Consider the following 72089-nt stretch of genomic DNA (forward strand, 5'->3'; position numbering starts at 1 on the left):
TTCTTTCCAAGAAAGAAAGCTCCACCGTAAGTACTTTTCTGGTCGTCAACATCTCCAGCCCAATCAACATCTGTATATGGACATAAAGTAAAGTTATCATCCTTAGGGTACCACAAACCATATTTTGATGTACCTTGCAAGTATCTAAAAATCTTTTTCACCGCACTCTTATGATTTTCTCTAGGATCACTCTGAAATCTTGAAACAATACAAACATCATTCATTATGTCAAGCACAGTCTGAGTCAAATAAAGCAAACCTCCAATCATAGATTTGTATCTTGTAGGATTTATCAGTGCACAAACATCTTTTCTTGTCAATTTCTCACTTGTAACCATGGGAGTACTTACCGGTTTAGAATCTCACATACCAAATTTCTTCAACAATTCCTTAGCATACTTAGTTTGACAGATCAAAATACCTTTGTTAGTTTGAATAATTTGCAAACCTAGGAAAAAATTCATTTCCCCAATCATAGTCATTTCAAATTCTTTTTCCATATTCTTAAAAAATTCTATGCATAACTTATCTTCACCTCCAAAAATAATGTCAACAACAAATACTTCAATAATCAATATATCATCATCAACGATCTTATAATATAAATTATTGTCAGTATTACCCTTCGTAAAACCAAGCTTCAAAATATATTTATCCAACCTTGCATACTAAGCTCTAGGTGCTTGTTTCAATCCATATAAAGCTTTCCTTAACCTGCAAACCATGTTTGTATCATCTGATAGTAAAAAACCATCAGATTGCTTAATATAAACTTTCTTATCAAGATCCTCATTCAAACATGCACATTTAACATCCATCTAATAAACCTTGTAGTTTTTATAAGCAGCATAGGCAAGAAATAATCTTATAGCGTCAATCCTAGCTACAGGTGCAAAAGTCTCTCCATAATCAATTCTTTCCTTTTGAGAATATCTTGTACAAACCAATTTAGCCTTATTTCTTATAACTTGACCATCCTCATTCAATTTATTCCTAAAAACCCATTTAGTTCCAATAACATTCTTATTTTTAGACCAGGGAACCAAAATCCATGTGTTATTTTTCTCAATCTGATCTAATTTTTCTTCCATAGCTTTCAACCAATATTCATCTTTACATGTTTCAATTACTGATACCGGTTCAACTTGTGAAATTAAACATACCTCATTAGTTGTCAGTCTTATTTTTGTCATTACTGCATTGTTCTTATACCCAATTATCTGATCTTCTGAATGATTCAATCTCACATACCTAGGAGTCCTTTGACTCTCTATTCCTCTTCCCTGTTCTTCAGTTACTGTAGAATTTTCTGATACTGCTGGAGTAACTGGTTCAACACTTTGTTCCGATAAAGGTGCTACCAGTTCAGATATAATCATTTTCACTATTGGTTCCTTCTCATAAACTTTGATTTGACCTCTATTCAGGTCATCTACTTTGACATTAGCACTCTCCACAATTCTCTACAATCTCTTGTTATAACATCTATATGCCTTGCTTTCATTAGAATAACCAGTAAATATGCCTTCATCACATCTAGGATCAAATTTGCCAATGATATCATCTCTCCTGATATAACATTTACTACCAAATATTCTGAAATACTTAACTGTAGGTGTATTGTCAAACCATAATTCATAAGGTGTCTTACCAGTTTCTCCTTTGATATGTACTCTATTGAATGTATAAACGGTTGTGTTCACTGCTTCTCTCCAGTAGATATGAGGTAGACTAGCTTCCATCATCATTGTTCTAGTAGCATCCAAGATAGTTATGTTCTTCATTTCCACAACTCCATTCTGTTGAGGAGTCCAGGAAGCAAAAAATTGTCTTCTTATGCCATGCTTCTCACAAAAGTTATTAAGCTCACTAGATGTGAATTCTCCACCATGATCTAACCTCAAACATTTAATCTTCAATCATGTCTCAGTTTCCACTTTAGCTTTAAAGATTTTAAACTTTTCAAATGCTTCAGATTTTTCCTTTAGAAAAGTAACCCACATCATTTTAGAATAATCATCAATGATTAGCATGAAATATTTATCACCTTGAAAACTTTTAACTCTAGCAAGGCCACACAAATCAGTATGAATAAGATCAAGAACATCATTAGATTTATCTTGTATACTCCTAAAAGAGGTTCTGACATATTTACCCATTTGACATTCTTTACATACCGGATTATAGGGCTTCATAATCTTAGGTATATCTCTAACTGCCTTAGTTGAACTGATCTTCACAATGTAATCAAAATTCACATAACACAATCTTTTATGCCATAGTCAACTCTCATCAATCTGTGTAATCAAACATGTCTTCTCACCGGAGTTCAAATGAAATATATTACCTTTTGTCTGTGTACAGGTTGCAATCTCCAAGCCAGATATGTTAATGATTTTGCATTTTCCATCCTTGAACTGTAATTGAAATCCTTTATCCACCAATTGTCCTACAGTCAAAAGATTATGCTTTAAACCTTCAACATAATAAATATTGTCAATATTGTTCTTACCATCCAATGATATAGTTCATTTTCCTTTGATCATACATGCTTTGTCATCTCCAAATCTAATCAGGCCGCCATCAAATTCTTGCAAAGATAGAAACTTCCCTTTATCTCCAGTCATATGATGTGAACAACCACTGTCAATTATCCATTCAACCTTGTCTTCAATTTTAGCAACGAGTGCCTTCTCTTCGGGTGCATTCTCTTCTAGTGTCGGAACATCTTCCTTGATAGCCAGGAACACCCATTCCTTCCCATTGTCAAAACCACTAGCAAAGTCTTCTGTCGATTCATCATCAGAATCAGTAATGCGTTCCTCATCCGCTATGTAGCATGATTTGTCTCTGTTTTTCCTGTACTTATACTTGTTCTAATATCCAGGGTTAGGCTTAAAAGATCTTCTAACTCTTTCTTCAAATCTTGAATTCCTTTCAGGACATATAGATGCAAAATGACCAATCTTATTACATGCAAAACATTTAAAAGGTGTTTTTCTTTCATACTTACTTCCTACCGGTCCTTTAGGTACTCTTCTAGCAAATAGTGCTTCGAGTTGCTCATACTCATCATCTTCTCTCTTCATATCTTTCAATTCTTTTGCATACAAATTTTTCCAATCTTGCTTACCAGTTGCAAATGTAGATGCATGAAAAGCAAATTCAGTCTTCACAGCTCCAGAGGGTCCAAATTCTTCAAGCTCAAAAGCAGAGAGTTTCCCAACCAAGGTAGCTCTGTTGACAGATGTATTAGCCATTGTTCTCAACTCATTAATAGCAGTAGCCTTCATTTTGTAAGCCGGTGGTAGGGCTCTCAGAACTTTAGAAACAATTTCATCTTCGCTCAGAGTTCCACCACAACATTGAATTCCCATAACAATCTCATTTACCCTTTCCATGAATACAGTAATCCTTTCATCTTCTTCCATCTTCAAATTTTCATATCTCACCCAGTAACCATCAAGTTTAACAATATTCACTGTAGGGTCACCTTCATTAAAAGTCTCCAACTTGTCCCATATAGCATTTCCAGATGATTTGTCAGTTAATCCCATTATTTGTTGATCAAAAAGTGCACACAAGAGGGCTTCTCTTGCTCTACAATCATTCTCAAGCTCCTTATCCAAGTTTGTCGGAGGAGGATTGTTAGATGGCGGATTATAAAGTGCGACACCATTATGTGTGATCTCCCAAATCTCCTTACCAAGACATCTCAGATGATTCTCCATCTAAATCTTCCATACTGTGTAATTTGTTCCATCAAGCCTAGGAATATCTCTCTGAAAGATAGCTCCAAATGAATTGGATGAACTTGAATTATTAGATGTCATAGGATCTTCCTCAAGTGGTTAAGCTTTCTACAAAGAAGACCAAAGCTCTGATACTAATTTTTAGACAGTTCAAATAACCAGAAGACAACTAAAAGGGGGGTTGAATTAATTGTCAGAAATTACCGGAACCATTAGCAATTAAAACATTAATACCAGAACTTAAAACATCAATACCGGAATAGCAGTTAAACCAATTGAGCATAAACAATAATCATATAATAAATACCATCCACATGACACCAAGATTTATACGTGGAAAACTCGGTAAAGGGAAAAACCACGGTAGGAAGCCTACCCACAGTCAAATAATACTTCTGTAGTAAATATGTGAATTACAATTGAGGGGCCTGCACTTCCAGGGAGGCCAACAACCTAGAGCACACTGCTCATCACAAAAAGAGCCTCACTGACTACATAGAAATCCACACTACAATCCGAAGAAGTGTTGAACTGCAAAAGATAGCATCTCCTATGCCTGAGTACAATTTCGGTTAAACTCAATACCGGAGAACTAAATCCTCTTACATAAACCCAATTCAATCTCCAGTGATCGACCAGATCCTCTGCCTGAATGATGTTACATTATTCGCACATTACATCTCTTTCCCATAATCATGATTATATCTCTATCATATCCATATTATCTACAATGAGATCTTACATCTATATATACAAACCCTCGACCATAAACAATCAGATTAGCCACCAAATAATAAACCAATTACATAATTACAAAACATGTCAGCCTTAGACCAAACAAATAATATCCAACACATAAGACATCCCGAAAACACATCAAGAGGTCCAATCCACACGTTACGTTAAAATCGGTCCATAACCTAGATCAACTAGGACCCAGTATAGGTCACACGCTACAACAATGATCTCCATCCACCAAGTCTCGAACAAGATCACCATCAGCATTTTTAAACTCTACCAAAAGTTGCACCAACACCACTTATGCAATTCATCAAAGATCTTCATCAAAATCTCTGTCGATGAAACCCTCGTTGGAACCAGAAGCCAAACTTCTAAGCAAACAAGATAGCATCTGATCACCAGACCAAAACCAACTTACTAAATATGAACATGAGTATAATGAATAAACCAATTCCATAACCAAACTATACTGGAGTCTATCAGATCATGCCGAATCCAAACCAACCAGAAACCACTCATCCTACCGGGAACAAAAGGGTGTCGGTAAAGCATCCAAACAACTAGTGTTGACATCAATGACAAAACATCAATGCAACACATAATCAATTCCACCAAATGGCTAACAACATGTAACCGGTTAACTACCAGATGTTCTTTGATGATTATAAGATGATAACCAGATGGTCGCCAGAAGTTCTAAGGCAATAATATGATCTGTTTATGTAATCTTGCTATGTTTTTTGGTTGCTTTTGTTGTGTTGCTCTTGCTGCATAAGTCGGTCAACTCTCTTTTGAGGGTTTCACTGGTTATGGTTGCATCAAATGGTATCAAAGCTGGTTATGAACTGGCTGATGGAAGAGTTGTTTGCGAACCTTGAGGAATTCCTTTGGGTGCACATATCGTCAATTGGAGGCAAGTTGCGTGTGTGTTCAATAGATCATCGAGGAGAGGCAATTGAAACTATTAGTCAGATCGCCAAGTTGAGGTAGTTCACCGGAGTGGAAGAGGAGATGTCGCCTAGAAGGATAAACCCTCAAAGGGTAGAGCAGATGATGGAGGGCTTCAAGAATGAAGTGAGGAACGAAATCAGGAACGCTTTGGCTGGTTTGTGAGGGAACCTTGAATCTGAGGATGAGTATGAAGAAGTCGGTGAAGAGCTTGAAGAAGCTGAAGGACCAAAAGATGAAAGAGAGGAAAGATTCCTGAGAGCAGTGGCGCATGCGAGTAACGCTCATAAAGTTGAAGTTTCCAACTTTTCTGGAACACTGAACCCGAACGATCTGATCGACTGGATCGAAGAGTTGGAGGATTACTTCGAGTTTGAGGATGTCAAGGACCCACAGAGAGTCTGGTTGGCACATACTAAGTTGAAAGGGCATGTTGCCTTGTGGTGGAAAGAATTGTAGAAAGACAGAGTGGAGAATGGTGTATTGAAGATAACCCGATGGAGACAGATGGTTGCAAGATTCAAGGCCAAGTTCATATCGAGAGACTATGAGTTGGAATTGTTTAAGAAGTTGCAGAACCTGAAACAAAGAAACATGTATGTGAAAGGATATACTGAGGAATTCTACAAGGTGATGATTAGATCTAAACATAGAGAGATGGACATAGAAAAGGTGGCGAGGTACATAAATGGACTTGCATTTAACATTCAGGATGAGATGAGTATGTTGAGAGTTTCCACAGTTGAAGAAGCTTATCAGTATGCTTTGAAGGCTGAGGAGAAGGTGAGAAGAAGACAACCAAATAACCCTAGAGGGAAGGAGAAATTCAAGGGGCAGATGAGTACAAAGAAGCAGAATGTTGAGGATGAAACAAAACCTAAGTGGAGTAAAGAACCAAAACCAAAAACACAGAGGAAAGGCAATAGCAATACTGGTAGAGAATTCCCCAGTAAATGTTTCAAGTGTGGAGAAACCAGACATAGATTTTATGAATGTAAGCAGGGAATGGCAAAAAGTTGTGTGGCAAATGAGGAACTAGAAGGTGAAGGTACCGGATCTGACTATGCACCGGAGCAAGGAGAATCTCTTATGTTCAGAAGAAAGGATACTAGACCTACTCAAAGGAAGAGTCTTTTCTAGACTGTATGTAAATCAGGTGGTAAGTGTTGCAAGGTTATTGTGGATAGTGGGAGTACTGACAATTTGGTATCTAAGGAGATGGTTATGAAGCTTGGATTGAAGAGGCTTGAGCATCCTTGTCCGTATGAGGTAAGTTGGTTACATTATGATCAAAAGATAGAAGTAAAGGAGCAGCGTTTGGTGAATTTTAATATTGGGCCTTTCAGGGATGAGGTTTTGTGTGATGTTGTATCTATGAGTGTTTGTCATGTCTTCTTGGGAAGACCTTGGCAATTTGATAGAGGAGCTATTTATGACTGTAGAAGAAACCTAATCACTATTGAGAAAGATGGGCATAAGTTCACATTGACCTCTTTGAAGGAGAAAGAAAATGCGGTGAAGAATCTGAACCTTGGGAGAAGTTGCAGTACTGAAAAGCCAATTGCAGAGGTTATACCAGAAGGTTTGCAGAAAGATCTGATAAAGCCAGTTGCTGAGGTTATACCAGAAAGTGACTTGAGTTTGCAGAAAGATCTGATAGAAATGGTTGCAGAGGTTATACCGGAGGGTGACTTGAGTTTGCAAAAAGATCTGATAGAACCGGTTGCAGAGGTTATACTGGAGGGTGACATGAGTTTGCAGAAGGACCTAACAGATAAACCAGATGGACAGATGGAACTGGATGACAAAAAGCTTATGGAGACAAACCAAATAAAGTCTTGTGGCAGAAGCAAATTAGAGTTGCAGAAGAAGGAAGGCAATAAACGAAGACAATGTGCAGATCTGAAGCAAAGGAAGATAAACAAAGAGAGTCATGGATTAGAGAAGCCGGTTGAGAGTCTGGAGGAGCTAAAGAAGAGGTTGGCAGATAAGGAGGATGCTTGGATCAGAAATGAGCATGGTTTTTTTATCCCAAATCCTTTTAGATGTTCATGAGTTGCCTCTCATGGAACATCTTCTTTCTACCTGGGGTGTCTGATGTAGGAGCATCCCCGGTCGATGAGCAATCTTGCATCAACCAAACATATTTCCTTCAGTTTTGTTCTTGTTTAGTTCATTGTGCAGTTTTCTGTGTTCTTACTGATAGTTGCTTGTTTTTCGTGGTAGATCTTATTTTCGGTTTCCAGGTTGGTTTGTGTGTTTAATTTCATATTTTCAGTTCATTTGGGTTCTTTTTCGATTAGTCATCGCTTCCGACTAACTATTCCTAGGTTCCGGGACAGTTCTTGTGCTTATCGGTTGGTTTTCCTTCATTATCAGAGCGATTCTTGGCATGTGGATTTGGGATCTCGTCCGGTATTCTTCGGTGTTTGGTTGACCTTCCTGCTAAACCACAACACCTCTTGGTTATTATTTTCCAAAAAGATTTCTTTAATTCTTAGGACCGACCTAATTACACGTTTCATTTTCCTACATTGGTAAATGTAATCTTATGAGGCCGACCCAGATATGTTTTGATGGATATAAATATGATATTATGTAATCATTTGTAAGGGCAGAGAAAGTAGAATTGAGAACAAGGATTTAGATTTGCATTTAGTGGTCCGATTGATTCTAAGAATCCTGGTTGGATTGTATTTGGCTTGAAGCCTGCATGTAACCGGTTGACTACCAAATGTTCTTTGATGATTATAAGGTGATAACCGGATGGTCATTGGAAGTTCTAAGGCAATAATATGATCTGTTTATGTAATAACCGATTGACTACCGGATGTTCTTTGATGATTATAAGGTGATAACCGAATGGTCGCTAGAAGTTCTAAGGCAATAATATGATCTGTTTATGTAATCTTGCTATGTTTTCTGGTTGTTTTCGTTGTGTTACTCTTGCTGCATAAGTTGGTCAATTCTCTTTTGAAGGTTTCACCAGTTATGGCTGCATCAATGTATCATTGGGCTTTAAGGGTTGAGGTTAAAGGTTTGGGATCATTTCAATATTTTAAAATGTTTTGAGATTTTTAAGGGTTTTTTGGAGTTAGATATTTTGGTTTAGTGTTTAGAGGTTTGGGGTTGTGAATTTGGGTAATAAATAGCACTTTTTATGGGATGGAGTTTTAAGGGCTTACATTTTGTGCTTGACAATTGATGTTTTAGGAGTTTAGAATCTAAGGGCATCATTGCTTGTAATTTTTTGTGTTTTTACATTGGGAAATTATGGTTGGGTTTATAATTTTGGTGTAGCTTTCAAGTGTTTGATGGGGATATTATGGGTTTCCAAATCAAGTTTGAGATTTGAGGTTTACATTTCAAATGATTTGGGGTTTGAGGGTTGGTAGCCTTATAGAGTTTTAGAGATTTTGGGGTTTTAAGGTTGAAGGTTTTGAGGGTTTCATGATTTAAAAAAATTTGAGTTTGTTACTAGGGATTTTAATAGTATACAAGAAGATGATTGTGAGATTTTTAGATACGTTGGGATATAAGGTTTAGATTTTATGGTTTTAATGGGGTGCGGATTCTTATTGGGTTCTTTAGATTTATGTTGGGGTATGAGTTTTGCATTAGATGGTTTTAAGGGGTTGTAATCTTTACTTGTTTTATTAGGTTTTTAAGAGACATTGGTTTGTAAGGGATTTTAATAGTCGAGATATTTTTGAGTTTGAAGAGTTCGGAATCTTTTGAGGTTTTAAAATTTGGGATTTTTTGAGGTTTTAAAATTTGGGATGATTTAAGGCTTTTCAAAGTTAGGCTCTTTTATGACTTTAAGGATCCTTTTCAAGATTCTGGTAATTTTGTAGATTTTGATTTTAAGGTTGAAAGTTATTGAGTTTAAAATTATCAGATTTACACAATCCATAATAATATCTATAGTTGCTTCTAGATTTGATTGTGTGACTTTTTTGCATCAATGTTTCGGATCACACTCTGTGATCCATCATCAAGATCAATGAAGAGAAGGTAAATTGTTGACTAAGACAAGCTCGAAGGTGAATTTGAAAGATTGGGTAGAGAGAAAGACCCAAGCACATACACAATTCACAAAAATATCTATAGCTGCTTCTAGATTTGATTGTGTGACTTTTTTGCATCAATGTTTCGGATCACACTCTGTGATCCATCATCAAGATATGAAGAGAAGGTAAATTGTTGACTAAGACAAGCTCAAAGGTGAATTTGAAAGATTGGGTAGAGAGAAAGACCCAAGCACATAAAACAAGTAGGAAAAATAAAAAATGGCTAGGTTTTCAAGACCACTAAAAAGTAAAATAAAAGACAAATTAATACACCAAATTACAAAGCAAATAACCAAAGAAGAATCACAAGATTTACTCCCTCTCCCGCCCGTTCAAGCTCGAACGTTGCTTCTACATTGCTTGAGTCTAAGTTGTCGTTCCTTCTGTAGGCACACCCTTTGTACTAGGTGGACATGATCCTCTTCCCCCTCACGTGGTTGTCGATGGAAGGTTGGATCAAACAACCCAAAACCCCCAAAAGTAAAATAGAAGACAAATTAATACGCCAAATACAAAGCAAATATCAAAACAAGAATCACAAGATTTACTCCCCCTCCCGCCCGTTCAAGCTCAGACGTTGCTTCTACATTGCAAGTCTCATCCACTGTTCCTTTTGTAAGCACGCCACCCTCTATACTAGGTGGATCGGGTCCTCTTCCCCCTCGCATGGGTGTCGATGGTGCTTCTGCCTCGGTTGTGGATGGGTTATTTTATATATGTATAAAACAAGGAGATAATTATAAGAAGTAGATCTAGAGCAACAAGAATGAACAAAACAATTGAGATGACTAAAGAAAATGGAGACAAATAAACAAAATATAAAGCAACTAAATAATGTGTAAAAATAAAACAAAACAATGGTAATAATGCAGCATAAATAAATAATAATAGGCACAATTAAAATATTAAATAAGAAAACAACAAAAAAGATAAAAAATAATAAAAGCCTAAAATCTAAGATTTTGCATGTAAGTTTGGTATTTGGTGTTTGGATTGGGAGTCTTGGGAGGTGTTAGAAGGATCTAGGATTTTGATTGTAAGTTTGGTGTTTGATGTTTGGATTTAGATTCTTCAAATTAGAGGGATCTAGGGCCTTCAAGCCATTATTAAAATTGGTTAGGTTTTACATATTTTAGATATTTGTAACTTTAATGACTAAAAAGGAATCCTAACAATTTAGGAATAATCTTCTTTAAAACTTTTTGTTTATTTTGGAACCTACTTCTTCCCAAATAAAAATAAATAAAAAAATGAAATTTCAAATGCTAAGCAATCACTATTAGATCAAATCCTAACTGAATAGACTAATTAGAGAACTTTGACTACAACGAAACCTACTACTTATCCTAACCAGAGCAACGCACTGTTCCATTTAGCTTTCAGGAGACTAAACAGGATCCGTTATTGGGTTTGGAACGCTGTGATAAACTAAATGCATATAAATTAATCACACCCAGAAAGCCTCTAAATACAGCGATTTTGTTAAGTTATTTTCCCGAGATGCATACATGCAAATAGAGGGCAAGTCGCAAGTCACTAACACATCTAAATAGAAAAGAACCAAGCATACGGTTCTAAATCCTGAAGCATCCTGAGGATTTTTGTAACCAAGAGGACAAAGGACCAAGTTTTACACCTAAAGGGTTTCATCCTCAAGCACCACCGAGCAGCTGCTTAATAAGCCCGACTCCCAGTGTTCCCCAATCATGGAAAATTAGTCAACAGATGGTGGCATTAACTACCCACTAATTCCCTCAATCAGAGTTAGCTAAATGAATAATAACTCTCTTGATTATAGGGATTAAATTGTCACCCCAGCAACCCAGCAACCCCCTTCACTAACTGAAGACACATTTTCTTATTCCACTGACAGACTCAAGCAACTTAATCCAATTGAAAGGCACAAAGAACTATAGTTATCCTAGACAATGCTTCCTATATCTAGTTTTGTGCTTTTGCTGATAGGAGATACGCTTAGAAGCTTTGGTGGAAGAGTTATTAGCAAGAAGAGAAAAAGGTCGTTTTGGAGGCAGAAGATGGAGACTTTCCCTTGTGCACATTCCTTTTCTCTATAGTGGTCGGTGAGAGAGATTAAGACCTCTATCACTAATGCAAAGGCTGAAGCAAAAGTGGGGAAAATCTACAGCAAAAATGTTGATTCTGGAACTGGGAGAGGAGGTTCAAGAAGAGATGAAGCTTATTCATGATGGCACTGATTTGTCAATTCAACAATTATTGACCAAGCCTTCCAAAGTTATTCAAATGGGTAAAACTTAGTTTTATCCTTGTGGATCTTATAGTGATTTTGGATAGGGGTCCCTGGTCTTGAGATAATCCCCTGCCTTTTACGAAGCCTCAAGACTCAATCCACAAGAAGGTATTCATATGGGACAGATTGCCAAATCTGCCTCTACATTATAAGAAATAGGTATTTAAATGCTAAAGTTATTTCCCCGAAAACCCTCAAATAATGCACTCATATCCTGCTGGAAATTTGGAAGCAACCTCTAGATAATAAGTAGGTATTTAAATGCTAGATTTATTTTGGTGTGGGACATTTGTCTAATATATGCTCTAAATAAAACCAAAAACAAAAGCTGGCAAGATGACTTGGTGGAGGAAGGCTCAACTAATGCACGCATATCCTGCTTGAAATTTGGAAGCAACCGCTAGATAATAAGTAGGTATTTAAACGTTAGGTTTATTTTCGTGTGGGACCTTTGTCTAATAAATGCTCTAAATATATGGACTTGGTGGAGGAAGGCTTTTTGAATTCTACTCCTATTACACTCTATTACGGGCTGTATCTACCAACTGTTTTTTAAGGATATAAAAGCTTTAATTATGCACCATCTGAAATAAATGTTCATATTAGGTACGAATGATCCATAATTGTGTAGACTACAAGAAAGAATCCAATAGTTAAGAAAACAACCCCTCCAGTAATAGATGGACATTATGATAATAAAGATCATTTTAATCCAAATGAACCTGGGAAAGTTTATTGCTGTCTACTTAATTACACCCTACCTTCATCAAAATAAAGAAAAATAAAAAGTACATCTTGATATTGTGTTACATCCTTATGAGAAACCAAACTTATACACCATACATTTAACAAAATTCCTTCCAGAAATGGTGAGAGTATTTGGGTCAATGTGCACTAAAAAAAGACTTCTGAAATCATATACAAAACTAATAACACCAGATAGCAAATCTTCAAATGATTGAACTCCCTTTCAAACTTAAAAGACATCCCCATCTTGGAAAATGAGCTGATAAACATTCATTCCCCTCAGCCATAAGAAGGAGCAATTTGGCCTCCAAAAACAAAAAAATCGTTTTATTTTCCCTACATTTTTAAGAACTTTATGCCTACAATTCGTTCAAGGTTTGTAAACATTTTTTTAAGGCAACTTAAAAGTAACTATGGTGATTACTCACATATACTCCACCATTTTTCATCTAAAGTACTTTTGGTTCTAGATTGCTGCCATTCTTGATACATTTAAGAGGGATTAATTTTTGCAAATCCATCAGTGCTACTTATTACAAGAACCATGATTTAAGGTTCCGTATAGACTCAAAACCAGAGAGTTTAAAATAATGCATCTTGTTCAACTAATTAAGAGATTAGGTACTATCATATGGCAATGGAAATATCGCTGAGTAATTTCTGGATTTGACTAAGTGTATTTTTTATATCATGAACCACATTCAATCTTCACTGTCCAAAAATATCGTACTTGAGGGATGGCCTATTATTTGTAACATCTGATCCCATATATCTTTGGCATAGAAAAGTTACAGGCAGTTCAGTAAAACAATCAACATTTTTAATTGCCCTATATCAAATCAATGATAAATGTAACATATCATATCAGATAAAGAGAGAATGTGATCCACATAGAAGCAACTAAGATATATGAACACTAAAAAACAATAAAAGTCAGCAAACACCTTTGCCAATGAATTTAAGATTCTTAGGATAATACATCAAAATTGTATGATGAAGAAGAAATCCCAGCCGACCATACATCAAAAGTGTTGAGAAGAACTCCCAATTTGCTAGGGCAATTGTTATGAATACTTAAGATTGTTTTGAGAACTGAAACACTAATCCAATTTGGATGACAAAATTTTCTTCTCAGTAATGCAATTAAAACCATAGAGAAGATAACTTAAAATATAGAGATTAAAGTGACCCTACTTGCAATATAGAAAATTTAAATGATCACTTCCCTCTTGACTCTGCATTTAGTATATAATGTAAAGTGTATTTTTTAATAGAGTGCATATGGGATATATAGATATTAAAATGACCCTACCCTTATTATTTTCAAACTTTACAATATAGAAATTTAAATGATCACTTCCCTCTTGACTCTGCATCTAATATATAATGTAAAGTGACATTTTTTAATAGAGTGCATATGAGATATCCATGTGAGATCCTACCAAAACAGCCATCAAAATCTCATTCACCTTGGAAGCCACGGTTAGTAAAACCTTTTGCCTGAGACATTTAATACATGACCATTTGCTTCTTAATTGATTCATACTCTAATGACCTGCTAAACCTACTGCAACAACCATCAGCATTTTTTAATAGACTGCATATGAGATATCCATGCGAGATCCTACCAGCACAAGCCATCAAAATCTCATTCACCTTGGAAGCCATGGTTAGTAAATGACCTTTTGCCTGAAACATTTAATACATGACCATTTGCTTCTTAATTCATTAATATTCTAATGGCCTGCTTAACCTACTGCAACAACTACCAGCATTTTTTAATAGAGTGCATATGAGATATCCATGTGAGATCCTACCAGCACAAGCCAGCACAAGCCATCAAAATCTCATTCACCTTGGAAGCCATGGTTAGTAAATGACCTTTTGCCTGAGACATTTAATAAATGACCATTTGCTTCTTAATTCATTAATACTCTAATGACCTGCTTAACCTACTGCAACAACTACCAGCATTTTTTAATCGAGTGCATATGAGATATCCATGTGAGATCCTACTAGCACAGCCATTAAAATCTCATTCACCTTGGAAGCCACGGTTAGTAAATGACCTTTTGCCTGAAACATTTAATACATGACCATTTTCTTCTTAATTCATTCATACTCTAATGACCTGCTAAACCTACTGCAACAACTACCAGCATTATTGGATCTAAAGAAGTACCAATACTGCACGAAGGATTTCACCAATACTCTAATGACCTGCTTAACCTACTGCAACAACTACCAGCATTTTTTAATCGAGTGCATATGAGATATCCATGTGAGATCCTACTAGCACAGCCATCAAAATCTCATTCACCTTGGAAGCCACGGTTAGTAAATGACCTTTTGCCTGAAACATTTAATACATGACCATTTTCTTCTTAATTCATTCATACTCTAATGACCTGCTAAACCTACTGCAACAACTACCAGCATTATTGGATCTAAAGAAGTACCAATACTGCACGAAGGATTTCACCAATTGACAACTGCCATAAATTGAAATTAAAATTCTTTACCAAAATATAATCCAGGAAAGAACAGAAAAATGAAAACAAATAAGCCACAAAATCTCATTCATCTTGGAAGCCACGGTTAGTAAATGACATTTTGCCTGAAACATTTAATACATGACCATTTTCTTCTTAATTCATTCATACTCTAATGACCTGCTAAACCTACTGCAACAACTACTAGCATTATTGGATCTAAAGAAGTACCAATACTGCAGAAGGATTTCACCAATTGACAACTACCATAAATTGAAATTAAAATTCTTTACCAAAATATAATCCAGGAAAGAACAGAAAAATGAAAACAAATAAGCCACAGATAATGTACTAAATGAAAGTTACTCAATATTTTTGGCATGCATCCCAACACCCTGCAACTTGCGAATTGCATGCAGTAAAGTCATGTTGTCCCGACACCATCCTCAACCTCAAACAAAATACAGTTTACAAACAAAACACATAATACAAACATAAAATCCAGATTATGATAATACAAAACACAGAACACAAGAAGTAACAGAAAACAAGAAAATGCATGGCCATGCCAAAGAAAACAAAAACAAAAAACTGAAAATCGATCAGAAAAGAAGAACAAAAAAAAAGACAAATGAAAACGATAAAAAGTTGCCTATATATATTAATGAAATCAATGGCACTTTGGATTTTCAACAAACCATCTTGAAGCTAAGCCTGTTCAAGTTTGGCGAAGTGACAAGTAACAAGAAAACTTTACTTTCTTACCTCACTGATTAGACTTGACTTCAGCCATGTCTTGTGACTCTGGTATATACTGTTTATTGCATTTCATTTCTAGTTGTATCTTCCACATATTTTAAGGATATAAAACTGAATTATGCACCATGTGAAAAAAAAATGTTCATATCTAAGCAGGACTGATTCAAAATTAGACGGCCTAACCAACTACCAGATCATTTTTATCTAACTGTAACTGGGAAAATTCAATGTTGTTTACTCAATTATATCCTATCTTTATCAAATAAAGAAAAATAGAATGTACATCTTCATATTCTGTTACAACCAATTAGGAAAAGCCAAACTATACACCAAACATTCTAAAAAAAATTCCTTAAAAAGGGGGATATAATAAGAACAATACACCAAACATTCTAACAAAATTTCTTTCAAAAGGGGGATAACAAAATTTCTTTAAAAAGGGGGATAATAAGAACTATACACCAAGCATTGTAACAGATTTAATTGCATTGTAACAGATTTAATTGTCTTTGCCCATATTCATTTGCAATCTTGAAAGATTTAAAATCAGAGGGCTTCATCATCTCTAAACATCTGTTACTGCAAACTTAGCCTTGGGCAATGTTAAATATCCCTATGGCATGAATGCAGGTTATGTAACGTAGTGAGTGTTGGAAGTACTTTGTGATGTTTATCAAAGGCAATGACTTTTCTATCATAGTAGAAAACTGTCCTTTCAGTCTTGGTCACCCATTTATGGCCTGTAATTATCCTAATGCACCATTTATCTATTCCTCCTTGTAGGTGTCTTATATACTATCATACTGTCCGTTAACAATTTAGTGACCCCTTGACATCACATGTCATTCTACCAATATCAGATCTCATGAGGTCCACGTCTTATGACCTTTTCATGCTTAAACATCTCTTAGAATTCCATCATATTTGAAACAATAACCTTCATATTGAACCACTGTCACACTGCCTTTTGATGGTCATATCTTTGTGATGACAATAATTTTTAGTCTTCTGTTTACTGTCATGAATCTCTTCCAGACCTTATACCCTGTGGATTGTCACACGCTACTTATTTCAGTGTCATGTCTGTCACCTGCACCTACAGTAAGGAGCTTGATGCATTTCATACACTTGGAAAATGGTAACACTAATTATGCATGTGCTATCATGACTGTCCTCATGTTATGGACAGGGTGTTCTTGTGACCATCTACTAACAAACATGCATAAACCTTTGTACTTGTGTCTAAAACAAATAGTTCTTGTGCCTCCATTATAAGTGACTGAATCAAGGGTAAAAAAGAAATCCTTCACATCTACTTGTTGCATTTATATACTCTGCCTTTGCAAAATGATGCTTATAAACACTTGACAGGCCCTATGGTCTTTCCTCTGCTCAATATCCTTTACCATTGAAACCCTTCCTTCCCATAACCCATTTTGACCAGCATTGTCAAATCATTCTTTAGTGTCATGGACTTAAAGGATTCTTTTATTTTCAATGTTATGACACCTTAGAGTGATGGTTAACACACGACCATTTATGAATAGTTGTTACACTCCATATTCCTCACAATACACAGGTTTCTTCCTTCAAGATTTTATCAAACAAATATCCACAAGTATCTCCACGTGTACATGATATCAAACAAAGATGCATGGTATTATACATGTATCCTGAGAGTTTCGTTGCATACCTGTCACAATCTGGAGACAAAATCTAGGGCCTGCTATGTGTGGATGAAGTAAATAAGCGCCATGAAAAACTGCAATCCCCATTCATCACGCCATACTTCTCTCCTTGAATATGCAATGAGTCATGAACCTCCTACAATCCTCTGAAGATTCCTTTAATGCCAACATGACCTCTCATGCTACGTGAGTAGAGTTACCTCAAACTTTGAAAGGAAGATTAAATTTAGACCTTCTCTCACTTTGGCGTTGGAAATTGACAAAATTAAAGTTTATTTTACTCCCCTTTTCCAATTTTCATGCCTAAGACTCCTAAAAGACTTGGTGCTTTTGTAAATCATGACTCTTGACTAACCATGCCTTAAAATGAAATTTGGAAGCAACCGCTAGATTATAAGAAGTAGGTATTTAAATGCTAGAGCTATTTTTGGTGTGGGACATCTGTCTAATATATGCTCTAAAACAAAAAGAAAAGCTGGCAAGGTGACTTACTAGATGACTGCTACTCCTCAAAATTAGAAAGGAGAAGGCTGTTTGAATTCTACTCCTATCGTGTTCTATTTCTGGCTGTAACTTCCAACAGGTTTTTAAGGATACTCATATAGAGCTTTAAATAGGCACCATCTAAAATAAATGTTCATATCTAGGCAAGAATGATCGAAAATTAGATTTAATCAAATTAGTAAATTGGCTAATTTTATTAATATTACAAAAAAGAATCCAATAGTTATTAAGAAAATAGCCCTTCCAGTAAAAGATGGACATTATGAACTGCTAAATGATCCTTGGCCCAACACTGTCCCTAGCCATCTTCAAGAGAATGAAAATCATTTTAATCCAACTGTACCAGGGAAAGTTCATTGATGTCTACTTAAATAAATCCCAACTTTTATCAAATAATGAAAAACAGAAAGTGCATCTTGATATCGTATTACACCCATTGGGAGAAGCCAATCTATCCAACAAACATTCTAACAAAATTTCTTCCAAAAAGGAGTAGAGTACTTGTGAAAAATGTGAACTGAAAAAAAAATACTTTTGGAGTCGTATACAAAACGCTAGATAGCAAATATACGAATGACTTGATCTTCCTTTCAAACTTAAAAGATCATTTTAATCCTACTGTACCTGGGAAATTTCATTGATATCTACTTAAATTAAATCCTAACCTTATGAAATAATGAAAAAACAGAAATTACATCTTGATATTGTGTTACACCCATTGGGAGAAAACAAACTATACACACCAAACATTCTAACAAAATCTCTTCCAAAATAACATTAGATAGAAAATCTTCTAATGATTTAAACTTCCTTTTAAACTTAAAAGACATCCCCCTCAGCCATAAGAAGGGACAATTTGACCCCTTCCAATTAAAAATCCTTCTTTTAAACAATAGATCAATTTACATCTTACATTCTTAAAATCTCTTCAAACTTCACCCTCCATTTACATTAACATTTCTTAGCACTTTCAATGAGGACCCAAAATTACTTATGCAATATGCTAACATATGCTGGACACCATTGTGTATTTAGACCTAGATTAAATTTTTCTCCACTGTATCTATACTCTGCAATTTTAGAATAATACAATCAACTTCTAATATCAATCCCTTCAAACATTGTATAAGGGAAAAGTGAAAACAATAGAATATCTATTTTACCTATATTTTTTATAACTTTATGCAACATCTAAAATCCATTCAAGTTTTGTAAACATTTTCTAAGGCTTGAAAGCATTGTACAATATACTATGGTGATTACTCACATATGCTCCTCCATTTTTCACCTAAAGTGCATTTGGTGCCATTCTTAAGGTTTAGATATAAAACATATGATATTTTTTACAAACACAATATTAGAAATAAGATTGTACTAGTAGGGCTGACTTCTTATTCATAACACCTTTAGATTAAGTTTTATAGACTTCTTTCCAAATTCGAAGCATTGAAATGCTCAACATAATTAATGCATCTTCTTAATAGCAAATATAATATATAATGTCATATAATAAGGATTTTGATAAATTTAAGAGTGATTAAATTCTGCAATTCCATCAGTGCTACTTTTTACGAGAACTATGATTTAAGGACTCGAAAGAGTTTAAACTTGTGCATCTTGTTTAGCTAATTAAAAGATTAGAGACTTCTGGCTTCTTATTTATAACACCTTTAGATTAAGTTTTATAGACTTCTTTCCAAATTATAAGCATTGAAATGCTCAACATAATTAATGCATCTACTTAATAGCAAATATAATATATAATTTCATATAATAAGGATTTTGATAAATTTAAGAGTGATTAAATTCTGCGATTCCATCAGTGCTACTTTTTACAAGAACTATGATTTAAGGACTCGAAAGAGTTTAAACTTGTGCATCTTGTTTAACTAATTAAAAGATTAGAGACTATCACATGGCAATGGAAAATATCATACTTAAGGGATGGCTATTATTTGTAACATTTGATCCCATATATCTTTAATATAGAATAACTTACAGGCAGTGGATCTTGAGCAAAGATGGATTTCCTTGAAACATCAACATTTTTAATGCACCTACTCAATAGCGAATGCAATATATCATATCGGATAATGAAAGAACGTGATCTACATAGAGGCAACTAATTCATGCAATCCCATTAGTACTGTTTACTGTATAAGAAATATGAACACTAAAAACAAAAGAAGTCAGCACACACACCCTTTGCAATGAACATACAAGGTATAAATTCTTAGGATAATACATCAAAATTGTTTGATAAAGAAGAATTCGCAGCCGACCATATGTGGTATTATACATCAAATTTGTTCAGAAGAACTCCAAATTTGCTAGGGGGAATGCTATGAATACGTAAAGATTGTTGTGTAAGTGATTCGAAACTGAAAAACTCATCCAATTTGGATGATAAAGTTTGCTTCTCAGTTATGCAATTAAAACCATAGAAAGATAACCGATCCTCTACTTCTTACTTCTACACTTCAAAATATAAAGATTAAAATGACCTGCCCTTGTTATTTTCAAACTTTACAATTTAGAAATTTAAATGATCATTTGCCTCTTGACTCTGCATTTTAGTATATAAAGTAAAGTGCCCGTTTTCAAGAGAGTGCACATGGTATTTCTATGTGAGATCCTACCAACACAGCAATCAAAATCTCATACACCTTGGAAGCCATAGTTAGTAAATGATCTTTTTCCTAAAACATTTAATACATGACCATTTGCTTCTTAATCCGTTTATATTATAATGATCATTTGCTTCCTAATCCATTTAGATTATAATGGCCTGCTAAACCTACTGCAACAACTACCGGCATTATTGGATATAAAAAAGTACCAATGCCGCACTAAGGATTTCACCAATTGACAATTGCCATAAAAATATCAATTCAGCTAGAAATTACCTTAATCAAAATAATTGCTATAAATAATATCAATTCAGATTGAAATTAAAATTTCTTTACCAAAATGTAATTCAGGAAAGAATAGACAAATGAAAATAAATACGCCACGGAATAATGTACTAAATGAAAATTACTCAATATCAAATAAAGTAGAACCTTTACCAACAATATAGCAGATGCAGCATAAAAGCAGGTAAAAATGACGACATTTGAAAGAGCAGAGGAATGAAAAGCCTCGTACCTGGAAAAGGTCACACAGTATTCCTGGCAAAATAGCTCTGGTCGGATTCTTGGCATTCGTCAAGTCATGTTACCCTACCCCTGCTCCTCAACCTAAAACAAAATACAGTTTACAAATAAAACACATAATACAAACATAAAATCCATACAAAACACAGAACACAAGAAGTCACAGAAAACAAGAAAATGCATGGCCATGCCAAAGAAAATAAAAATAAAAAAGAGAAAACTGAAAATTAGAGGAATCAGAGGAAGAGGAACCAAAAATACAAATGAAAATGATCCAAAGGTGCCTATATATGTTAGTGAAATCAACGGCACTTCTATTAAAAAAAACAGAAATCAACGGTACTTTTCTAAAAAGAAGGCAGAAATCAAAACAGAAAGCAACGGCCATTGCATCCAAACCGTTTATTTGCCCTCATCGACGACTGGCAGTCCAGTGACGTTGGAGCCCTCATAAAAAATCTATTCTCTTCCAAAATAAACAGTACTTTGTTTTCTAATTTTAAGATTTTTTCAATGGAGTATCTACTTAAATTTAGTAAAAGAGAAATATACTTGGGGTTTTTTCGAACTAATATTTATTAAAAAAATTAAATATATTTAATATTTTTTATATGTAAAAATAAATATTTATTTTTTAAAATAATATTCAATAGTATTCTATTAAATAATTAATAATTGTTATATTTCAAAATAGACACTTAATCTCATATGAATAGATTAATTAACTATTATATAGTCACTCAAAATATAAATTGTAAAGAATTAAATTTGTTATAGATGAAAAAAATAGAAGAAGATGCGGTATCATCTAAATTGTATCATTTGAGTATATGTTCATGTTTAAAATTGGCTCTTGAACATGTCAAATTAATTAGGAATTTTCTCATCTAACGATAAGTACACTTCACAAACATCAAACTTATACAATTTGATTACATGTCTAGTTAATGTTGTTCAAGAATAAGTACAAACACTTCACCAATTCACCAAAATAAAATAAAAAGTCCTTGATTATAACCTATTAGCCTAGAAAGGCACTATAAGATTGATGGTCCATACTTAAGATTGCAATGCATTCCTTGAATATGCATTACAATCTACTTTTTAAAAAAAGTAGTGTTACTAACTTGCAATTTAAGAAATGAACTATTGAAGGAATTAGGAAATTAAAACTATTACAACCCAGTTAACCATAAAATACGACAATGCACCATTGCAACATAGTAAACTCCTCTACATCAAATGAAACTATAAAATAATAGAGGTCCCTTCCAAAATTAAACTAAAATGAATGTGATTATATGACTTTTTTTTATCCTCAATGAAACCAATTTGTTAGAAATTTTAGGCAAATAAAATTAGATCCACAATGTACCTTCATTGAGTTACAACAATGCACCAAGAAAATTTTTCAATAATTCCTTAAGTTACATTTTTTTGATTCCAATTTACCACTATAAACATAATTTGTTTCCACAAGAAAAAAATGATGATGTTGTCAAAGGTTGTAGTGTTAGGCCTTACACTTGCCAAATGTATGTCTATTAGAACACATGCAACTAGAATATCTAATAAAAATACACTTTGGATTGTGTTTTGATGCATTTGAATACCCACTTATAAACCTTCCTTTTTTGCATTAGCTAAGATGATGTTGTGAAAAGTTTTAATGTTAGGTCTTACACTTGCCAATTGTCTTTTTTTTTAAGTTTGCAAGGCCTAAGTTGCATTAGAACCAATTTTCACATGTCTTATAGTCATTGTACTCCATGAGAACACATCTCATGCACCTCTCTTATACTTCTAAATTTTTAATTCACATCTATGAGGGCACATACAACAACAACAACAAAAAAAAAAAAAAATTACTAAGATTTTATGAAACTTCATGTTGAATTCACCATAAGGACACATCTGAGCAAGAATATTCTACAACACCAAATAACCTTCAACACATGAGAGAAGCAAAAAATAATTTTAAATTATTATAATATAATAATACACTTGTATATGAAAGGATGCAAGGTCCAAGATGTGTAATACATGCAAATGAAGCCTAGATTATATATACAAGGTGACAAATAGGACTGTAACACAACATTATTACAAGTTTTGTAATCATGTGAATTGAGAAACAAAGAGATAACTACCCTAAGTGTGTCCAAAGAATTCCTTAAGTAAAGTTGACAAACTAGGTGTGAATAGGATCCACTTAAGTGAAGTTACTTAGGAAATAGCCCCACTCCCATCAACACCCACTCTTAAGTGCAACTTAGAGAGGTACAAACAAATGCAAAGATGTAAATATGGGTCCCAACAACAATATCTAATAAGGTACTCGTGTATAAACAATATCCCACAGATGAAAAAATGAGATAAACCATAGGAAAGATTTCTTTCAAACATAGAAAAGATGTAAATAAAAGTTTCAAGAGTGAAGGAAGGAGGACTCAAGAAGACCCCCCAAATAATAATTCCTTCACCCTGTTTATTTATCATAATTGAAGATAGCAAGGCAATGACAAAGGCTTAGTAAGGATAGCAACAATTTACTCCTTAGTAGGAAGCTACTCCAAGTTAAAAGCGCCATTCTAGATCAACATCTTATTGAAGCGCATGTGGATGTTGATGTCCTTAAGCCCATTTATTTTCTACTTGTTTGTGTTAAATGTGAATGACATTTTGATTTTCAATCCTAATAGTAATGGGACTATCAATAGGAAGTCCAAACTTGACCATTAACTTGCAATGTCAAAGAATTTCCTAGCTAGCCAAAATTACAAATTCTTACTCAATCTCTATTAATTATAATGTATTTCTTTTGCATCTTATGAGAATGCAATCATAGTATAATCAAGTAAAAATACTAAACTAGAAATAGACTTCTAATCAATCAATGTCACACGACTAGTCCAAGTTGATGAAGCCCACAATTTAAGAGGCTCTTGAGGTGTGTCAAATATATATACACCTCAGTAGCGTCTTAAATTTCTTAGACTAGTCTTGTGAAATTGATTATTAGAAGTCTATTTCTGCATTAGCATACACACACATGCACACATGCATACACTCCCACACCCACACCCACACACACACTCGTACACACACATACATACACACATGTACATTTCTACATATATGCATATATATATGTGTGTGCATATATACATCTATATACACACACATATTTGAACCCTCCAATAACTCTGATGAGACTCTTGAGAGAAATGAAATTCAAGTTAAACTATATAGGAAATATTAAGAGAACCATGTGTCAAGTATACAACACTACCAAGCAAATAGTAATACAAAATAACAATAACTATAGGATTTATGTAATTTATAGATGTAGAATCATAAATTATATCCCTACACAATTTTGTCCTTATCTAGGCCTTGCTTTTGTGTTCCAGCCTCTTGTGCCCTGAATCTATTTTGATTTTGCCAATACCCACCTAAATTTATCATCCTCTGTACTTTTGTGGGACCCTATTCAAATTTGAGTCCTGATTGGTAGGACTTGGATGCTCTAGGCATCATGGTCCCAAGACTAGGATGTTCTAGGTGCCATGGTCCTCCCAAAAGGGGCCCAAATTTGGACCCCACGACGGTCACACTTTGGAGGCGAGAAACCATTCTTTGTGTCAACCTACCTCAAATTTTGAAACATATTTAGTGCAGTTAGGTATAAAAATAAATCTTAGCCCCCTCATTTTGAGAGACAAGATCTCTCAAGTTGGAACTCAATTGCACTTTTGCAAATTCAACTGAGAAAGGAATCAAACATCTTCAAGCCAATGAAGGTGAGGTCAAAGTTTAGATTTCAAGCATTCATGATGGAATCAATGATCAAGACTTTATGAAGACATCCTACATGACATTATCAACCTTGGCATGAATACTTTACTGTAAGATTCATCAAGGTATCGAGTTTGAATTCAAGCATTTTAAATTTAGATCTAGCTTTGTCCTCAAAATACAAGATTTTTAATTTAGTCAATTCCATTATCAAGTTTAATTTTAATTCAATTTAATGGTTAATTCTGAACCTGAGGATTGAAGTAAGGCAAACCCCCATCAACAACACCATTTTCCTTCTTTCTATGTGCAAGTGATAAATCCATGAGCCATGAACAAAGATTTTGACAGAGTTGACAATGACGATCAATGTTGGCATTTACAAAGGCAAAAATCAAAAGACTAGGTCACTAATTGCCACATCGTCTCGATAATTTTTGACAATCTTCTAGGAAAATATTTTGAGCTACATCTTAATTTCAAAAGATTCGTGTTTGTTTGCATCTAACATCAGGGACCAAGTTACTTATTGTCACACGATCCTGAACTTTCGGGCCAAATTTGCTATCATAGGTGTTCTTATGTTTGTTCTACTTAGACTTATCTCTATGTCTATAAGTTGTTGTTCCTGCTATTTTATGTCAATTTTCCATCATTTACCCTAGATCTAGCTTCCAAATTACACTCTCTCAGTTGCATCTTCAACTCAATAAAAGGGAACAAAACTCAATCTACATTCAACCCTCTTATTAACATAATTGAGGTTGGATATATTAAGTCTAATCTCCTTTTAATGTTTTGCATGGAAATAAGTGGGGTTTCCTAGTTTACATTTTCTTATCTTGTAAATGTTCTTACTCCATTTCCATCCATTACATTTTGGTGAAGTTTACATTCTACTTGCATTAATTCTGCTTTTTTATTGTCAAATCTTATTTGTATGCAATTAATCAAATCATATTTTCAGTACTATATGCACTTAATTTACATCAAGTTAAGAGTTTCAATTCACAAAAACCATATTTTGTTTTAATAAAATTGACTTGCGGGTCACATAATTTATGATTTATATGTTTAGGTCTGATTGTTATTGCATATCATTTTTAGATTTAGAGGCATTTCATAAATCAATAAATCAATTTTCTTTATTCACTCTTTTGGCAGGCGTGCATTAATTAAGGCCAGATTCTATACGCCTATTGCCATGGAAGGGGGGGGTGGGTGGGAGCCCAAAATCAAGCAACAATGGGGCGTGGCCAAGCGGTAAGGCAGCAGGTTTTGGTCCTTCAACGATGGCCCAACATCCTGCAGTTAACCCAACAGGAGCTGGGTCCCCTATCTTATTTACTGTTCCGAAAGATTCGATTCATTTGCTCCTAAGTCCTCTGCTTTTGACACTCCCATTGATTCAAATACTTATTCCTTACTATTTAGTTGCTCAACCTGTTGATCGGACTCGAGCGGGAGAGAGACGAGGCCCGAACGTGCCGGGGCGATGAGGCAAGGGTCCTTACCGATGTAGTAGGCCATAGCCTGGCCACGATAACTCGATAGGGTTTGAGCGGACCCACCAACAACATCATCAGTAAAACTCCCTCCACCTAACTGGGAATTTAATTTAGATGGCTTCTCTGGATATCACCCAGTCGAGATAGCTGGGGGAGACAATCCATGTATACTATTCTCGCACTAACTTTTCAACAGTTACACCTACTTGTTCAACACTATATTTTGATTATGCTCTCCTAATCTAGCGTCACCCTACAATTCTATGGGGGGCGTAATATGATGGCTCGGTCTAGGATGAGGGGTTTTAGGTCGAGCACTCAACTCCAATAGATCTCGTATCGACGCCTAAGGAGAGGTAAACAAATGCTCTTCGAATTGGTACCTAAATCCTAGTTAGTTCCTGCCACCTATTCAATCAGCCGAAGGAAGGTAAAAAAAAATAGAAGTAGTTAGGTCCGGAAACATATTATATACGGAACATGCTCTAGTTGAAATAGACTATTCCCTCCCGAGACAATCTCCTCCAGAGGATTGGAGCACGTGGCTACGAACCACGATGTCGGCCATCCCGCTAGCCGATTCACTTTGCAGGGTGGGAGGGCCCCTCTTATAATAGTGGAGTTGCTCAATTGGGAGTGACTACACGAAGGTTTAGGTTCATTTTGTTTCTTTAAATTTCTTTTGTTAAGTATCTCCCTTAGGGGAGACTTAACTAACGAAGACGAAGGAAAGCGGATCCTTGGGCACCTAGGAAGAGAAGCCCTATGGACAAATCAATTCTTGGTGTGAAACCAAGCTGTCGCAGGAGCCAAACCCCACTCTCCTTCTCTATCCTGAACTGCTGGAGCTAATACTCGGCCACCCTTTCATCAACTAGAAAGGTAGTTGATCGAGTGCCTCAACGAAATAGAACCGCGATCCGTCGCCAAAGTCGATAGTGTCCCCAACTCGAATTAACAAGATATAGAACCCTCTAAGCAAAGGAAAGAATAGTTTAGTTGACCCATGACAATAATCTACCTCCATGCAAGGGGGGGTAGTCATATGATCTCAACTTTTTCAATAGCATCGATCCGGGTGGTTGGATCGCCCTACTATCTATAGGCTATGCAGGGTGGCGTGGGTGGGAGGCTTTATCCCCCCACAATTAATCTACCTCCACGTGTGTGGGGATGGGTGGGGGGCTAAAGGGCTCCCTCCCACCCCGGGGTTGGGTGGGAGATATAGACGCAGTCAAGTGTCTAAAGACCCATATGACCTAAACTTTTTCTCAACACAAGCATCAGCTTACAAAGGATCCAGTAGTTGAAGCAGTTGATTGAGATCGATATCCAAAGACCTAGTACCTGTTGATGATGCAAGTGATTCAGTAGATCCAGCACCAGAGCGCCCACAACCATTTCTCTTCCTTCCACCACCCCTACTACTTGAAAGGGGTGGGCATCTCCTCCCACCCATTCTATCAACAATGGCCCCAGATTGGGTATATCCAGATTAGGCCCAATCCGCAACCTGGGGTTGGGATATAAATTTCCCACCGGGGCTTCCGGACTAACCCCTTTGTCCTTGGGGTTGATCCTCTAGTTGGCCACTGTTGTATATTGACGGGGTCCGAAAAGCCCCATATAGAATGGAGAGAAAGGGGGAATAGAATGGCGGGAATGGTTCGACTTTTGATACGATATTAAACTACGAACGATACGGCTCGACTTTTCTTTCGTCGCATCACAACTCTCCTTTCATTGCATCTTTAGGCCGAGAAAGCGTATTGAATGAAGGCCCCGAGTCTATGAAATGGAATGGGATCGAAACGGCTCTCTCTCCTTTTGTCGCATATTTAGGCAAGGCTTTCTCACCGCGCATTGAATGATAGGCCCCGGGTCTATGAAATGCATTGAATGCTTCAGTCTCACCCCCCCTCTGTAAGATCAGAAATAGCGCATTGAATGAAGGCCCCGGCGGAGCGGCAAACCCTCGGAAGACCCTTTTGTCCTCCCACCCACCCCCGGGGCTCCAACCGGCACGAACGGAATCAAGGAACCACACCCAACCCCAGGAAGCTAAGAATACAGATTTTATCTGTCATTTTCCCCTACAATTCTATGGGGCGATTCTAGATCTATTTTAGCGCCCCTACCATTCGCCCCTACAATTCTATAGGCACTTCAGTCAAGCCCTAAAATGTTCTAGCGTATTCTAGCAAGCTAATGAATTCCACATTAATCTCCCTCAGTCCAGCTACCAGGAGAAAGGTCTGGGAAGTGACCAACAACTAAACTAGCAACGAAAGTACATAGACCACCTAATTGACACCAACGAGTAAAATCTCCTTGTGCTTCAGGACCCCATAATAGCAGCAAGTTCTCTTCGTTCAAAAGAAGGGTGCTTATTTAGAAAGCAAATAGTTCGAACCACTCGCCCTATAAATGACCTATCCAGACTATGGGGGTGATAATCACCCAGGGCGAGGGCCCCGTCCCCCTATGCCCCAACCACTGTTTCATTCCATTTACGACCAACACCCGCCTTTTCTATTAATAATCATTCGACGACTGCGCTGCTTCACAATTCGTCCTCACTTTGTTGCTGGACAACCAACCAGGAAGGGTTTTCTTTGGCTGGTCTCTCCTCTTCAGTTGTCTCACCCATCTACAGTTTTTAGATGATACCCTCGCACGCTTCAGTCAATGGTGGTCACTCTAAGCTTCTTCTAATTAGTACAGCGAGAAAGAGACCAAGCATAACTAGAAATCAGCTCGCTAGCCCTTTAGAATGGTAGGGGGCTAGAATAAGGCTGGGTGGGCAATTTCAGAAAGAAGTTAACACAATCAATAAATCAATTTGCTTTATTCATTCGGTGATCAATCATTTTCCAAAGAAATTACATTATTTAATCATACATATATATTGTATTACCAAAAATATTATGAGTTCAAACATTTGCATAATTCAATATTTCCTTCAAGTTGTGCATGATTTTTATTACCCTTTCACCTACATATATCCAATATTCCAATGAGAAGAAGTTATAGACTAAGGGCTTTCCAAAGTTTAAATACCAAGAATGTGGAGCCCAAGTTGACTCACTATTCCATATGAGTGTTGGTACTTCTTCTAATCCCATACAAGACATACCTAACATTATGGAGAACAATTCCCCTCATTCTTCTCATGATGAGGATGATTCACTAACTAGGGTTACTAGTCACCAATTGGGGAAGCTTGACAATGAGTTGGATAAGCTTCAACAATGGATGGGTCAAGAAAATCTGAATAGTGAGGCAATCTCCTTGATTGAAGGGTTAAAGAGAATGGTTCAAAGTGATGTGATAGGTGTGGAAGTGTTACGTGGCATTGCTCATATTATTGATACCAATATTATGCCAATAAAAAATTGTGTCAAATCTCTTGGTTACTTTGATCCTATAAATCAAATTGAGCATTCCATTCTTACACCTACATCCTTTCCTAATATGTATACATATACATCTTCTATCCTAGCTACCTCTACACAAAATCTTAATCCTACACATGTGTTAGTCATGGGGGAAATCCTATTAATCAATACTCTTACATACCTCCTTTTGTGAGCCTTCCATTTATTTCCCAATCATATCATATACCCACATATCATAATGTTCCACCTCCTTATTCTCAACCTCTACCTACTGATCACAATATTACACCTCCATCACAATCCAACAATGTCAAATTCCAATTCATCCATTGAAGCTACTATCAATAATCTATCTCAAAGTGTCTCATCCTTACAACAACAATTGGCTTCTTTAACCCAATCTAAGTTCGATGTCCCTGCATATGATGTAGCTAGCCCACTATCCAATAATGTGGTTCATGTGGTTGCTCCTAAGAATGTAGAAATTACCCAAAAGGAGTTATATAATGGAAAAGGTGACCCCTTGACTTGTGTGAAAACATTCCAAACCTTGTGTAGTGATTTCTCTCATGATCATAGACTCATGTCAAAAATACTTCCTTGCACTTTTAGAGATAAAGCCTTGCAATGGTATTTATCTTTGCCTCCTTATTCTATCACTTCTTTTTTACAATTGGATAATGTGTCCATTCAACAATTTCAAAATAACATTGGTCCTCAAATTAATTGGACTAATTTGATTCATTGTAAACAAGAACTTAAAGAAAAAGTGGTTGATTTCATTGGTAGATATAAACATTTACATTGACAAATTGCTTATCATGTGCCTCATGGTGATGTTCAAATAATTTTCATTACTAATTTACAAAAGGATATTATCTAGATAAGCTTCTATTTTTTGAATTAATCTTTCATGCAATTGTGTGTAGTTCTTCATAACTATTAGCTTCAAGTGAGCCAATTTTAATACTCTTCTTCAATGACTCTGGTTGATAAGAATGAGAGCGCTCAACAATCATTCAAAAATTCTCAAAAGAAAATTGAAGTCTTCATCAAGATCAATGACAACCCTTCCAATCATATAAACACACAAGTGGCAACCACAACATCAGTTGTGGCCCCTTTATCTAAATGCTTTAGAAAATAATTGACTACTCTTTCAGAATCATTTCTTAGTATAATGCTTAGATTGATGAATGCAAATGTGTTGCAACTTCCTCCCCATCAAAACTATAGATACCTCTAATCCTCTACCACCTTCCTTTGACCACAAATCCTATTTTTAATACCATAATCAAGCCAATCATAATATATAAAAGTGTTACAAGTTAAGGAATAAGATCCAAGACTTTATTAATAACAATACCATATCTATGGGAGACGTGAATGATAAAGGAAACAAGACCGTAGCACCTCCTAATCAAAATCTACAAATCTTTACTAATCCTTTGCCTTCCTATTCTGGAAATGTGGTTGAGTTTAAAAAACTTAGCTTTACTTTTAATTATTTAGGCATATAATCTAACAATGTTGTGAACCTTATTGAAAAACCCAAACCTAAACCTTAACCTTGCATCACCTTTGATTCTAGGGAGACTATTAAGGCACTCGATGGACCATTATACATTATTGTGAAGATTAATGGAAACCTCTCGCGTGGAGTGCTCATTGACCCAGTATGTATCGTGAATGGTATCACTAAAGAACATCTCTTTACTCAACAATTTCGTAATGAAACATATGATAAATCCGATGTTATGATCAAGGTGCATGATGGTTTCACTTGTCCTACTATAGGTTTTATCACTCTTCTGATTGAGGTTGGTACTATTGCAAATATGAGTTCTTGTTGTTATTGATGTCAAACTTGTTGATCTAGATAGGTAACTTGGTGATATCCTTGGTTCAGATGTGTTTGGAGCAGGTAGTAGTACACTAACAGGGGAATTGTTAAGTTGTCATGCAGATGGTTGTTGATTGATTGTAATCACTTCCAACGGTATATCAAGTGGTAATATATCTTTTTCAGAGATTTAGAGATTATCTTCATGATCTACATATGGATTTATGTCCTTATGAGTTCAGGTGTACAATGATAAACCAATAGCATACAAGAATGTGTTGCATTCCTATGTCTTCACATATTTGGTGATGTGGTTTGTTGATTTGTGTTTGTATATATCAATTAATTCTATGTTGAGCATTTGTAAGTGTGGTTGGAGGTCCACATTATTGCCTGAGCAAGTTGTGTTGGTGTGTCTTAACTGCTTTATCATTTGGAGGTGGCCTATAATGTTTTGGTCTATGTAGTAGCATGTGGATCTATAGGTGATGATTTGGGATGGACAAGAAGGTGTGTTGACATGGTGTGATGCCTTGCATGTTTCATTTTTCCTTTTGCAATGTATTGAATTCTATTTTTGGGTCGATTATTTTGATTCTACACGTTACATTTAATTAGGTTGACCTAATTGATGTTGTTTTGGTTGCAAATGGTATACAAATGAAAAAAAATTATAGATGGAGGCATAAGTTGTGAGTGTTATGCAAAGCATTTTTGAAGTTATTTAAAGATGCACAGGTATAGTAGAACAACAATGAAGACAGTTTCAGATGTTTTTTAATAAAGAATTGTAATCAACATATTAGTGGATGTGGTTGTCTACAGTTCAATCACTTTTATGTCTCTTTCGTATGTATGCCTTGAAGAAATAATCTTTAGTGTCTGCAAGTCTTTGTATCTTACCCTCAGGTTGTGCACCTTAGTTTTGTAAGTCTACATTAGGGGTAGTGAGCTCCTTGGCCATAAGCCTAAACATTATAACCTACTCTTTTATATCGTGAGATAATTCTCATCATGTTTTTTTCCCTTATTAGGGTTTCCACATAAAATATTGGTGTTCATGTGTGATTGCATTTGTGTTTTTTGGTTCTTTACTTCTGCACATGTGGTAAATGCAATGAATGGTAATTGAGTATTTAAATTAGTTAAGTTTTGATACATGTCGATTTAACCCCCCCCTAGCATCCACTTGTGTTCAACAATTGGTATTAGAGCTTGGCTCCTAAAGAAACAGTCTGACTAGGGTAAATTCGGGATCTAAACACTATGATTGGACCTAAAAAAGACTTGGATGTGGTTGAACAACATGAGTTGGGCATTGATGTTGTAGTGAATATGGATGGAGAATTGTATCAGATCTAGATGAAAGAAAAGATAAGTGAAAGAAAGCAGAAGAGAAAATTTCCTATCTGAGAAATCTACTTGATGAAGGAAGGAAGACCATTGATGACCTTGAAACAAAGTTGCATGAAAAAAATGGAGAATGCATCAAACTTGAAGAAGAAGTGAACATATTGAGGAAAGAGCTGAAATAAGATAAAGAACAAATTAACAGGGGCTTGAAGTTTAAAGGTGGCAATGAAATGCCTGATGTGATGTTGAGTGCTCAAAAGAAAACACAAGATAAAAGTGAACTTGGTTTTGGAAAAGGTGAAAACTCTAAGACTCCTAGTAAAGAAGATAAAGGCAAGGAAAAGGTCAAGGATGAATTGATGAAACCTAATTAATATCAAAGGATATTCACTCCAATTCAGAACAAGAAGATTTTCAGGAGACCTCCTCCCACTCAAACTAGGTATTCATCATCCTTTAACGGTAACTTTTTTACATGAAATAAGTGTTGAATGGTTGAATGGACCGTAATATTGAGAGGGGGGGGGGGGTGAATTGGTATTCCCACATCACATAATTTTTTTTTGATATTTAAAACTTAGAAAATAATCTCATCAACATGAATCAACAAATGCAAAATAAGTAAACAACATAACCACAAAATGAACACTAGATTTTTATATGTGGAAAACCCAAATGGGAAAAACCATAGAGAGGGTTAACTCTCAATATAATATAACTAGTTACATGGTGTTTATAAAAGGGGTCACTCACTGCCTGATTACAATGTGACTCACTATTGGAATGCTCACTTCAATAGAAATAAATGAATTGAGCAAAATTGCATCTCCAAATGCATGAGGTCAATTCCAAGATAAGCTCAGATAACAACTCACAACAGATCTGATAGGGGATCTCTCCAACTTGTCCACAACTACCTGCAACAAATCTAGTAAGGGATTACTACAACACTATCTACACTCTGTCAATTCAACTGCTTGTAGTAAATCCGGTGAGGGATTACTGCAACATTGTCTTCACTCGCACTCTTCCAAATACACCTTCACTCTTACACATACATCATACTCTACTATTCACACTACACATTGCTCGCATACTACTACTTCTCTCCTTACTCTCATACCTTGCATGCCACTACTCTATCTCTCACACACTTCATACTCTGCTATGTATATCACACATCCACATATCTTATATATATACCAGTAAGCACATACACAAAGATAATATGTCAGCCAAGCAAAAATGAATTACATAATAATACATTGCTCGGATCAACACATTACCAAAATATGTTTTGATCAAAGAAAAGGGTAACCAAGTCGGCCTTCATAGATCTTTTACATGCTTCAATTACTGAAACACATGCCTCAATTACTGAAGCAAAACAAGGGTATATCAAATCCAAAGATACAAACCCATAAGCACAAATTCCAAGCATAACAACTCTTATCTTCAAGATTTAGATGCCACTGATTCTAGAGCATAAATCATAATTTAATATAAATATTCGATAATACAATAGACACAAATGATACCAAAACTTGATACAAACCATGATAAGCAAAACACAAGTTCTAGGAGAAGAGGATCTTCCAAAAATAACTCCAGTAGATCATACATACTTAGCTGCTTAGTATTTGTTCAATATCACTGCTATGCTTACTACATACATTATCACTACTCTACTAAATATGCTACATCCAATCTTAACCAGATCACCGGGTTTGACATAAATGATAACATTCACACAGATTAATAGTCTCCCCCTTTGTTGTTGATGGCAAAACATCTAAAAAAACCAATCTCAAAAGCATGTCCGCATGAATATATGCATATAACACCCCCTTGTACTAATATCACCCATATATCTCCATTTACCTTTCTCCTTTTCCTTTACCTCTCTCCCTTTCCTTTACCTTTCTCCCCCTTTGACATCAAGGACAAAGGGTACCTTCAATCAACAAACAAAAAGAATGTCAAAATTGTATACCAAAAAGATTTCTTAATTGCTCTTCTTTTGGCTTCGGAAGGAGAACCTTCCAAGAATGCACAACCAGTTTGATACTTAGTGATAAACTTATGGTTTCAACTAATAAATCTATGGCATTAGTTAAACTATCTAGAATGGACAGATTCTACTCATACTCAAATACATCATCAATCAATGTTGAGAAGCGTTCCAGTTTAGCCTCAACAATTTTTTTAACTCTCTAGAAAATGCTCACATAATTTTCCTTCTGCCTTTGCAAAGATAACAACTCAGACTATGGGGAATTTACCTTCTTCCTTTGATCACCATCTTTATCACTCTGAAAATTAAATGTCTTACTAATAGAATTCAACTCTTCTTCAACAGATTCGACTTTTTCTTTGAAATTCGCCATAGTTGTCGATCATTGGAGACAATACATGTACACTTTGTTGGCACTATTGATACATTCCTTCGTTTCACTAATGCATTTTGATAAAGTCCTCTTAACATCATCACATTTCTCCATCATATTTTGCACATCATTTGCCTCTGCCTCTGAAACATCTTTTTCTTTCTCTGCAACCTCCAACTCTTCTTCAGCCAATGGAGACTTTGAATCATCTAACTCAATTACATCTTCCTGTTTTAGTTCTTTCTTCGTGTTCTCAAGTTTCGAAGAACCATAAAACATTATATCCTTCAACTTCCTCTTTCTTGAGGCTAGACTCTCCTTAGCAGAACCGGTAGTAGGGGATACCGAATTGATACACCAAACCTCCTGAAATATCTTAAAATAATCATCACATGCTTCAAATCTCTTTTACAAACCATTTAGAGATCAAAAAATCTCTTGCAACTGAGACTTGAGGCTCCCACAACACATTTTCCTTCATCGGTAAAGATCCCAAAAAATACATTTTCAAACATACAAGCAATGATCCAAACTGGAAGGGGTAACCCTAATATTTTGTCATTTTGATATTTTCTAATAGTTGATTCTTCAAAAATTCACACAAATCAAAAACTACATCTTCCATAGCAAGCATATGTGCAACATACACATAAATGGCTGAGGTATAACCTTCACTATTTCTGAAGTAAATTTTATATGAGATATTGTATGTAACATATCTCACCATGGGATTGATGGCTTTGTCAATCAATTGTTCTCTCGGGGTCTCATGTTACTCTAGTTAGAGTTTCAACTTCCTTATTCTTTACAGTCTTTTTAATCAATACATTCCCTTTGTCACATAAACTAGTAATAGCTAAATGATATCATTAGAAATCATATAGGATTTATCCAATATGATGCAATAATTCTCTACTCAACTTAGGATAAGCTTGATCCGATATTCATTATCAAACCAAGGGAATTCACTCCATAAATCCAATCCTTTCTAACCTAACTCCTTGACCTTTTGCAAATCTACTTCACTTAAACTACTTTCCTTCTTTTTGACCTTTTCAGTATCAAATTCATCTAGTTGTACCTTTTCCAAAGTTTAAAATTTTTTGTTGCTCAATTACTCGATGATTATCTTTTATTTTGTGATGTGAACTCCTTCTCTGCTTCTCTTCTCTTCAACTGTTGCTTCAATCCTTAAACTCTTTTCTTTACATAATGTAGAAAACAATCTCAAATTCTCATATTTATCTTGCCAATTACTTCTAGGGTTTTGCGACCAAAAAGTGTCTTGTCAATGATGTCAGCATATTCAATTACTAGATTACATATCCACCATAGTCATATGCTCGACCCAAGACATGAACTACTTTGGAAAGGGGGGATGAAAGATTTTCCTTGATAGCTCCCCCTGAGCTAAAGCAATAAGCTTAGTTATCGAAGGAAGAGGTGCCTACATCGGATTATGGTATATCAAGATTGCTTTCATTGTTTACCTCCTTTCTCCATACCATAACTTCCTTTTTCTTCGATTGACTAGACTTGACCACATTCTTCTCCATAGAATTCTCCATACCAACCTCATTTTTTTACTTATTAACAAATATCTATATTGCTTGCACTTATAACATTTGATGTTCCTCTGCACTGAATTTTCTAAATGTGTTCTAGATCTGCACTAATTAACTTCGTAACCATAGCCATTGCATAGGTTAAAATATACATGAAAGTTATTGTTCATACTATTCATTCCAATCGAATAATGGTTCTGACTCACTGCATGATTTCTATAGTAATTTGTTTTATGACCAAACTCCTTGCAATTGTAACATTGAATGCTTCTACAATATACAACCTTATGACCAAACTTATTGCATTGAAAACAATAACCATTAAATGATGGGTACCTTTGTGCATTTGGTTGACAAACAGGTGGTCTTCTTGTAGTAGATCTATGATTCCAGATTTTGCTTGCATCTTCAGGTTTCTTCTATGCTTCTACCTTAACTTCCTTGCCTTTATCTTTGTCATTTTAATTTGAACATACACTGGTCTGAAATCCTAGTCCAATCTTGTCTACATGAGCTTTCCGCATGTTAATCAAATCATCTAGTAGTTTGTTGTTTTCAAGAACTTTAGTTTCTACCTTCAGCTTCTTCACTTCTTGTTCCAACTTCTCACATTATTTAGTCTTTAACTTAATTGAATCTTTTAGGGTTTCTTCTATCTTGTTCTTCTCCTCAATTTTTAACATCAAATATTTAACAGTTTCATTCACCTGTTTTAACTAATTATTAAATTCCATATGTCTCAACTTGAACTTTCAGATTTGTTTTCTCAGCTTCTACACACATTCATTTGCTACCTTCACATTTTCTTTCAATTCTTCATTCCCAGATTCTACACTTTCCAAATCTTCAAGAGTTGTCTTCAATTCTTCATCCAAATGATATTCTTTGGTCATACTTATCGGTGCCATAATTCAACCAACAAGGATTTCACTCAATCGATTAACCTAGAAAACAAGGGACCAAGCTCTGATACAAATTCTTGAATGGTTGAATGGACCAAAATACTGAGACGGGGGGTGAATCAGTATTCCCACAACACAAAACTTTTCTAATATTTAAACCTTAGCAAATAATCTCATCAACATGAATCAACAAATGTAGAATAAGTAAACAACATAACCACAAAATGAACACCAAATTTTTATACATGAAAAAACCAAATGAGAAAACCACAGAGAGATAACTCTCAAGATAATATAACTAGTTATATTGTGTTTACAAAAGGGGTGACTCACTTCATGATTACAATGCGGCTCACAGCCGAAATGCTCACTGCAATAGAAATAAATTAATTGAGGAAAATTACATCTCCAAATGCATGAGGTCAGTTCTAAGATAAGCTCAGACAACAACTCACAGTAGATTTGGTAAGGGATCTCTCCAACTTGTCCACAACTACCTATCGCATATCTAGTAAGGGATTACTGCAACACTATTTGCACTCTATCAATTCAACTTCTTGTTGTAGATCTAGTGAGGGATTACTGCAACATTGTCTGCACTCGCACTCTTCCACATACAACTTCTCTCTTACACATACATCTATAAAGGGTGTAGCGTCATAAATTGTACGCACTTGCTAAAGCAGTACAATTTCACACCTAGTTTAGCACCCGCCTTGGCGCCGTTTGCGTTTTGCATTGCATTTCTCCTTTAGCACTTAATTAATCAAATTAATTAGGTCTAAGGTCCTATTTCATCGTCCTCCACATCATAAAGTTGGGCCCTTTCATTAAAGTGTGCCCCTTTCATTTTATTCCTCCAATACATCATTTAATCAAAAACCCTAATTAGGTCCTATTTTGAACTTGGGGGCTTGATTTCGGGGGTCAAAACATCTCGAAATCACCTGTAACTTTGGGATTCTCTTTAAAATCATCATATCCGACGACCCTGAAAATTTGGTGAAAAGTTGTCGGGACCATGGCGCCCGGAGTGCACACGGTCCCGAACATTTTTCCCAAAATTTTAGGAGCGCGATCCAATCACAAAATAAAGCTTAACTCCAAGAAATTGGCGGGATATTCAATCTCTAGGCCGGCCAAAAGTTGGATTTAAGACCTAGGGTTTCATACATAAGAGCTCTCTTTCTTCATTGGAAAGGATCGAAATTTTGTTTTCAGGACCTTCTATGCAACGAAAGAGCAGATCTTTGAAGACTTCAACAACATTCAACATCCATCCATCAAGCATCCATCAATTTCATTCATCCATTTAGGGCTTTGAAGGCATTGAAGAGCAATAAGGGATCACTGACTGAAGATTGGCTTGTACCCCCCCCTTGGGGTTGGGTATGATTTCATGTTGTTTTCATGTCTTTGCATAAGCTTCCTTACATCATTTGTATTCATACTTTAGATCACTCTACATCTTGATTTGGAGCATTTACATTTGTCATTTACAAGCAATTAGGGTTTACTTTCTAGGTTGCTCTAGTTTGCTTACTTGCATTTTAGATCTTGCACACACACAAGGTCTGCACACACACTACTTTTACAATACAACTTGGCTATTCGTGGAGGTAGAAATCACCAAAGCGGGGGTTTGACTAAGGCAAAACCCTATATAGCCGCCCAAACACCTTTTCAGATATAAGTGCAGATTTCGGGATTCAGACAACGCCGCAAGTTGCAGATCCGAAAGAAGCAGATGGAGACTGAACCATACACCAAGTTTCAGAGTAGAAGACCAGGACAGGGGCGTGGGGCGCCCTGGTCCTGCCAGGACAGGGGCGCTGGGCGCCCTGGTCCTCCTGACAAACAACAATTTTTAAGCATTTCCGATAGTTTTCCAGGTTGCAAAGTGGTAGTTTCAGGTGCAGTTTCAGGAACCGAATTAGGATAGTGGCACCCGCGCCCCCATCCCAAAACATTTTCACTCAGATTTTGACTCCGGGTACGCATCTGCATTCTTGTCTTGTCCTTGTGTTTGTAGCTTTCCATTATTTAAGTTCAATTCTGCAATCTTGTTATTAGTTCATACTTGCATTTTGGGGTTAGGAATTGAACTTGCATAATCTTATCTTTCAATTACAACAAAGGAATAGAAACCCTAATAGGTAGCCCGTGGCTCTCTCTTTCACCAAAAAGAAGTAGCCAATTGTGTGATACCTCTAGGCTCTTTCGTATTCCGTAATGTGTGTCAAAAGGTAGGATTAGGACATGTTAGCCTAGTCTCGCTTTTTCCCCCACACATTTTGGTGAACCCGACGTGAATCAAATTATTTCTTTCTCTCGCATTGCATTTGTTAGATCTAGATCTAGATTTAGTGTGTTTCATTTAAGTTTCATTTTCAAAAGAAAAAAAAAAAAAGAGTGTGTTTCTTTGTTTCTTTGCATTGTGTGTCTAAGTTTTATGTAACTTTTATTTCAAAATGTCGGATTTTTATTTGCAAGATGTTCATATTTATGATGATGTATGCAATTATGCCGATTATGAGTATAGCCAAGATGAATTAGATGAAGCTTTAGATGAGTTTTTGAATCCTAAAGAGGCCAAACCTTCATTTTACCAAAAACTCAGAAACCTTGTTACTATGCCATTTCGTTGTGATGAGAAAGATAAGTCGAATGGTTCCTCTCAAGGGTACATTCCTATCAACTCTTCCACTGAATCTAGTAACATGGTTGTTTTCAATAATCCCCTCTATGAGGAGATGTCTCCTTTTGAATCAAAAGATAAACCTTTTAATGGATATGATCATGCTTTGTTGGATGATGCTCTTGATGACTTTGTGGCTTTATCGAAATCCCTAAACAAGAACAAAACTTCTAAATTAGTTAACATGATAAACCTGAATGAGCATAATAAGCCTCTCTTTGAAGTCCAAGGTGCTTGTCCTTCTCCCACCTTTCAAGTTCCTAAATCACCTCTCCTTACTGTCCAAGGGGGGTATGATTCCTTTCTTACTCCAAATAAACCTATCATCACTGTGGAAGGAGGAAAACCTATAAGTCCTTATAATTATGCCAAACAATTAACTAGAGAGAGTTATCATGCGGTTGCCCATACTTATCATACTAGAAATAATAGGCAGCCTAATCCTCCTCCAGTTACTCTAGTTTCTCTTCCTAATCCTCAACCAATTCTTCCGCAAGCTCCACGTATTTCACAAGTTCTTAGTAAGGAATATGATCTCATAGAACAACTTAAAGCTACCCCTGCTAAGATATCCCTTTGGGATTTGATTCAAACTTCTTCTGCTCATCACAGAATGTTACAAGATGCTTTGAAAGATTTGAATGTTCCTCCACCGAATACATCTAGTAATATAGTGTCTTTGGTTAACTCTGTGATGAATCCTAAAGCTCATATTGTGTTTACTCAAGATGAGTTGCCTACTAGTGAAATTCAACATCAATATGATCCCTTGATGATTGTGGTTATCATAAATGATACTGCTATAAGACAAACACTAGTAGATAATGGCTCTGGTCTTAATGTGTGTAGCATTAATCTCTTGCATAAGATGAATGTGGATACATCCCTAATTGAGCCTGACTCTCGTCCTATTCGAGGCTTTGATAATGTGGCTAAGACTTCATTAGGTATTATCACCTTACCCCTCACAGTGGGGCCTGTTACTTTGCCTACTCCTATCCATGTTATGTCGGGAAATCTAACATACAACTTGCTATTAGGGAGACCTTGGATTCATAGTATGCAAGCTGTCCCCTCTACATTGCATAGACAAGTTAAATTTATTTATAACAATAAGACATATACCTTGATAGGTGATACTAACTTCCAAGCTTGTTTACAAACATCTACTTCCAAAGGGGGTCCTTCTAAGCCTTCCTCGTCTAGTGATGACCCTTTAAACAAGATACCTATCGATGAATCCTCGCTCTCTGATGATCAAAATTCTTTGGATGAGTCTGGAGCTCCTGAAGAAGATTCTTCTCGATTTGAATCTACACATAAGAAGGATTTTGATCCTAAGAAGGTTCTCGCAGAAGACGATTGGGGATCTCTTGATTTTAATCCCACCTTTGTAGGTGAATATAAGGTTCCTTCTAGAGAGCTTAAAGTTGAAAAGAAGGAAGAAGCTAAAAATCAATCAACATTACCTGAGCCTATGAGCAATAACTTCATGGCCGCTTCTCAAACTTCTTCTCCTCACACTTCTAATTCTGAAGGGTTTGATTCTTTGTCTTATGAAAAACCACCTTCTCTTTCTGAAATGGTTGATCATTATGGTCATGGTTTTTGTATTCTAGCTAAGCATGGGTATAATGGAAATGGCTGTGGTGCTCACGAACAAGGAATAAAGGTTCCTCTAGAGAATAATCTTTATGATTATGCCTTTGGACTTGGTTATAATCCCTGCAAGCGCACTAAAGCTTCTAAAATACCATGCATTAGTGTTAATGTTATTTCTACATCTCTACCAATGAGACACCCTGAGTATATTGATCCTTCGTGTGCCTGTGTTTTGGATGTTTTTCCTACCGATGATGCTTTAGCTGAGTTTTTAGGAGCATATGATACTCTTCCTCTTTATCATCACAATAGGGGATTCCCTTATTGTTTGAACACTGAAGCCTATTTTGGAAAAGAGACTGATAACGATGAGATTGTGAAAGAATTTCCCCAGTTAAAGGATACTCCTCAACAAAGTAATCTGCTTATAAGCGACACCATTGATGTTAAGATGGATTTTGGCAATGAAGAAAAAGTTATTAAAATTGGAAAATGTCTGGACGAAGAGGAACAAAAACAATATGAAGATTTATTGCGTGAATTCCCTGAGATCTTTGCTTGGACATATTCTGACATGCCTGATATAGATCCTAAGATTGTCACTCATAATATTGTCTTAGTTCCTGATGCTAAGCCTGTGAAACAAAAGATTCGAAAAATGAATCCTAAGGTAGCTTTGCTTGTTAAGGCTGAGATTGAAAAATTATTGGAGGCTGGATTTATCCGCCCTATTGATTATTCCCCATGGATTTCAAATATTGTCGCTGTGGCTAAATCAGATAATAAAATAAGAATGTGTACTGACTTTCGAGATTTAAATAAAGCTTCTTTGAAAGATGATTTTCCCCTCCCAAACATTGACATGATAGTTGATTCTACAGCAGGACATGCTTTGTTATCCTTCATGGATGGTTTTTCAGGATACAATCAAATTTTCATTAATCCTCAAGATCAATTCAAAACTGCTTTTACCACTCCTTGGGGTACGTTTTGTTGGGTAATGATGCCTTTCGGACTTAAAAACGCCGGCGCAACTTATCAACGAGCGATGACCCTTATCTTTCATGATTACATGCACAAGATTTTAGAAGATTATGTTGATGATATTTTAGCCAAATCCATTCTCTGCATAGATCATATTAAGATCCTTCGTCAAATCTTTGAAAGGATTTGTAAATATCACATGCGCTTGAATCCCCGAAAATGTGTTTTTGGTGTAGATAGTGGAAAACTCTTAGGATTCATAGTTTCGCATCGTGGGATTGAGGTGGATACTAAGAAAATAGATGCTATTGTCAACATGCCACCTCCTAGAAATGTGTCTCAACTCAAAAACTTACAAGGAAAGATTCAAGCTATTCGTAGGTTTGTATCTCAACTTGCGGATCGTACCTTTCCTTTTACTCAACTTCTCAAAAAGAATATCACTTTTCAATGGAATGAACATTGTCAGCAAAAATTTGAGGATTTAAAAGTGTATTTGGCTAATCCTCCTATCCTTCAACCTACCGAACCTTCTAAACCCTTTCTTCTTTATACAGCTGCTTCCTCTCATGCTCTCGCAGCATTATTGGCACAACATGATAAATATGGTAAGGAGTGTCCGGTTTATTATATAAGTCGTACCTTACTCGATTATGAAACCCGATATTCTGCGATAGAAAGACAATGCTTGGCCTTGGTGTTTGTGACTCAGAAATTGAGACATTATCTTTTAAATTCAGAAGTCCACATCATGGTAAAGTTTGATCCGTTGAAGCATCTTTTCTCTAAAACTGATTTATCAGGACCCCTAGCTAAGTGGGTTATGATGTTAACTGAATTTGACCTTAAATTTGTTTCACAAAGAGCAATTAAAGGGCAAGCGTTGACCGATCACCTAGTTGAGGCCCCTTCACCTTTCTCCTTCCCTAACCCTGAGTCTTTTCCTGACGACTTCATTCTTTGTACAGAGAAAGATGAAACTTGGGAGTTATACTTTGATGGCTCTAAGTGTCGTATGGGATCGGGGGTAGGTGTTGTTCTGATTTCTCCTACAAAGAAGTCCATTCCCTTATCTTATCGTCTCAATTTCCTATGTACCAATAACATTGCTGAATATGAGGCTCTTATAGCAGGAATAAAGGTAGCCTTGGCTTTGAATATAAAACACATACATATTTTTGGAGATTCTCAACTGATTATAAGACAAGTAACAAGACTATATCAAGCGAAACAAGACAAATTATCACAATATAAAGACCTTGCTATCTCTTTGTTACAAAAATTTGATTCTTACACCATGGAACCTATTCCTCGAAAAGATAATCGACATGCGGACGCAATGGCATGTGTGGCTTCTCTGGTATCTTTAGAGGACCCTGTGGTTGATCTTAAATTTGTTATTCACAACCTTATTTCTCCAACTATTGTAGATGATTCTAGCTTGGTGACATATTGTGACTTTATAGACTCAGATGAATGGTATTCGCATATCGTGAGATACTTAACCGATGGTACCTATCTTGATTCCGCCAATAGGAACACTAGGGCTAGAATTCGCAAGCTGTCTGCTAGATATATCATTCTTTCTAATGTTCTTTACCGAAGGGGTTATAACGGTCTTCTCCTTTGTTGTCTTAACAAATCAGAAATCCCTATTGCTCTTGAAGAGGCGCATTCAGGTGCCTGTGGGGGGCATTTTGGAGGCAAATCCTTGGTTCAAAGGTTGCTTCGTATGGGATATTATTGGCAAACTATGCAGCAGGATTCTTTTTCATTTGTTAAGAAATGTCATCAATGTCAACAACACAATAATCTGATTCATGCTCCTGCCCAAGAACTTCGTTCTCATGTAGCTTCTTGGCCTTTCTCTGCATGGGGGCTAGATCTTATCGGTAAAATCTCTCCTCCTTCATCTCAAGGACATACTTTCATTATAACCACAACAGATTACTTTACAAAATGGGTAGAAGCTATTCCCCTTCGCTCTACTACTGCTGAAGTGATTTGTCGATTTCTTCTAGAAAACATTATTTCTCGATTTGGGATACCTTCCACTATAATCTCTGATAATGGGACATCATTTAAGAACAAGGACGTGAAGAAATTCCTTGAGAAGTATCATATCAAACATCGATTTTCTACACCATACCACCTTCAATCAAATGGCCAAGCCGAATCATCCAATAAGATAATTGAACAAATTCTTCGTAAAACCATGAATAAGCATGGTAAGGATTGGAGTACTCAGCTAATCTATGCTCTTTGGGCCTACCGAACGAGTGTACGAATTGCTACTGGAACTACCCCTTATAATCTTGTTTATGGTGCTGATGCTATTATGCCTTTAGAATTAGAGATTCCATCACTTAGATTTTCTCTCAAAGGTATAGTAGATGATGACTCTTATAGAGAACAAAGACTTCAACAGCTTGAGATGCTTGATGAACAGCGTATAAATGCTCTTGAGCATATTCAAGGGTATCACAAAACTCTACAACGAAGCTATAATGATAAGGTTATTCAACATTCCTTCTCAGTAGGTGACTTAGTTCTCTATGAGAATCAACGCAATGTGAATGCCTTACCTGAAGAAAAGGGAAAATTTAGTCCTAATTGGCTTGGACCGTATATCGTTATTGAAGATTATGGATCAGGTGCTTATAAAATAGCGGGTGTAGACGGTATGCCTCTTAAAGAACCTATAAATGCTATGCACTTGCGTAGATACTATGCTTAATTCCTCATTCCTTATCTTTTATTTCATATATCTTCTTTGCAATTGGATAATATGTTAGCATATCTTTGTTAAAGCAAATAGAATTAAATGATGTTTGGTTTAATCTATATTGCTTCATTCCTGACAAGCGTGTTTCTTTACTTTATGGTTTGTCTTGAATTCATTTATGTAAATTGCAAAAGATTTACATTTTCATTATGCTGGCATATTATACAATGTCTTTATGTGTTAAGTAGAGTTGTGTCATGTTACTTATATGATTCTTAGGCTTAACACATATTTCTTCTCTATCATCAATGTAGTACTTGATTAAATATTTTATTTTTTCACACATGTATCAATTGAATCATGGAGCATTGAGAAATCAATCACATGGAAATTAAATTCAGAACATATATATACATCTACCAAATGTATTAACTTTAATCAAAATACACATTGTTTTAGGCATTAAAGATAACACGTTTGAGACAAAGAAGCATGTATATATATATATATATATATGTGGATCAATATACAAAGGTAGGTCACTATACATCCAAAATGTGACCTACCCTACATCATAAGATCATCTCCTATCCCTAGGGCTGGTGGCTGGAGAGTGATGACTAGATGCTCCCTCCTGATCCGGCCGTGCAGGTGGACCCATAGGTGTATAGCGTGATATAGATTGTGAGTGGCTCCATGAGGAACTCCTACGATCCTTATCCATAAGGATCGCGCGATACGAGGTAGCCTCGGTCTGAGCTGCTGCTAGATCACGCTGTACCCGCTGAAGGTCCTCTGATAGAGCTCGCTCTCTCTCCCTCCATATCTCCACCTGTACTCAAAATGGGGAAAACAAGTCATCATGCCGACCCGTGTTCCCTTGAGGTCTATAGGCAACCTGTGAGGAACTAGGGATCTGTGCTGTCATGGAAATATCTGTCACTACTTGCTGGATCAGAGAACGCCACTCCTGCACATTAGCTGTAGCAGTAGAACAGATTATGTATTAGTACCATTTTATATCATCAAAACATTAATCAATCAATATAAACCTACTATACCTGGATCTCCCTCACGCCAGTAGGGATCGTGATATGGTAGTATCTGTGACTGGGAACTACTAGGCTCCCCACGCTCGAATGATCTGTGCATGATGGGTACAGGTCTCCGTATCGCCTCGTGTTCCCCCTTTTGGGGAATAATGGGAGGATCTAAGGCTATGGTATCATCTCCTGAATGATGGGGAGCTGCATCTGACTCCTCCTCATCATCTCTATCCTCCTCCTCCTCATTCTCCTCATCATCATCTCTATCTGTGTCATCCTCCTCCCCTTCCTCCTCCTCGGCACTAGGTTGATCTCCTATGGGTGGATCAAGCCCTCTTGCCTCCTCATGACCCTCTCCATCCTCTAGCTCCTCTGATCTGGATCCCTGATCCTCATCTCGGTCTCCATGTCTCCATGGACCTGGATGGCCTGTCGGGTGATCTGGTGGAAAGATAGGCCCCGGGTATGTCCTCATAAACCATGAGAGATACCTGCGCTGTGCCCTGGGATCTGCAGCATAATCAGTGACCACATCCTGGTCAGACCCCTCTATATCTGTGATCTCGATATAATCTATCGTAGGTCTCGCTACTGCTCTGGGTCTGGGAAGGACTCGTGAGTGTCGAGTGTAGATGGGTACATCGGTCGGAACACACTGCTCTAGCCCAAACTGCCTCCATACTCGGTGAAAGTAGAATGGGACTATGATATGTGGATATCATCCTCTTAGTAGGCGGTTCCTCTGTAAGCATGCTAACTGTCTCTCCATCCCATCCCATCTGTGCATCCACAGATATGGTCTCCATACAGTCACCTCAGCTGTCAATCTGTCAAAGGTCACTCTCCAGTACAATAGATCCCCAAATCTCCACTCGCTGGTAAGTGGATAAGCAAATACCCTAGGTTGCTCGCAGAAAATCAGAGTCAACATAAATGCAGAAAGTCAAAGTTCAGTCAACTCACCTCATCCAGTGGCTCGTCGTCGATCACGGCCTATCGCATGATCTCAATCCTCGCGGGACGCTCCGGTCATCGTGAAGGCATGATGATGGCTATGTGGGCTCTGCTGCAATGAACAATACTCAGAATCAACAAAGTGACAAAGGCAATAGTCACTTTCAAGGTATATACTTTCATTCCTTTACCTTTTCTTTCAAAACCCTAATTTTTCCTCTATCACTCATTTCATCATAACTTGAGTTTGGGAGATGCGATTTTCGAACTGTTTGTTGCGTAGGAATCGTATTTTCATTCCCTCACTCCCTGGATATTCCAAAATGTGCTCTGATGAAGCCTTTTTAGTGAACATCTCTCATCAATAATCATTCGCACAATTTGTTGTAAGTAAACATGCTACCCTGTTTCACCTCCCTAATAAGCAAGCCGAAACAGGGGGGGGCATATAGCTACTCACAAATTTCATCACTTTCCTTAGTAAGCATTAGGTGATTTTATGATCTAACGTGTGTTTTGTAGGGTGCGGTTCCTAACTGTGTACTGCAGATACCGCTGGGGGCTTCGTTCGACGAACTTATGGATATATCCTTTTTCAAATAATGTTTACTTTCCTGTACTTTAGCTTGCATATGCATGTAGTACTCATATGACCACTAAAGTGGGGGCTAAATGTAGCGTCATAAATTGTACGCACTTACTAAAGCAGTACAATTTCACACCTAGTTTAGCACCCGCCTTGGCGCCGTTTGCATTTTGCATTGCATTTCTCCTTTAGCACTTAATTAATCAAATTAATTAGGTCTAAGGTCCTATTTCATCGTCCTCCACATCATAAAGTTGGGCCCTTTCATTAAAGTGTGCCCCTTTCATTTTATTCCTCCAATACATCATTTAATCAAAAACCCTAATTAGGTCCTATTTTGAACTTGGGGGCTTGATTTCGGGGGTCAAAACATCTCGAAATCCCCTGTAACTTTGGGATTCTCTTTAAAATCATCATATCCAACGGCCCTAAAAATTTGGTGAAAAGTTGCCGGGACCATGGCGCCTGGAGTGCACACGGTCCCGGACATTTTTCCCGAAATTTTAGGAGCGCGATCCAATCATAAAATATAGCTTAACCCCAAGAAATTGGCGGGATATTCAATCTCTAGGTCGGCCAAAAGTTGGATTTAAGACCTAGGGTTTCATACATAAGAGCTCTCTTTCTTCATTGGAAAGGATCAGAATTTTTTTTTCAGGACCTTCTATGCAACGAAAGAGCAGATCTTTGAAGACTTCAACAACATTCAACATCCGTCCATCAAGCATCCATCAATTTCATTCATCCATTTAGGGCTTTGAAGGCATTGAAGAGCAATAAGGGATCACCGACTGAAGATTGGCTTGTACCCCCCCCCCCCCCTTGGGGTTGGGTATGATTTCATGTTGTTTTCATGTCTTTGCATAAGATTCCTTACATCATTTGTATTCATGCTTTAGATCACTCTACATCTTGATTTGGAGCATTTACATTATCATTTACAAGCAATTAGGGTTTACTTTCTAGGTTGCTCTAGTTTGCTTACTTGCATTTTAGATCTTGCACACACACAAGGTCTGCACACACACTACTTTTACAATACAACTTGGCTATTCATGGAGGTGGAAATCACTGAAGCGGGGGTTTGACTAAGGCAAAACCCTATATAGCCGCCCAAACACCTTTTCAGATATAAGTGCAGATTTCGGGATTTAGACGACGCTGCAAGTTGTAGATCCGAAAGAAGCAGACGAAGACTGAACCATACACCAAGTTTCAGAGCAGAAGACCAGGACAGGGGCGTGGGGCATCCTGGTCCTGCCAGGACAGGGGCGCGGGGCGCCCTGGTCCCTGGGACAGGGGCGTTGGGCACCTTGGTCCTCCTGACAGACAACAATTTTTAAGCATTTCCGACAGTTTTCCAGGTTGCAAAGTGGCAGTTTCAGGTGCAGTTTCAAGAACCGAATCAGGATAGTGGCACCCGCGCCCCCGTCCCGAACATTTTCACTCAGATTTTGACTCCGGGTACGCATCTGCATTCTTGTCTTGTCCTTGTGTTTGCAACTTTCCATTATTTAAGTTCAATTTTGCAATCTTGTTATTAGTTCATACTTGCATTTTGGGGTTAGGAATTGAACTTGCATAATCTTATCTTTCAATTACAACAAAGGAATAGAAACCCTAATAGGTAGCCCGTGGCTCTCTCTTTCACCAAAAAGAAGTAGCCAATTGTGTGATACCTCTAGGCTCTTTCGTATTCCGTAATGTGTGTCAAAAGGTAGGATTAGGACATGTTAGCCTAGTCTCGCTTTTTCCCCCACTCAAAGGGAAAATTTTGATTTGGCAATTTGCAACATAGGAGGGAGAAATCACCAAATCAATTTCTCTTGCAAAACCTTTACATTCAAAAGAGGGAAGGGAATCCACTAGATCCAATCCTAAATGAGACAAGGACTGCATACTTAATGGATTGGATTGATTTGGGTTTTCCTCTTTTGTAAGTTAAATTGTTAAAATAAGTAGAATGTTGAAATTGAAGACAAAATATGCAGAAACAATGAACTACATGTTCAAGATTTCATCATGCACCTGGATCTGAGTAATATAGATAATTTGGAGTTTTCCTGCAAAAACTACTGGGACCAAGACGCCCCCTCTTGGTCCTCCAAATATTATGATCGTCGAAAAGGGTTTTTCCGTCTCTGTGTCGGAAGCTTATCACCAAAAGTACAACCACACACCCATTTCCTACACACATAAGGAAATGGAAATGTGTTGGGAATATGGGTTTGCCTAAGTCAAACCCCAGTTGAGGAATCAACCTTAAATGAAATATTGCAAATATTAAAGTAAATAATGGAAATGTATACCTTAGATCTGCAATGATTGATAATGATTCTTTGCTTCTTGAATGTAATCACATGTGTTGTATGAAATGACATGAACATGACAAAAACCCTAACACACACATGCTTGCAAATGAATGATGTAATGTTGATCCAATGAAGAATATGCAGCCTTGAAGAATGCTTGAATGCTTAATGTAGTCTCCTTGCCTTCTCCAGCTTTCTCACCTATATTCTCCTTATGCTTGTTATGATGCTATATCAAAATGAGAGGGGGAGACCTCCTTATATACTTTCATGTTGTCAAACATTCTAATTTTCTGACATGGGCCAACATGAGGAATTGTTTTCCCACTCAAATTTGAGATAGGGCTTAGGGGCCAAAATAGGTCCCAATTAGGGAAGACCAGGGTATGGCCCCTAGTCCTGATGAGGACTGGGGCATGGCATCTTGGTCCCACCCCAAATTGGGCCAAGAACAAGGGCCTATGCTAGGTGTAAGATGGAAAAATGAAGCTTGGTTGCATGGGGGAGGCACAAATAGGTCTCAATCAAGCATGGGGTTCAATTTTAGGATGCTACAACATCATACTCTATTGTTCACACTGCACACTGCTATTGCTCTCCTTACTCTCATACCTTGCATACTACTACTCTATCTCTCACACACTTCATACTTTGCTATGTATATCACACACACTTCATACTTTCCTATGTATATCACAAATTCCACATATCTTCGATATATACTAGTAAGCACACACACCGAGATAATATGTAGGCCAAGCACAAATGAATTATATAATAATACGTTGCTTGGATCAACATGCTACCAAAATATGTTTTGATCAAAGCAAAGGGTAACCAAGTCAGTCTTCACAGATCTTTTACACGCTTCCTTCACACGCTTCAATTACCGAAACACATGCCTCAATTACCGGAGCAAAACAAGGGTCTACCAAACCCAAAGATACAGATCCATAAGCACAAATTCCAAGCATAACAACTCCTATCTTCAAGATACAGATGCCACAAATTATGGAGTATAAATCATAATGCAATATAAACATTCAGAAATACAACAAACACAACTAATATCAGAACTTGATACAAACCACGATAAACAAAACACCAGATTTTGGAGAAGAGTATCTTCCGAAAATAACTCCAATAGATCATGCATACTTACTTGCTCAATATCTATCCAATATCACTGCTCTTCTTACTACATACATTATCACTACTCGGATACATATGCTACATCTGATCTTAATTGGATCATCAGGTTTGACATCAATGACAATATTCACACAAATCTAACAATAAGTTCAGACATAGAGATAGTGAATGTAGAAGTCAGATCGAATCTCCGTCATTTAATGGTCAATGCTATTATTGCAATAAATTTGGACATAAAACAAGTGAGTGCAAAAGTAGAATGGTGTGGAATATATATACAAACTATGGTAGAAATGTTCAGTCATTCAATGGATATTCTTATGCATGCAATAAATATGGCCACAAGGTTGTTGAGTGCAGGTCTAATCTAGGCTCACCTTGTCTTTTGATGAGTTAGATCTATATTTCAATGATTTTTCTTAAACTTTAAATTTGTACAACCTATGACATCATTTGGTCATCATAATAGTTTCAATGGGTTTGATCCATTTTCAGCAGGTTTGCTTTATGTTTTGGCAATCTTGTTCTCTATAAATTTTCCGGAGAGTAAACTCTTCTAACCCTATACTATCCTCATCATCTTAAGCCTTTTTGTGTGAACAAGTAATTTTCCAACCATCCTACATCAAGTTATGGACCCTTTCATCTTGTCATCCATCTAAACACCATTGCAAACCCATCCTCTTAGATTAAGGATTATCCTAAATGCATTGAAACCATCACCTAAACATCTGCTAATATTTGTCCTCATATCATTGAGTTAAGAAAATCTACATCCTAAAAAACTCCCATCCTAGTATTTTTTTAGGAACTTAACCTATCCTAAGTTTTTCAATTCCTCATTCAAGACACATCACTTCAATCTATAAGTTCATCTTGCATTGAAATCCCCATTGCTTGAGAACTTTGTCTATCTCAAGTGATATCCAAACAAATCAAACCCAAACTAGGAATATCAACTCACATCTGAGGGTTAGATAAACCTTCATCCAACAATCAACCATAAAATATACAAACAATCCTTGAACATAGAGTCACATCCACCATCAAAAGATTCCATCCAATTTTTCATGCTTGTCCTAAATTGCTCACAAAAGAAGCATCTCATTGAACAACAACCAGCCATCCATCGACCATGCAAGAAAGCCCATCAAACCAACTAAATCCATTTAAAAAAGAAACTATTAAAGATTATATGGTCTCCCAACTTGAAATATCTTTGTCCATGCAATACTTTCTCAAAAAACCTAAACATGTTTAGATGGTGGATCATATTATAAACAGACATTGATACTCTATCTTGGACAACCTTCTCATGCAAAGAGCCCAACCTTTGATAAGATTTTATGCCTCACATATTGCTACTCCATCAAGACCATCTACCCTAAGAGATAACCCCACAACTTCACAAGGTTTGTCATCAGAGCTCAATGGTAGTGTGATGATGGAACTTTTACCACCTCCTATTCAAATGCCACCTATCCCCATTTTTGGCCAACCCTCCATCTCTTCAACCCAAATCCACATCCATAACCCAAAATATCCAAGAATCTATCCCAAAAAATGTGGTACACACCATGCCTTAGCATAATCCTTTTTCCACCATTCAACCACTCATACCTCTCATCTTCATGCCCCAACATTCCGTCCACTCCGCCTTCTCCACAATTCCTACTTCAAGTTAGTCCACTTACACTATGACTCCCATCTCCAATCAACCCACCATATTTGATTCTACAATCATTCACAATCCTCCAAAGCATGTTCATTCCATAATTAATGGGCACTTCACAACTTGCTTCCATTCCCCAATCAACTTACATACCTCAATCGTGCCCAAGTACATGTGAATTACCTTGGGCTCCCACAATCATCTTACATTGCCAAAAACACCTATGTACCACAAAGTAGCTCCATAATCGCAAACCCTCTATATAATCCACCTCATAATTTTCCATATAATCCTCTACACAATACTCCATACAACTAATCCTATCTTGGGATTACCCAACCCACACCAAAACAAAACTCCTCTCACAGCCAAACCTACATTGGAATACCACAAGCCCCCATCAATATTAGTCCTTTATTATACCAATCCTTCTTGGGAATTCCATATATTCATGTTTCCTACCTCCAACCACAACAATAAACCTAATTATAGTCTCCAAATACCAATTACCAATAGCCCCAACACAACTCCTAGATACCTTCACCATGGTGGCAACCCAAAAACAACAACCTCTTGTCTGAAAAATATGCTCAAAGACTTGCAAATGGGAAATACAACCAAAGCCTTTTTAAAATTGGAGAACTATACCCATTCCCATTTGAGCGGTCCATTGCCATGGTTACCTTCCCTCAACATTTTGAAATGCCAAAGTTTGTGAAATAAAAAGGAAGGGTGATCCTCAAGATGATGTTAAGGAGTTCTTCATGACATGTCAAAAAGTGGCCTACAATGAAAACTACCTTTCGTAATTATTCCCTTGTATTTTAGGAGGACAAGTCTTGGAGTGGTTCCTCCATCTCCCACATGGTTCAATCATAAATTTTGTGGAATTAACCAAAAATATTGTAGCCCAATTCAACTATAATGTAGAATATGATATATCAATGCTTGACCCATATAATAACAAACAAAAGGGAGAAGAAATTTGTGTGGCCTATTTACAATGATGGAGAGCCCTTGCGAGTTGTCTCCCATGGCCACTCCCTGAAAAATAGTTGGTCAATATATTTGTTCAAAATCTCGACTAGGAGATGGCCTCCCATCTTTAAATTCATTGTGCCTCAACATTTGATGAGACTATAGAAAAGGGGATCAAAATTAAAAAGACTCTAATTTCGGAATATTAAGTCAAGATATATAAGGAAAACATGGAGAATCCAAAACACAATAAATCAAGATATTAGAACAAGAACACAAATGTTACTAGAGATGGAGTCACCAATACCAAATATGTTTGAGTCGTCACTATAGAAAAGGCTCCTCAACAAATGAATCAACAAACCAACACCATTTTTGGTTCCCTAAGGTCCATATAGAACCAACGATCAAAATAATATAAAATCTAACTTTATACCCTTGGGGGATCCTCTTGATGCAACATTCCAATGAATGGTTCAAGAAAACGTGGTAACTTTTTGACTAACACAATAATTTGATGAATCAAAACCTAAGACCATGCGGTATAAGAATAATGAATATTGTGATCATTATCATCAGATCAAAGGACATGGCACAAACAAATGTGTGAAGCTTAAGAACTATGTTCAAGACCTCATTGATAAAAGGGATATTGTAATTGATCCTTTCCATAATGCTTCTCCAACAAGCAATTATAAATATATCAAAGTGTATTACCTAAACATACCCTAGATGTGAGCTCTTACAATGCTAATGTTGAGTCAAGAATGAATTAGAATAAAAATCAAAACAACTAGAGTAATAATATTAATGACAATGCAGACCCATTCAATTATGACAATATAGTCAATTGTATCACTTAGGTAGATAACCACACAGATATAATTTAAATTATAGGCCAAGAGACCCCATGCGCTATCACTACCCAAAGAGGGAGAATTATCATCCTAGGTGCATTCACTTTAACACCTGTAAGTACCTAATATAATATTTTGGATCACCTTGGAAAAAACCTCGCACATATATCCATCTTAGATCTCCTAAAATTATCAATAACTCATTAGGAGATCCTGACTAAAGATTTGGATGAAACTTGAATCCCTAATGACATAGACCCAACACAATTCCAAACTCTCATGGGACATCTCTCATCCACCTATTGCCTATATTTTAGCCAAAAGTATATGCCCTCCATTGAACCCAGTCATAATTGCTCTCTCAATATTAAAGTCCTCATTGGAAAACAAAAGATAAAGCAAGTCTTATTGAATAATGGTTTGCCTTCAATTTGTGTACTTTAAAGTTTATCAAACAAATGGAGTACACTCAGAATGATCTAAACAAGCTAGTAATAGCTATCAAGCTTATGACAATGCAGAAAAGAATTTTGAAGACACAATTTCTCTTCCAATCTAGGTGGGTCCAACATTACAACATACAACATACAATGTGCTACATGGTTTATCTTGATCTCCTATATAACATCAACCTCAACTTCTCATGGATTCATCCCATGCAGTCCATTCCTCCACCTACCACCAATATCTATAGTTTCCCTATAATGGCACCGAAGTCACCATCCATGCAAACCGTCAAACTTTTGAGTACTACCACACTCTTGAGGCCTCATTCCCACATTCACATCATTTCCTATGGATAGATATTATGTCTCCCAATGCAAGCTCCATATTATCCCATATTGACTCCAACACTATCCTCTCATTCACCCAAGCCAAAGTCACTCTTGAGTCCATATTTTATGAAATCAAGAACAATATATAGTAAAGGATGTGGAGAACATGAGCTAAGTGGTGAATTTACTTTGGGCACCATGCCCTTAGATCCTCATACTTATGGAATACCTTCTTCCCAACATAAACAAAAGGATCCTTTAGTAGTAAACTTTGGCTCCACCACATTTGAATCACCTAGAACTCTAAATAAAGAAGTCGGTCAGGAAGACATAAGCTAGTTGATTTACAGAGATGAATTTGAGCACAATAATACTTTCCTTGAATAATTCAAGGAGACATATCCTAAATCACACTAGCTTTCCACCCAAAAATGGAATTATTATGGAAAAGGTTTGGGTCATGAAGAGAAAGTCCATGAGAAAACCTATTGAACCCATGAAAAATCCTAAACAACAAGGACTTGGGTATGGCTCCAAATCTAGTGAGGCCTCAACTTCAGTAGGTCCTTCCCACAACATCAAGACAACTTTTATTGTAGTGGATTGCATTCCTAAAATGGTCATTAAGAGAGCTTATGACGATATAGATATCTCATCCTATTTTGATAATTCCATATTGACCATTGAATTTTCCATTTGTCACCCTAAACTAATAGATTGGTACCATTGAGGGATCATCCATCTTGATATATTTTACATTACACCAAGAGAATAATAAAAAATTTGTCTATAAGATTGATCCACAAGCTTTGGGAAGGAGGAATTCTTTAATTGTAAAAAATGAAAATGAAAAGATCTAGTGAAAACCTTTCTATACCACTTTCAATTGCAAAAAAGTAAAAATGAAGGATGTATCTTCTGGTGAAAACTTCTTCGAGACACCAGAGCATGAGGATACTCCTCTTCCCCTTTATAGACACCCATCAACATGAGAGGTTATCAATTCTTATAGAGAAGACAAATGAGATCAACCTAAGAGCTAAAGATTATCCTAGGATCACCTATGTTGAAGCTTTGTTATCTAATGATGAACACAAAATTTTGTCTTAGCTACTCTAGAAAGTGGTTGTTAATTTTGTATGATAATATTTACATATGTCGAGGTTTGACCTTGATCTTGTGGTGCATCACTTAATTGTTCATCTAGATGCTAAATAAGTCAAATAAAAGCTAAGAAAAATGCATCCCCAAGTGCACTCCTAGTAAAAGAATAATTAGAAAAAGTGTTGGAGGTTGGCTTCATTTGTGCAATAGACTATTCAAAATGGATACTCAACATAGTACCTATTTCTAAACTAGCTAGGGACATTAGAGTTTGCACTAATTTTTTGACCTAAACAAAGCATGTCAAAAGGATGACTTCCCACCTACTAATATCACTATTCTTGTAGATCTCACTACAAGACACGAGATGCTTTCATTAATGGATGGATATTCTGGATACAATCAAACTAAGATTGTCAAGGAAGACCACTATAAAATCTCATTTACTACTCCATGTGGCACATTTTTCTATCAAGTCATGTCATTTGGCCTCGATAACATATGAGAAATTTATCAATAGGCTATGACAGTTATCTTTCATGACTTGGTCTACAAAATCATGGAAGACTATGTGGACGATCTCCTTAGAAAATCAAAGACAAGATTCAAATATCCTATTATCCTAGTGTATCTTTGAATGCTTAGAAAAGTACTAGATAAGTTTGAATCCTAAGAAATGTGTATTTGGTGTCACACATAGAAACTCTTGGGGTTCTCGTATCAAGATGAGGTATCGAAATTGATAGTGCAAAGGCCAAAGCTATCATGGAAATGCCTCCTCTCAAGACCCTTAAAAAATCTTCAAATGGGATCTAACTTTCCAATAGGGCTTTGGGAGCATAAAAGAGTATTTGGCTAATCCACCTATCTTGATGCCTCACAATCTCGAGAATCCATTGGTAGTTTTTATTTCAGCTGCATCAATTGCATTAGGGGCACTCCTTGCTTAGAATGATGACTATGAGAAGAATAAGCTATTTAATACATCATCTACACTTTGGTCAGATATGAGATTAATTACACCCCAATGGAAGAAATATGTGCAGTTGTCATTTTTGACTCTCAAAATCCTAGACATTACATGCTCATTCATATAGTCAAGCTTTTATCCAAGGTAGATCTGCTTAAAAGATTTGTTATCCAAGACAACACTCACAAGTTGTATGGCTAAATGGTCCATATGTTGGAAATGTTGTCATTGATGCTCTATTACCAGAAACGGGACAACACTCCGCCATTTCCCGTTTCAACGAACGAAACTTGTTTCAACGCTGGAGAAACCGATTTTTGAGCAGTTTCAGGCATTATCGAATGTTTTTTTTACTTTTTTTAAATATTCACCTAAAACTTCTGCATAGTGCCAATTTTTAAACTCTCTTTTTAAATTTTTTTAAATATTCACCAAACAACGCATATTTTTTAATTTTCTAAATATTCACCGAAGTTGTGAGTTTGTTTTTATGTTTTTTTCCTAAAATTAACATACATATTATAAAGTAAATTCTTCTACAAGTTATTTTGAGTCAGAAAGTTACTATTATTTTAAAAGTACTTGAAGATAATGTAAAGGAAAGTTTACTGCAGTTGGAATGTAGAAAGTTGAAACAAGCAGAAACACTTGTTCAACATCAAATTTGTGATGATAAATTTTGATATTTTATTAATATAATTACAAACACTATTATAAATGTAGAAATTTATTCTTGATCCTTATATTGGTTATGTTTTGTATTATACAAATTCACACATACACATATATAAGTTTTTAATATGTAACCTTTAAATTTTACGTTTCTTGTCCCATGTCCGTTTCCGTCTCGTTTCACCTTTTTGTAACATAACATTGGTGTCAATAATATGTTGAATCTATCATTGTTTGAATTGTTTATCATCGATATCAATATGGAAAAGTGAAGTTGATGTCATCAGTGATGTCAAAGGGATTCATTCTTGTAGTGACAAAGTGATGACCAAAGCATATGGGAATATATGATGACTGATATCGACCAACAGAAATAAAACAAACCATGTCTCAGCATCTCACAGAAGATTGAGATAGAGAACTTTGATTAAAGGGCATATACCCCACAGTCATTTGGTTATTGAAGACTATTAGTGATTACATTAATGCATCAATTTGAGACAAAGATGAATCTATACGGTGACAAGAGTATAATGAGCAGCGATAAGATAAGAATATGTTTAAATGAATAAAGGAGGAGCAATTTGATTAGTTTGCCTTATCCATAAGACAAGTCAATTTGAAGACAAGATAAAGCATTGATAGAAACCAGCAGTTCATCATATTCATAGAGTCGATTTTAATGATAGTTAAAAAGGATATAAGCTTAAATGATGCGACCTGTATTGAAGACAATTGATACACTGATAAATATAATCGATAATACGATAAAGAATGATTTGTTAAGAATGAGTTATTTGTTTGTTAAAGAAGATGCGATCTGACTATGTTAGAAGCAATGATAAAAGAAAAGGTGCGAGTAAAAAGATAGAGTAAAATTAATGCATGGTTTATCATGAGAAAGCTAATACAAAAGTTGTGACTATCTATGAAGAGACATGTTTTTTAATAGAAGGGAGATATAAATAGAGATTGTAATGAAGATAGGTAGCGTGTGAGTTTTGTGCGATAAGGAAGAATGTGAGGAAATAAAAGGATATACATAGGACATATAATTAAGAAGAGTGTTTCAGATTTTTATTAATGAATCGCTGCAGTCTATATATGAGAAATAAGTGCAGAATATGTGTGGAACAATTATATGCAGATTTTATAAAGAATATATGCAGATTTGTAAGGAAGGTATGTGATCAAGGCAGATTTGTGAGAAGATCATAATCCATTGAAGGAGTAAAATACAAGAAAGAAGTTGAAGAAATTGTAATGTCCATCATCTGTTGTAGAAGCAACAAGTAAGGTGGAATCTAGTTCTGATTTGAAGGTTGGTGCCTCGTAGAAAAGAGATTGGTGTCTCTTGCTGAGTTGCTCCTCAGTTGTGGGAGTTGGTGCTTCCTATGGATTGGTGCCTACAAATTCAGAAGTGAGAATTGGTGCTTCCAAGGGTTCATGCTCACAAACAAATTTAGGGATTGGTGCCTCTAGTAGGTTGGTGCCTACAAACATTGTAAAAGAAGAACCATATAAAAGCATTAATTGTCATGGTTTTCTCCCATTTAGTTTTCCATGTAAATCATGTTGGTATTATGGATGACTTCGTCATGTGTTGCATTGGTTTTGTCATTGATGTCAACACTTGTCTTCTTAGAGGTTTACATTATCTTCATCGGTATGGTTAGTGGCTTATGCACATTCACCGGTATGTGTTCACCAGCAGGTTATATGGTTCACCGGCAATGATGATAACTTGGAGATCATTTGGTTATGTCGAAGACATGGATTGGATGTTTAGTTTTGTTATTTTGCTTATTGGTCTAATCAGGTTGACAGATTTGCCTTTACGAGCATATAGGTCTAGGTTATGGACCGGTACTCCAGATCAACATGACACGTTATGGATATTGTTTATTGATTGAATATTGTGGTAAATGTATTGAGCCGACATGTTGTATCGCATTAAGACTTATTTGTAATTGATTTAAATGTAATATCTTTAGTGAGCCGACCTATTCATTTGGTCTTAGGTTTTGTATAAATGATTGTAAGATCTTATTGAAGATCGGGGATATGGTTATGGTATGAATGTATTCGAATATTGAAGAGCGAAAATAAGAAGATCCTTGTGCAAATCACGCAAACATTATTCGAAGGTTGAAGGAAAGTTATGAAGGTGTTATGACACTCATGTTCAAAGCTTAACCGGTACTGAATCAAGCATTGGAGATGCTATTTTGAGCAGTACATTATCATTTGATTTAACCATCCAATTGTGTAGTCAGTGTGACTCCTATTTTGTGATTGAGCAGTGAGCTCTAGGAAGTTGGCCTTTCTGCATGTGTAGACCCCATTTGTATACACATACTATCTGCAGTATTATCATTTGATTGTGGGTAAGGTTTCCCACCGTGGTTTTTCCCTTACTGGGTTTCCACGTCAAAATCTCTATGTCATGTGTTGTGGATGTTGTTTCTCTTTATGTTTCATGCATTAATTTATACCAGTATTGCTATAACTGTTAATCTGTTTTACCGGCACTTAAGTTTGGTTTACCACCATTAAGTTTAAATTGGAATAACTTGCATTTGGATTGTAATTTATTGATAACTGGTTCACAACTGATTCACCCCCCCCTCTCAGTTTTCCTTCCCGGGACTTAACAATTGGTATCAAAGCTAAGTCCTCTTTTTGCAGAAGTCTAACAGCTTGAGGAGATCCAATGGCAACAAATATTTTCAGGAAGGACAGTCTAAAGCTTGATGGAACTAACTATGGCATATGGAAGATCAGATTGGAAACACATTTGAATTGCATTGGAAAAGATATATGGGATGTTACAAAGAATGGCTATGTTGCTCCTATTCCGAATCAACCTCATCCACCAACATTGGCTAAGGACATGGACAAGGATTGCAAAGCAAGAGAAGCACTTCTGAGTGCATTATTAGATTAGCAAATCATGAGATTATTAGACCAATCTACTGTTAAAGCTATTTAGGATAAGTTGGAGACACTGAATGAAGGAGATACCACTGTCAAGATTGCAAAATTAGAATGTTACCAGGTCAGGTATAAAAATTTGAAAATGGGAGAAGATGAAAGAATTTATGCATTTATGGAAAGAGTTAATGAAATTGTTTTAGGAATACAATGTTGTGGAGGATCCTTAAGTGAAGATGAAATTGTGTCTAAAGTTTTAAGAGATTTGCCACCGACTTACAAAATGAAAGTGACTGCTATTAATGAAATGAGAACAATGTCTAATACTTCATATTCTAGAGATACTTTGGTTGGAAAACTTTCAGCATTTGAGCCTGAAGAGTTTGGTCCTGTTGCTATTGTAAAGACTGATTTATCTTTCAAAGCATCATCATCATCATCATCATCTGACAAAACTGATTGGAAAGCACTTTATGCAAAACAACTTGAAGATATGAGGAGAGAAAATGAAGAACTTGAAGAATTTGAAGCACTATTTGCAAGGAAAATGCCTAAAGGTCCAACAGGAAGTAAGTATGAAGGTGAAGCACCTTTCAAATGTTTTAACTGCAATAAAGTTGGTCATATGGCATTTAGATGTCCTGATAGACATGAAAGACTAAGGGAGGAAGGAAAAATATCATATAGGCCTAACCCTGAATATCAGAGATAAAGATTTAAGAAAAATAGAGATAAATCATGTTTCTATGCAGATGAAGGTGTTATAGATGATTCAGATGAAGATCCAGTAGATAACGGGTGAGATTTTGTTGCAATAAAGGAAGATCAACTGACACCTATTGTCAAATTGGTAGAGCAGGCACTTGCAACAAAAATTGAAGAAAAAGATGAATGGATTATAGATAGTGGATGCTTGCATCATATGACTGGTGATAAAAGCAAATTCTCATCATTTCAAGAAATTCATGGAGGTTTAGTAAGGTTTGGAGATGATAAAGCTTGTTTAATAAAAGGAAAAGACACTATATCTTTGGATGGTAAGCACAATGCTGACAATGTTTATTATGTAGAAGGTTTAAAGCATAATCTTTTGAGTGTTGATCAGTTAGTGGAAAAAGGATTTCAGTTACAATTCAAGAATGGGAAATGCAAAATCATAAACAAAACTGGATTGGAGATTGCGACTGGTAATCAGATTAAAGGTAATATCTTTCACTTGAATACTAGTGATAAAACATGTTTGATTGCACACATTGATGAAAGTTGGTTATGGCATAAAAGACTCTGCCATGTAAATTTTGATTGCATTTTACATATCAGTTCAACTAAGGCAGTAAGGGATTTACCTACGATTGTGAAACCTCAAAATCTAGTATGTAAGGAATGTCAAATGGGAAAGCAAGTTAGAACAACATTTAAGAGCATTATTGAGAAATCAAATAATATTCTTGATTTAATTCATACTGATTTATGTGGTCCAACAAGAACAAGAAGTCTACAAGGAGATAGATACTTTATGCTAATAATTGATGATTATTCTAGAATGTGTTGGGTTACTTTTCTCAAGGAGAAATCAGAAGCTTTTGGAAGATTCAAGATATTCAAAGCAATGGTAGAGAATGAAACCGACAAGAAAATCAAATGTTTGAGATCAGATCAAGGAGGAAAATTTACATCTAGAGAATTTAATGCATTCTGTGAAGTGAATGGAATCAAAAGATAACTATCAACACCCTAGACACCCCAATAGAATGGAGTTGTGGAAAGGAAGAACAAAAATATTCTGGATGCAGCAAGAACAATGTTAATGGAAGCAAATCTACCTCATGTGTACTAGAGAGAAGCAGTGAATACAATGGTTTATACTTTCAATAGAGTTCACATCAAAAGTGAAACCGGTAAGACCCCTTATGAACTATGGTTTGGTCATATTCCTACTCTTAAATACTTCATAATATTTGGAAGCAAATGCTATATTAGAAGAGATGAGTTTATTGGCAAGTTTGATCCTAGAAGTGATGAAGGAATATTTCTTGGTTATTCATCTAAAAGAAAGGCATATAGATGTTATAATAAAAGGTTACAGAAAATCATTGAGAGTACTAATCTGAAGATAGATGAACACTTTAGAGGAGATTCAAGATCAGTAGAACCAGTAGTTGAAATGATTATAAATAAACCGACACAGACTACATCGGTACAGAATGAAGACCCAGTCACATTGACATCATCAGAAAACTCAACTGTGACTGAAGAACAACAGCCCATGAATGTTAATTAGAATAAACCCAGGTATGTAAGATTGAATTATTCAGAGAATCAGATAATTGGAAACAAGAATCAAGGTGTTATGACTAGAGGAAGAATGGCAAATGAAGAGGTATGTTAAATTTCTCAAATTGAACCAACATATGTTATTGAAGCATGTAAGGATGAACATTGAATAAAAGTAATGGAAGATGAATTAGAATAAATTGAAAAGAACAACACTTGGACATTGGTTCCCCAACCTAAAGACAAAAATATAATTGGAACTAAATGGGTATATAGGAATAAACTTAATGAAGATGGAGAAGTAATCAAGAACAAAGCAAGATTAGTTTGTAAAGGTTATTCACAGAAAGAAGGAATTGATTATAATGAAACCTTTGCACTGATAGCTAGAATTGAGGCACTTAGACTATTTCTTGCATTCGCAGCTCATAAGAACTATAAAGTTTATCAAATGGATGTAAAATGTGCATTTTTGAATGGAGATCTTGAGGAGGAAGTTTACATTGAACAACCTGATGGATTTTCTTTGACAGATAATAAGGAAAGCTTTATATGAATTGAAGCAAGCTCCTAGAGCTTGGTATGCTAGACTGGAAAAATATCTTTTGAAGCTTGGTTACACAAAAGGCAATGCTGACAACAATTTATATTACAAAGTTACCAACGATGATATTTTGGTTATTGAAGTATTTGTGGATGATATCATTTTTGGAGGTGAAGATGGATTATGTAAGGACTTTGCTAATCAAATACAAAAAGAATTTGAAATGTCTATGATTGGAGACATAAAAAAATTTCTAGGTTTGCAGATTTCACAAATAGATAAAGGTATATTCATATGTCAAACAGAGTACTCGAAGGAACTTTTGAGGAAATTTGGTATGAAAAATTCCAAACCGGTAAGCACTCCTATGACTACAACTGATAAATTGACATTGAAGGATGATTCAACTCCTATTAATCCGACAAGGTACAAATCTATGATTGGAGGTTTACTATATTTGACACAAAAAGACCTGATATAATGAATGCAGTATGTATTGTTTCAAGGTTTCAAAGAAATCCTAAAGAAAATCATGAATCATCAATTAAAAGGATTTTTTGGTACCTACAAGGCACAACAAATCTTGGTTTATGGTATCCTAAAGATGAAAATTTTGAATTATGTGCATACACCGACGGAAATTGGGCAGGAGATGTAGATGACAAAAAGAGTACCACTGGTGGTGCATTCTTTCTTGGTAGCAGAATGATTTCATGGATTAGCAAGAAGTAGACTTGTACATCATTATCAATAGTAGAATCAGAATATGTTTCAGCAACAACTAATTGTACTCAGGTATTATGGATTAAGCAAATGTTGAAAGATATAAAGGTAAAATGCAAAGAACCAATAATCATTTATTGTGATAATTCAACAGCAATTGATATATCAAAGAATCTGTTATTTAACTCTAAGATGAAGAATGTTTCTATTAAGTACAATTTTCTAAAAGAGAATGTTGAAGCAAATGAAGTGAAATTGGTTTATGTGAATACTAAAGAGAAAATTGCAGATATCTTTACAAAGCCTTTGCCTAAGGAAACATTTGAATATCTCAGAGAGTAGCTCGGGGTAATTTCCCCAGTGGTAGAGACTTAGATGTTGAAGATTGACATCAAACCGGCAGGAACTAATAGAAAAATCTTTTTCCGGCTTTGATGAAGGAGAGGTACTTCTCAATGGGAGTAGTTGGCTGAATGTTAAGTTTTGAATTCTTAACTGATTTGGCATTTGATGTCAAAGGGGGAGAGATATCTATGGAAAAACATTATTCCTTAAGGGATAGATTATTCATTGGGGGAGAGATATACTCTTTGGATATATGTATTTTTGGTTTTGGTTATGTAACAAACTTTGTATTGATCTATCTTTGGGAGATTGATTGGTTTACTATTTTTGGCATTCTATTTTTGGCACTTAGATGTATTTCCATCTAGTGTTGCCATCAATGCCAAAGGGGGAGATTGTTGGTATTATCGATGACTTCATCATGTGTTGCATTGGTTTTGTCATTGATGTCAACACTTGTCTTCTTGGAGGTTTACATTATGTTCACCGGTATGGTTAGTGGCTTATGCACATTCACCGGTATGTGTTCACCAGCAGGTTATATAGTTCACCGGCAACGATGATAACTTGGAGATCATTTGGTTATGTCGGAGACATGGATTGGAATTTTGGTTTTGGTGTTTTTCTTATTGGTCTAATCAGGTTGATAGATTTGCCTTTATCGGCAAATAGGTCTAGGTTATGGACCGGTACTCCAGATCAACACGACATGTTATGGAGATTTTTTGTTGATTGGATATTGTGGTAAATGTATTGAGCCGACATGTTGTATCACATTAAGACTTATTTGTGATTGATTTAAATGTAATATCTTTAGTGAGCCAACCTATTCATTTGGTCTTAGGTTTTGTATAAATGATTGTAAGATCTTATTGAAGATCGGGGATATGGTTATGGTATGAGTGTATTCAAATATTAAAGAGAAAAAATAAGCAGATCCTTGTGTGAATCATGCAGACATTATTTGAAGGTTGAAGGAAGGTTATGACACTCATGTTCAAAGCTTAACTGATACTGAATCCAACATTGGAGATGCTATTTTGAGCAGTACATTATCATTGGATTTAACCATCCAATTGTGTAGTCAGTGTGACTCCTATTTTGTGATTGAGCAATGAGCTCTAGGAAGTTGGCCTTTCTGCATGTGCAAACCCCATTTGTATACACATACTATCTGCAATAGTATCATCTGATTGTGGTTAAGGTTTCCCACCATGGTTTTTCCCTTACCGGGTTTCCACATCAAAATCTTTGTGTCATGTGTTGTGGATGTTGTTTCTCTTTATGTTTCATGCATTAAGTTATACCGATATTGCTATAATTGTTAATCTGTTTTAGCGACACTTAAGTTTGGTTTACCGACATAAAGTATAAATTGGAATAACTTGCATTTGGATTAAAATTTATTGATAACTAGTTCACAATCGATTTAACCCCCCCCCCCCCCCCCCCACCCTCTCAGTTGTCCTTCCCAAGACTTAACAAATCATCATGTTATTGTGTTCTTATGTGCATAATTTTTGAAAGTTAGTGTATAATGCTCTCATGATTGATAAAGTTTAAATTGATAAAATTTATTGTTATACTAATTCATCCCTCCCTCTTAGTATAAGCATGTTCTCTTCACCATGCTCTTAAGTGAATTCAACATATAGTATGTGGATCAAAAAGCAATTAAAGGCCAAATCATTGCAAACTAGCTAGGTGGCGCTCCTTTGGTGGATGCTTACCCTTTGATCGCCTAGCTTCTAGATGATCAAATATTCAACATCATGGAACAATCTTCATGGAATCTTGATTTTGATGGTTCTTACACATCCCATAGATACTCAGATCTCCTCTTTGTTACTCCACAAAGGGACTTTATTCCAAAACCATGTAGGTTGGCATTCCCATGCACCAACAACATCATAGAGTATGAGGAGTTAATCACGGGTCTTACGATTGCTATATAGTGGAACACTATCCAATTGCAAGTTTATGGATATTCCTAACTTATTATTAAGCAAGTTAATGATGAATTCCAAATAAGAGATGATAATTTGGTTCCTTACAAATGCATGGTGGATGATTTTAAGCAATATTTATTATCATTCTAGTTTGATCAATTTCCTAGTCTTCAAAATAAGGCATATAATGTTATGATTACTATTAAGTCCCTCCTTGATATGCCTCAAGACAATCACAAGTGTGAGTTTATATTTGAGTAGCTTCTAGTCTCTAGATACAACATCCTAGATGCCAATATGGTGTGCAAAATCTTTGGTCTTGGGTCCCCTTGCTATCAATACATCATCCTTAATCCTTGGAGATACTTTACATCATCAAGGTTATCATGATACCTTATTGTGATATCTAAACTCAACTAAAGCTAATATTGTGTTGAAAGAAGTACATGTTAGAACTTGTGGTGCTCACAGTAGTAGTCTAGTCCTTGCAAAGAAACTTCTCACAACAAGGTTGTTTTGGTCTATTATGAAATGTGATGCTAGTGATTATGTAAAGGAGTGACCCCCTTGTCAATAACATGGAAACCTAATACATGTGCCTTCACAAGATCTACAACTGATTGTTTCACCATGACCCTTTTCTCAATTGGGCCTTGACCTCATTGACAAGATTCACCCACCCTCTTCAAATGGAAACCATTTTATTATTACAATAATTGAATTCTTTTTCAAGTAGGTGGAATAAATTCCTCACTCTCACTACAAGTGTCCAGGTCTCCAATTTCATCCCCTAACACATCCTTTCCATTATGATGTCCCTTCCACCATCATCACCAATAATGATAGTGCTTTTAATAACCAACACATCAAAGAGCTTTGTGATACATGAACCACTTTCAACATTAATAACTAACTCCCTACCACCCTAAAGGTAATAATCAAGTTGAGGCAACCAACAAAACCCTCCATAGAATCCTCAAAAGGTTTTCAATGAAAGTATTTATGATTGGAACCTCCACCTTAAACTCATCCTTTGGGCATATCGTACTACCATTCATACTCTTACTAGTTCCACTCCATATTTACTTGTATATGGTGTCGATGTCATCTTGACGATCGAGTTCAAATTATCCCCATTATGTGTCTCATTGAAGAACTCTTTTATTGATGAGGAGTATTGTGTGGTATTCTTAAATTAGTTGGACATGTTATATGAAAGGCACCAGAAGGCCTATGATCACCTCCAGGTTTATCAAAATAGGCTCAAAGGAACCATAAAAAGAAGATCATGCCACATTTGTCCCAAGTAAGTGATATTATTCTTAAAGAAAATAAAAAAACTCAATACCTGACCGTGAGAAGAAAAGAAAGTTTGATCCCAATTAGATTGGTCCTCATGTGGTCACTAAAGAGGGGAAAAACCAGCAAGGTGGAAAGAGGTGGTTAGTGCACAATCAAAACACTAAAATATATTAAAACATGAAACATGCATAAAACCACATAAAAACATGAAGACAAAGCTTATAACTTGCAAACCTTTACCTTCTCCCTCGGATTGAGCCTTCGGTGAAGTTGAATAGCGCCTCGGTTCAACTTGATTGGATGGACTCTTTCTTGATGGATGTGGAATGCTCTCCAAATGCTAAAAAAGGTAAGTGGGTTTGATAGGATTTGGATTTGAGTGATGGATTAAAGATGGATGGATTTGGATTGAAATATTGGAGAAAGAAGAGGAGAAAAGAGAAGCATGGCAATGCATGAGAAGTGGATGATTTGTGAGTAGAATAGGCTCCAATTTATAGATTGGATGAGGCCAATGGAGGGCCAAGATTGATTTGATTATGAAGGGTTGAGATTGATTTTAGATAGAAGGCATGGATCAAGGGTGCCTTGGAAAAATAAACATGAATATAAATTCCTTGGGAAAAAGTGGGGGAGAAATTTGAATTTCAAACACGAGGAATTAAAAATTCCAAAATAAGGATGCATTGAGGGATTCAAAGAAATTTGAATTTCTTTGAGAGGCTCAATGTTGATGTGACATGAGTGGGAATTAAAAATTGAGGGATAATGATAATCATGATTATGAGAGATTCTAGAAGGATTAATTAGGTTGAGTGAGATTAGGAAAAGTGATTTGTAGGAATCACATGACTAGGTTAATTAATTAGAATCAATTAACTGAGTGGGTTTAGAGGAAATGATTATTGGAGGGGGCGTTAGAGGAATAGGGGAATAATTAATTTATTTGATAAATTAATTATTGGACAATAGTGACAGGATTAATTAAATTAGATTTAATTAATTTTGAGAGGAATGAGGATAACACAATTAAATTAATTAATTATGTTGATAGGCTTAAATTAATTAAATATTAATTTTAGGTGTCTACAGTCACAACTAAATATGGTTTAAGGGCTTATTAGTTTTCAACACTAGAAGGAGAACCTTTGAGTGATCCTCTTAATATAATCCATCTAAAGAGGTTCTATACCCGCTTCACTTGGGTGTACCCTTAATTTTCAAAAATAAAAAATACAAAAAATCCAAAATTTAAAAAAAAAAAGAGTAAAAAGAAATAAAATCGTTCTATGATGAAAACCACCCTTGGTTGTGCCTTGGATTAGTAAATGTGAAAATGTGGCAACAAGTTTCATGTGTAAGGGCAGTTCCATTATCCTTCTTGTCCTTTCCTAACCTTTGTGTCCCTTTTATCATCTACTGCCCCATCCTAGTCTCCATTTATTCCCCATATGAAAACTTTTGTAATTTTAAATTTGGACAAATTGGATTTAAATATCCCATTTCTTGAGCTTTATGCATTTGGTTTTTTATATGGCCTTGGCATCCAATTGATCTATATCATGATCAACTCATCTCACCTACATAGGCTTGCCCATTGAGTTAATGAGATAATAAATTCAATCTATTAATGTCATACAATGTGCGTGATATTAATGCAATATCTAGTACTTAAAATTCTCATTTGATCATGGACAAAATCTAATTCAAAATGAAAAGGTATGAGATATAATGTAATTGATTGCACATTGGGAACTACTCTTTATCTTGGGTAAAATAGATCTCATGAATTTTCCAAATGAACTATTTTGTTCTTATATTTTGACAAAGAGAAAGGTTGTATCTAAATTTTCCATCGGTCATATCTAACTTACCTAGTGTTGGTTGTACCCTATACATAAAATCAATTGCAATCTCTATCCACAATCATTTGTACACATATGCCCTTAGGTCCCATCTTGCATGAGTTGGCTGCACATCGTCATGACTTTTCCCCTATCTAACCAGTGCCTTATCAACAATTCTACACAATCCATGGCTTGAAAACTAATGCAATATTTTAATTTGTTTATATTATTATGATTAAGAAAATAAGAACTACTTATACACAAGTACTTGTAGAATTTAAACAACTTCAACCTGATCTAAACCTAAAAAGTATACTTATTGATTTTCAATTAGGTTTCATGAGAACTATGTCTAAATTTTATCCAATTTTTTTTTCAAAATGTCAATATTTGAGGATGTTTTTTCCATTTCTATCAATGCTTGTGGAGGAAAGTTCAAGGATAAGGTCTACAAACACATTACAATGTTGATGAAATCTATGCATTTGAGATCAAGAAACTTGTTGCATTAGATTTCTTGCCTTGGATAGATGTAATTGATGCATTTGAAACACTTCTACAATCTCCTTATTATACAGGAAACATGAGGATAATTTGCAAGACATGATTGATTATTTTGAAGACACCTAGATTGGAAAACTAACCAAAAGAGGCAACAGATGATCACTCAAGTTTCTAATCGCAATGTGGAATTTCTATTCGGCTATTTAGGATGATCTTCCCAAAACCAATAATGCTATTGAGGAATGGAACAAAGGATCTAGTGAATTGCTTCAAGCATTGCACAAATCAGTCTAGAAATTCATCAAAGTAGTGAAAAAAGAACAAGGTCTCCAAAAGAATAAAATAGAGAAATATATGGTCGGATGCACTGGGAAGCCAAGTGAGAAAAAATATCATGATCTAAAAGAAAGACTAAAAATATCAGTTGATGATTATGACAACTGTAACAATTTAGATAACATAAGGGGTATCGCTCATAATTTGGCACTGTAATTGAAAATTTGAATAATAAAGTTTTTTGACAACGTACATGTAATTTATAAATTTTGTTTTCCTTCCTCTATAATCTTATTGGGATATCCTATCGATGGGTTATTTTTATCAAGGGTTATATTCACTTGGTTCATAATGATGTTGGTTTGTTTTTACATGGGTTATTTCAAACGGGTTATTGTGTCGATGAGATATTTTGATTGGATTA

The 72089-nt window shown here is 35.9% G+C and overlaps 1 long non-coding RNA gene across 1 annotated transcript; it reads right to left on the minus strand.

Annotated features, from left to right (window-relative positions):
* Positions 1-12833: 12833 nt before the first annotated feature.
* On the minus strand, positions 12834-21524 carry LOC131045030 (uncharacterized). Its single transcript, XR_009105757.2, has 2 exons — positions 21118-21524; positions 12834-13299 (listed from the first exon to the last, which is right to left on the minus strand). It is a non-coding gene; the product is annotated as an uncharacterized LOC131045030 (long non-coding RNA).
* Positions 21525-72089: the final 50565 nt, after the last annotated feature.

This window comes from Cryptomeria japonica, chromosome 5, assembly GCF_030272615.1.
Source record: "Cryptomeria japonica chromosome 5, Sugi_1.0, whole genome shotgun sequence".
Classification (NCBI taxonomy): Eukaryota; Viridiplantae; Streptophyta; class Pinopsida; order Cupressales; family Cupressaceae; genus Cryptomeria; species Cryptomeria japonica.